This window comes from Oryctolagus cuniculus, chromosome 3, assembly GCF_964237555.1.
Source record: "Oryctolagus cuniculus chromosome 3, mOryCun1.1, whole genome shotgun sequence".
NCBI lineage: Eukaryota > Metazoa > Chordata > Mammalia > Lagomorpha > Leporidae > Oryctolagus > Oryctolagus cuniculus.
The window spans coordinates 130,388,838-130,459,402 of record NC_091434.1 but is presented as its reverse complement, the minus strand read 5'-3'; positions in this window follow the sequence as shown (position 1 = coordinate 130,459,402).

Below are 70,565 nucleotides of genomic sequence, written 5' to 3'. Positions count from 1 at the left end.
ATCCCTGCTCTAGAGAGAAGCAGTTTACAAGAGTTCTGTAGGCTGTGTGTAGAGCGAAGCACTTTAGAGATTTCTGTAAAGAGGGAGTTACATTACGCAATATGCAGGTTTTCTATAACCTGAGTTTGGGAGAAGCAGCTAACGGGCGTTCTGTAAGCTGGATGAAGGCAAATGCAGTTTAGGGAAGTTCTATATTCTGTGTGCGGAGAGAAGCACTTTACAAGAGTTGTGCAGCCTGGGAGTAGACAGTCGCAATATTCGGGATATCTGTAGCCTGAGTGTAGCAGACGCAGCTTACAAGATTTCTCTCTCCTTGGTCTAGAGGGAAGCAGTGTACAAGAGTTCTGTAGCCTGAGTGTAGAAATAAGCAGCATACAGAGTTCTGTAGCATGGGAGTAGCAATATGCAACACGAGGGATATCCAGAACCCAATTGTGGGAGTCGCAGCTTACGGACGATCTGTTCCATGGGTGAATGGAAAAGCATTTTCCGGGAGTTGTGTAACTTGTGTGTAGAGAGAAGCAGTTTACAAGAGTTCTGTAGGCGGGGTGTAGAGTGAAGCACTTTAGAGATTTCTGTAGAGTGGGAGTAACAACACCCAATATGAGTGCTTTTTATAACCTGAGTTTAGGAGAAGTAGCGAACGGGCGTTCTGTAAGCTGGATGAAGGCAAATGCAGTTAGGGAAGTTCTATATTCTGTGTGCGGAGAGAAGCACTTTACAAGAGTCGTGCAGCCTGGGAGTAGACAGTCGCAATATTCGGGATATCTGTAGCCTGAGTGTAGCAGACGCAGCTTACAGGATTTCTCTCTCCTTGGTCTAGAGGGAAGCAGTGTACAAGAGTTCTGTAGCCTGAGTGTAGAAATAAGCAGTATAGAGAGTTCTGTAGCATGGGAGTAGCAATATGCAACACGAGGGATGTCCAGAACCCGAGTGTGGGAGTCGCAGCTTATGGACTGACTATCTGTTACATGCGTGAAGGGAAATGCATTTACCGGGAGTTGTGTTACTTGTGTGTAGAGAGAAGCAGTATCAAGAGTTCTGTAGCCTGGGAATAGGCACTCGCAATATACAGGATTTCAGTAACCAGGTTGTAGAGGGAAGCACTTCACAGAGTATCTGTATGCTGGGTGTCGAGAGAAGCAATTTACAGAGTTCTGTAGCATGGGAGTAGAAATGCGCAATGCGTGTTGTCTGTATCTTCACTGTAGGACACGCAGTGTTCGGGAGTTCTGTAAGCTGGGTGTGGAGAAATGCAGTTTCTGGGAGCTGTGTATCCGGTGTGCAGAGAGAACCAGTTTCCAAGAGTTCTGTAGCTTGGGTGTAGAATGAAGCAGTTTACAGAGTTTTGTAGTGTGGGAGTAGCAACACGCAATATGAGGGTTTTTTTATAACCTGAGTGTGGGAGACGCAGCTTATTGGCATTCTGTAAGCTGGGTGAAGGGAAATGCAGTTTACAGGAGTTCTGTAGCCTGGGTGTAGAGAGAAGCAGTTTAGAAACATCTGTAGCCCGGGAGAATGCCTTCGCAATATGAAGGAAACCTGTAATCTGAGCGTAGCAGTCGTAGCTTACAGCATTTCTCTATCCCTGCTCTAGAGAGAAGCAGTTTACAAGAGTTCTGTAGGCTGGGTGTAGAGCGAAGCACTTTAGAGATTTCTGTAGAGTGGGAGTTACATTACGCAATATGCAGGTTTTCTATAACCTGAGTTTGGGAGAAGCAGCTAACGGGCGTTCTGTAAGCTGGATGAAGGCAAATGCAGTTTAGGGAAGTTCTATATTCTGTGTGCGGAGAGAAGCACTTTACAAGAGTTGTGCAGCCTGGGAGTAGACAGTCGCAATATTCGGGATATCTGTAGCCTGAGTGTAGCAGACGCAGCTTACAAGATTTCTCTCTCCTTGGTCTAGAGGGAAGCAGTGTACAAGAGTTCTGTAGCCTGAGTGTAGAAATAAGCAGCATACAGAGTTCTGTAGCATGGGAGTAGCAATATGCAACACGAGGGATATCCAGAACCCGATTGTGGGAGTCGCAGCTTACGGACGATCTGTTCCATGGGTGAATGGAAAAGCATTTTCCGGGAGTTGTGTAACTTGTGTGTAGAGAGAAGCAGTTTACAAGAGTTCTGTAGGCGGGGTGTAGAGTGAAGCACTTTAGAGATTTCTGTAGAGTGGGAGTAACAACACCCAATATGAGTGCTTTTTATAACCTGAGTTTAGGAGAAGTAGCGAACGGGCGTTCTGTAAGCTGGATGAAGGCAAATGCAGTTAGGGAAGTTCTATATTCTGTGTGCGGAGAGAAGCACTTTACAAGAGTCGTGCAGCCTGGGAGTAGACAGTCGCAATATTCGGGATATCTGTAGCCTGAGTGTAGCAGACGCAGCTTACAGGATTTCTCTCTCCTTGGTCTAGAGGGAAGCAGTTTCCAAGAGTTCTGTAGCCTGAGTGTAGAAATAAGCAGCATAGAGAGTTCTGTAGCATGGGAGTAGCAATATGCAACACGAGGGATGTCCAGAACCCGAGTGTGGGAGTCGCAGCTTATGGACTGACTATCTGTTACATGCGTGAAGGGAAATGCATTTACCGGGAGTTGTGTTACTTGTGTGTAGAGAGAAGCAGTATCAAGAGTTCTGTAGCCTGGGAATAGGCACTCGCAATATACAGGATTTCAGTAACCAGGTTGTAGAGGGAAGCACTTCACAGAGTATCTGTATGCTGGGTGTCGAGAGAAGCAATTTACAGAGTTCTGTAGCATGGGAGTAGAAATGCGCAATGCGTGTTGTCTGTATCTTCACTGTAGGACACGCAGTGTTCGGGAGTTCTGTAAGCTGGGTGTGGAGAAATGCAGTTTCTGGGAGCTGTGTATCCGGTGTGCAGAGAGAACCAGTTTCCAAGAGTTCTGTAGCCTGGGTGTAGAATGCAGCAGTTTACAGAGTTTTGTAGTGTGGGAGTAGCAGCACGCAATATGAGGGTTTTTTTATAACCTGAGTGTGGGAGACGCAGCTTATTGGCATTCTGTAAGCTGGGTGAAGGGAAATGCAGTTTACAGGAGTTCTGTAGCCTGGGTGTAGAGAGAAGCAGTTTAGAAACATCTGTAGCCCGGGAGAATGCCTTCGCAATATGAAGGAAACCTGTAATCTGAGCGTAGCAGTCGTAGCTTACAGCATTTCTCTATCCCTGCTCTAGAGAGAAGCAGTTTACAAGAGTTCTGTAGGCTGGGTGTAGAGCGAAGCACTTTAGAGATTTCTGTAGAGTGGGAGTTACATTACGCAATATGCAGGTTTTCTATAACCTGAGTTTGGGAGAAGCAGCTAACGGGCGTTCTGTAAGCTGGATGAAGGCAAATGCAGTTTAGGGAAGTTCTATATTCTGTGTGCGGAGAGAAGCACTTTACAAGAGTTGTGCAGCCTGGGAGTAGACAGTCGCAATATTCGGGATATCTGTAGCCTGAGTGTAGCAGACGCAGCTTACAAGATTTCTCTCTCCTTGGTCTAGAGGGAAGCAGTGTACAAGAGTTCTGTAGCTTGAGTGTAGAAATAAGCAGCATACAGAGTTCTGTAGCATGGGAGTAGCAATATGCAACACGAGGGATATCCAGAACCCGATTGTGGGAGTCGCAGCTTACGGACGATCTGTTCCATGGGTGAATGGAAAAGCATTTTCCGGGAGTTGTGTAACTTGTGTGTAGAGAGAAGCAGTTTACAAGAGTTCTGTAGGCGGGGTGTAGAGTGAAGCACTTTAGAGATTTCTGTAGAGTGGGAGTAACAACACCCAATATGAGTGCTTTTTATAACCTGAGTTTAGGAGAAGTAGCGAACGGGCGTTCTGTAAGCTGGATGAAGGCAAATGCAGTTAGGGAAGTTCTATATTCTGTGTGCGGAGAGAAGCACTTTACAAGAGTCGTGCAGCCTGGGAGTAGACAGTCGCAATATTCGGGATATCTGTAGCCTGAGTGTAGCAGACGCAGCTTACAGGATTTCTCTCTCCTTGGTCTAGAGGGAAGCAGTTTCCAAGAGTTCTGTAGCCTGAGTGTAGAAATAAGCAGTATAGAGAGTTCTGTAGCATGGGAGTAGCAATATGCAACACGAGGGATGTCCAGAACCCGAGTGTGGGAGTCGCAGCTTATGGACTGACTATCTGTTACATGCGTGAAGGGAAATGCATTTACCGGGAGTTGTGTTACTTGTGTGTAGAGAGAAGCAGTATCAAGAGTTCTGTAGCCTGGGAATAGGCACTCGCAATATACAGGATTTCAGTAACCAGGTTGTAGAGGGAAGCACTTCACAGAGTATCTGTATGCTGGGTGTCGAGAGAAGCAATTTACAGAGTTCTGTAGCATGGGAGTAGAAATGCGCAATGCGTGTTGTCTGTATCTTCACTGTAGGACACGCAGTGTTCGGGAGTTCTGTAAGCTGGGTGTGGAGAAATGCAGTTTCTGGGAGCTGTGTATCCGGTGTGCAGAGAGAACCAGTTTCCAAGAGTTCTGTAGCCTGGGTGTAGAATGCAGCAGTTTACAGAGTTTTGTAGTGTGGGAGTAGCAACACGCAATATGAGGGTTTTTTTATAACCTGAGTGTGGGAGACGCAGCTTATTGGCATTCTGTAAGCTGGGTGAAGGGAAATGCAGTTTACAGGAGTTCTGTAGCCTGGGTGTAGAGAGAAGCAGTTTAGAAACATCTGTAGCCCGGGAGAATGCCTTCGCAATATGAAGGAAACCTGTAATCTGAGCGTAGCAGTCGTAGCTTACAGCATTTCTCTATCCCTGCTCTAGAGAGAAGCAGTTTACAAGAGTTCTGTAGGCTGTGTGTAGAGCGAAGCACTTTAGAGATTTCTGTAGAGTGGGAGTTACATTACGCAATATGCAGGTTTTCTATAACCTGAGTTTGGGAGAAGCAGCTAACGGGCGTTCTGTAAGCTGGATGAAGGCAAATGCAGTTTAGGGAAGTTCTATATTCTGTGTGCGGAGAGAAGCACTTTACAAGAGTTGTGCAGCCTGGGAGTAGACAGTCGCAATATTCGGGATATCTGTAGCCTGAGTGTAGCAGACGCAGCTTACAAGATTTCTCTCTCCTTGGTCTAGAGGGAAGCAGTGTACAAGAGTTCTGTAGCCTGAGTGTAGAAATAAGCAGCATACAGAGTTCTGTAGCATGGGAGTAGCAATATGCAACACGAGGGATATCCAGAACCCGATTGTGGGAGTCGCAGCTTACGGACGATCTGTTCCATGGGTGAATGGAAAAGCATTTTCCGGGAGTTGTGTAACTTGTGTGTAGAGAGAAGCAGTTTACAAGAGTTCTGTAGGCGGGGTGTAGAGTGAAGCACTTTAGAGATTTCTGTAGAGTGGGAGTAACAACACCCAATATGAGTGCTTTTTATAACCTGAGTTTAGGAGAAGTAGCGAACGGGCGTTCTGTAAGCTGGATGAAGGCAAATGCAGTTAGGGAAGTTCTATATTCTGTGTGCGGAGAGAAGCACTTTACAAGAGTCGTGCAGCCTGGGAGTAGACAGTCGCAATATTCGGGATATCTGTAGCCTGAGTGTAGCAGACGCAGCTTACAGGATTTCTCTCTCCTTGGTCTAGAGGGAAGCAGTTTCCAAGAGTTCTGTAGCCTGAGTGTAGAAATAAGCAGTATAGAGAGTTCTGTAGCATGGGAGTAGCAATATGCAACACGAGGGATGTCCAGAACCCGAGTGTGGGAGTCGCAGCTTATGGACTGACTATCTGTTACATGCGTGAAGGGAAATGCATTTACCGGGAGTTGTGTTACTTGTGTGTAGAGAGAAGCAGTATCAAGAGTTCTGTAGCCTGGGAATAGGCACTCGCAATATACAGGATTTCAGTAACCAGGTTGTAGAGGGAAGCACTTCACAGAGTATCTGTATGCTGGGTGTCGAGAGAAGCAATTTACAGAGTTCTGTAGCATGGGAGTAGAAATGCGCAATGCGTGTTGTCTGTATCTTCACTGTAGGACACGCAGTGTTCGGGAGTTCTGTAAGCTGGGTGTGGAGAAATGCAGTTTCTGGGAGCTGTGTATCCGGTGTGCAGAGAGAACCAGTTTCCAAGAGTTCTGTAGCCTGGGTGTAGAATGCAGCAGTTTACAGAGTTTTGTAGTGTGGGAGTAGCAACACGCAATATGAGGGTTTTTTTATAACCTGAGTGTGGGAGACGCAGCTTATTGGCATTCTGTAAGCTGGGTGAAGGGAAATGCAGTTTACAGGAGTTCTGTAGCCTGGGTGTAGAGAGAAGCAGTTTAGAAACATCTGTAGCCCGGGAGAATGCCTTCGCAATATGAAGGAAACCTGTAATCTGAGCGTAGCAGTCGTAGCTTACAGCATTTCTCTATCCCTGCTCTAGAGAGAAGCAGTTTACAAGAGTTCTGTAGGCTGTGTGTAGAGCGAAGCACTTTAGAGATTTCTGTAGAGTGGGAGTTACATTACGCAATATGCAGGTTTTCTATAACCTGAGTTTGGGAGAAGCAGCTAACGGGCGTTCTGTAAGCTGGATGAAGGCAAATGCAGTTTAGGGAAGTTCTATATTCTGTGTGCGGAGAGAAGCACTTTACAAGAGTTGTGCAGCCTGGGAGTAGACAGTCGCAATATTCGGGATATCTGTAGCCTGAGTGTAGCAGACGCAGCTTACAGGATTTCTCTCTCCTTGGTCTAGAGGGAAGCAGTGTACAAGAGTTCTGTAGCCTGAGTGTAGAAATAAGCAGCATACAGAGTTCTGTAGCATGGGAGTAGCAATATGCAACACGAGGGATATCCAGAACCCGATTGTGGGAGTCGCAGCTTACGGACGATCTGTTCCATGGGTGAATGGAAAAGCATTTTGCGGGAGTTGTGTAACTTGTGTGTAGAGAGAAGCAGTTTACAAGAGTTCTGTAGGCGGGGTGTAGAGTGAAGCACTTTAGAGATTTCTGTAGAGTGGGAGTAACAACACCCAATATGAGTGCTTTTTATAACCTGAGTTTAGGAGAAGTAGCGAACGGGCGTTCTGTAAGCTGGATGAAGGCAAATGCAGTTAGGGAAGTTCTATATTCTGTGTGCGGAGAGAAGCACTTTACAAGAGTCGTGCAGCCTGGGAGTAGACAGTCGCAATATTCGGGATATCTGTAGCCTGAGTGTAGCAGACGCAGCTTACAGGATTTCTCTCTCCTTGGTCTAGAGGGAAGCAGTTTCCAAGAGTTCTGTAGCCTGAGTGTAGAAATAAGCAGCATACAGAGTTCTGTAGCATGGGAGTAGCAATATGCAACATGAGGGATGTCCAGAACCCGAGTGTGGGAGTCGCAGCTTATGGACTGACTATCTGTTACATGCGTGAAGGGAAATGCATTTACCGGGAGTTGTGTTACTTGTGTGTAGAGAGAAGCAGTATCAAGAGTTCTGTAGCCTAGGAATAGGCACTCGCAATATACAGGATTTCAGTAACCAGGTTGTAGAGGGAAGCACTTCACAGAGTATCTGTATGCTGGGTGTCGAGAGAAGCAATTTACAGAGTTCTGTAGCATGGGAGTAGAAATGCGCAATGCGTGTTGTCTGTATCTTCACTGTAGGACACGCAGTGTTCGGGAGTTCTGTAAGCTGGGTGTGGAGAAATGCAGTTTCTGGGAGCTGTGTATCCGGTGTGCAGAGAGAACCAGTTTCCAAGAGTTCTGTAGCTTGGGTGTAGAATGAAGCAGTTTACAGAGTTTTGTAGTGTGGGAGTAGCAACACGCAATATGAGGGTTTTTTTATAACCTGAGTGTGGGAGACGCAGCTTATTGGCATTCTGTAAGCTGGGTGAAGGGAAATGCAGTTTACAGGAGTTCTGTAGCCTGGGTGTAGAGAGAAGCAGTTTAGAAACATCTGTAGCCCGGGAGAATGCCTTCGCAATATGAAGGAAACCTGTAATCTGAGCGTAGCAGTTGTAGCTTACAGCATTTCTCTATCCCTGCTCTAGAGAGAAGCAGTTTACAAGAGTTCTGTAGGCTGTGTGTAGAGCGAAGCACTTTAGAGATTTCTGTAGAGTGGGAGTTACATTACGCAATATGCAGGTTTTCTATAACCTGAGTTTGGGAGAAGCAGCTAACGGGCGTTCTGTAAGCTGGATGAAGGCAAATGCAGTTTAGGGAAGTTCTATATTCTGTGTGCGGAGAGAAGCACTTTACAAGAGTCGTGCAGCCTGGGAGTAGACACTCGCAATATTCGGGATATCTGTAGCCTGAGTGTAGCAGACGCAGCTTACAAGATTTCTCTCTCCTTGGTCTAGAGGGAAGCAGTGTACAAGAGTTCTGTAGCCTGAGTGTAGAAATAAGCAGCATACAGAGTTCTGTAGCATGGGAGTAGCAATATGCAACACGAGGGATATCCAGAACCCGATTGTGGGAGTTGCAGCTTACGGACGATCTGTTACATGGGTGAATGGAAAAGCATTTTCTGGGAGTTGTGTAACTTGTGTGTAGAGAGAAGCAGTTTACAAGAGTTCTGTAGGCGGGATGTAGAGTGAAGCACTTTAGAGATTTCTGTAGAGTGGGAGTAACAACACCCAATATGAGTGCTTTTTATAACCTGAGTTTAGGAGAAGTAGCGAACGGGCGTTCTGTAAGCTGGATGAAGGCAAATGCAGTTAGGGAAGTTCTATATTCTGTGTGCGGAGAGAAGCACTTTACAAGAGTCGTGCAGCCTGGGAGTAGACAGTCGCAATATTCGGGATATCTGTAGCCTGAGTGTAGCAGACGCAGCTTACAGGATTTCTCTCTCCTTGGTCTAGAGGGAAGCAGTGTACAAGAGTTCTGTAGCCTGAGTGTAGAAATAAGCAGCATAGAGAGTTCTGTAGCATGGGAGTAGCAATATGCAACACGAGGGATGTCCAGAACCCGAGTGTGGGAGTCGCAGCTTATGGACTGACTATCTGTTACATGCGTGAAGGGAAATGCATTTACCGGGAGTTGTGTTACTTGTGTGTAGAGAGAAGCAGTATCAAGAGTTCTGTAGCCTGGGAATAGGCACTCGCAATATACAGGATTTCAGTAACCAGGTTGTAGAGGGAAGCACTTCACAGAGTATCTGTATGCTGGGTGTCGAGAGAAGCAATTTACAGAGTTCTGTAGCATGGGAGTAGAAATGCGCAATGCGTGTTGTCTGTATCTTCACTGTAGGACACGCAGTGTTCGGGAGTTCTGTAAGCTGGGTGTGGAGAAATGCAGTTTCTGGGAGCTGTGTATCCGGTGTGCAGAGAGAACCAGTTTCCAAGAGTTCTGTAGCCTGGGTGTAGAATGCAGCAGTTTACAGAGTTTTGTAGTGTGGGAGTAGCAACACGCAATATGAGGGTTTTTTTATAACCTGAGTGTGGGAGACGCAGCTTATTGGCATTCTGTAAGCTGGGTGAAGGGAAATGCAGTTTACAGGAGTTCTGTAGCCTGGGTGTAGAGAGAAGCAGTTTAGAAACATCTGTAGCCCGGGAGAATGCCTTCGCAATATGAAGGAAACCTGTAATCTGAGCGTAGCAGTCGTAGCTTACAGCATTTCTCTATCCCTGCTCTAGAGAGAAGCAGTTTACAAGAGTTCTGTAGGCTGTGTGTAGAGCGAAGCACTTTAGAGATTTCTGTAGAGTGGGAGTTACATTACGCAATATGCAGGTTTTCTATAACCTGAGTTTGGGAGAAGCAGCTAACGGGCGTTCTGTAAGCTGGATGAAGGCAAATGCAGTTTAGGGAAGTTCTATATTCTGTGTGCGGAGAGAAGCACTTTACAAGAGTTGTGCAGCCTGGGAGTAGACAGTCGCAATATTCGGGATATCTGTAGCCTGAGTGTAGCAGACGCAGCTTACAAGATTTCTCTCTCCTTGGTCTAGAGGGAAGCAGTGTACAAGAGTTCTGTAGCCTGAGTGTAGAAATAAGCAGCATACAGAGTTCTGTAGCATGGGAGTAGCAATATGCAACACGAGGGATATCCAGAACCCGATTGTGGGAGTCGCAGCTTACGGACGATCTGTTCCATGGGTGAATGGAAAAGCATTTTCCGGGAGTTGTGTAACTTGTGTGTAGAGAGAAGCAGTTTACAAGAGTTCTGTAGGCGGGGTGTAGAGTGAAGCACTTTAGAGATTTCTGTAGAGTGGGAGTAACAACACCCAATATGAGTGCTTTTTATAACCTGAGTTTAGGAGAAGTAGCGAACGGGCGTTCTGTAAGCTGCATGAAGGCAAATGCAGTTAGGGAAGTTCTATATTCTGTGTGCGGAGAGAAGCACTTTACAAGAGTCGTGCAGCCTGGGAGTAGACAGTTGCAATATTCGGGATATCTGTAGCCTGAGTGTAGCAGACGCAGCTTACAAGATTTCGCTCTCCTTGGTCTAGAGGGAAGCAGTTTCCAAGAGTTCTGTAGCCTGAGTGTAGAAATAAGCAGTATAGAGAGTTCTGTAGCATGGGAGTAGCAATATGCAACACGAGGGATGTCCAGAACCCGAGTGTGGGAGTCGCAGCTTATGGACTGACTATCTGTTACATGCGTGAAGGGAAATGCATTTACCGGGAGTTGTGTTACTTGTGTGTAGAGAGAAGCAGTATCAAGAGTTCTGTAGCCTGGGAATAGGCACTCGCAATATACAGGATTTCAGTAACCAGGTTGTAGAGGGAAGCACTTCACAGAGTATCTGTATGCTGGGTGTCGAGAGAAGCAATTTACAGAGTTCTGTAGCATGGGAGTAGAAATGCGCAATGCGTGTTGTCTGTATCTTCACTGTAGGACACGCAGTGTTCGGGAGTTCTGTAAGCTGGGTGTGGAGAAATGCAGTTTCTGGGAGCTGTGTATCCGGTGTGCAGAGAGAACCAGTTTCCAAGAGTTCTGTAGCTTGGGTGTAGAATGAAGCAGTTTACAGAGTTTTGTAGTGTGGGAGTAGCAACACGCAATATGAGGGTTTTTTTATAACCTGAGTGTGGGAGACGCAGCTTATTGGCATTCTGTAAGCTGGGTGAAGGGAAATGCAGTTTACAGGAGTTCTGTAGCCTGGGTGTAGAGAGAAGCAGTTTAGAAACATCTGTAGCCCGGGAGAATGCCTTCGCAATATGAAGGAAACCTGTAATCTGAGCGTAGCAGTCGTAGCTTACAGCATTTCTCTATCCCTGCTCTAGAGAGAAGCAGTTTACAAGAGTTCTGTAGGCTGTGTGTAGAGCGAAGCACTTTAGAGATTTCTGTAGAGTGGGAGTTACATTACGCAATATGCAGGTTTTCTATAACCTGAGTTTGGGGTTTGGGAGAAGCAGCTAACGGGCGTTCTGTAAGCTGGATGAAGGCAAATGCAGTTTAGGGAAGTTCTATATTCTGTGTGCGGAGAGAAGCACTTTACAAGAGTTGTGCAGCCTGGGAGTAGACACTCGCAATATTCGGGATATCTGTAGCCTGAGTGTAGCAGACGCAGCTTACAAGATTTCTCTCTCCTTGGTCTAGAGGGAAGCAGTGTACAAGAGTTCTGTAGCCTGAGTGTAGAAATAAGCAGCATACAGAGTTCTGTAGCATGGGAGTAGCAATATGCAACACGAGGGATATCCAGAACCCGATTGTGGGAGTCGCAGCTTACGGATGATCTGTTCCATGGGTGAATGGAAAAGCATTTTCCGGGAGTTGTGTAACTTGTGTGTAGAGAGAAGCAGTTTACAAGAGTTCTGTAGGCGGGGTGTAGAGTGAAGCACTTTAGAGATTTCTGTAGAGTGGGAGTAACAACACCCAATATGAGTGCTTTTTATAACCTGAGTTTAGGAGAAGTAGCGAACGGGCGTTCTGTAAGCTGCATGAAGGCAAATGCAGTTAGGGAAGTTCTATATTCTGTGTGCGGAGAGAAGCACTTTACAAGAGTCGTGCAGCCTGGGAGTAGACAGTCGCAATATTCGGGATATCTGTAGCCTGAGTGTAGCAGACGCAGCTTACAGGATTTCTCTCTCCTTGGTCTAGAGGGAAGCAGTTTCCAAGAGTTCTGTAGCCTGAGTGTAGAAATAAGCAGCATAGAGAGTTCTGTAGCATGGGAGTAGCAATATGCAACACGAGGGATGTCCAGAACCCGAGTGTGGGAGTCGCAGCTTATGGACTGACTATCTGTTACATGCGTGAAGGGAAATGCATTTACCGGGAGTTGTGTTACTTGTGTGTAGAGAGAAGCAGTATCAAGAGTTCTGTAGCCTGGGAATAGGCACTCGCAATATACAGGATTTCAGTAACCAGGTTGTAGAGGGAAGCACTTCACAGAGTATCTGTATGCTGGGTGTCGAGAGAAGCAATTTACAGAGTTCTGTAGCATGGGAGTAGAAATGCGCAATGCGTGTTGTCTGTATCTTCACTGTAGGACACGCAGTGTTCGGGAGTTCTGTAAGCTGGGTGTGGAGAAATGCAGTTTCTGGGAGCTGTGTATCCGGTGTGCAGAGAGAACCAGTTTCCAAGAGTTCTGTAGCCTGGGTGTAGAATGCAGCAGTTTACAGAGTTTTGTAGTGTGGGAGTAGCAACACGCAATATGAGGGTTTTTTTATAACCTGAGTGTGGGAGACGCAGCTTATTGGCATTCTGTAAGCTGGGTGAAGGGAAATGCAGTTTACAGGAGTTCTGTAGCCTGGGTGTAGAGAGAAGCAGTTTAGAAACATCTGTAGCCCGGGAGAATGCCTTCGCAATATGAAGGAAACCTGTAATCTGAGCGTAGCAGTCGTAGCTTACAGCATTTCTCTATCCCTGCTCTAGAGAGAAGCAGTTTACAAGAGTTCTGTAGGCTGTGTGTAGAGCGAAGCACTTTAGAGATTTCTGTAGAGTGGGAGTTACATTACGCAATATGCAGGTTTTCTATAACCTGAGTTTGGGAGAAGCAGCTAACGGGCGTTCTGTAAGCTGGATGAAGGCAAATGCAGTTTAGGGAAGTTCTATATTCTGTGTGCGGAGAGAAGCACTTTACAAGAGTTGTGCAGCCTGGGAGTAGACAGTCGCAATATTCGGGATATCTGTAGCCTGAGTGTAGCAGACGCAGCTTACAAGATTTCTCTCTCCTTGGTCTAGAGGGAAGCAGTGTACAAGAGTTCTGTAGCCTGAGTGTAGAAATAAGCAGCATACAGAGTTCTGTAGCATGGGAGTAGCAATATGCAACACGAGGGATATCCAGAACTCGATTGTGGGAGTCGCAGCTTACGGACGATCTGTTCCATGGGTGAATGGAAAAGCATTTTCCGGGAGTTGTGTAACTTGTGTGTAGAGAGAAGCAGTTTACAAGAGTTCTGTAGGCGGGGTGTAGAGTGAAGCACTTTAGAGATTTCTGTAGAGTGGGAGTAACAACACCCAATATGAGTGCTTTTTATAACCTGAGTTTAGGAGAAGTAGCGAACGGGCGTTCTGTAAGCTGCATGAAGGCAAATGCAGTTAGGGAAGTTCTATATTCTGTGTGCGGAGAGAAGCACTTTACAAGAGTCGTGCAGCCTGGGAGTAGACAGTCGCAATATTCGGGATATCTGTAGCCTGAGTGTAGCAGACGCAGCTTACAGGATTTCTCTCTCCTTGGTCTAGAGGGAAGCAGTTTCCAAGAGTTCTGTAGCCTGAGTGTAGAAATAAGCAGTATAGAGAGTTCTGTAGCATGGGAGTAGCAATATGCAACACGAGGGATGTCCAGAACCCGAGTGTGGGAGTCGCAGCTTATGGACTGACTATCTGTTACATGCGTGAAGGGAAATGCATTTACCGGGAGTTGTGTTACTTGTGTGTAGAGAGAAGCAGTATCAAGAGTTCTGTAGCCTGGAAATAGGCACTCGCAATATACAGGATTTCAGTAACCAGGTTGTAGAGGGAAGCACTTCACAGAGTATCTGTATGCTGGGTGTCGAGAGAAGCAATTTACAGAGTTCTGTAGCATGGGAGTAGAAATGCGCAATGCGTGTTGTCTGTATCTTCACTGTAGGACACGCAGTGTTCGGGAGTTCTGTAAGCTGGGTGTGGAGAAATGCAGTTTCTGGGAGCTGTGTATCCGGTGTGCAGAGAGAACCAGTTTCCAAGAGTTCTGTAGCCTGGGTGTAGAATGCAGCAGTTTACAGAGTTTTGTAGTGTGGGAGTAGCAACACGCAATATGAGGGTTTTTTTATAACCTGAGTGTGGGAGACGCAGCTTATTGGCATTCTGTAAGCTGGGTGAAGGGAAATGCAGTTTACAGGAGTTCTGTAGCCTGGGTGTAGAGAGAAGCAGTTTAGAAACATCTGTAGCCCGGGAGAATGCCTTCGCAATATGAAGGAAACCTGTAATCTGAGCGTAGCAGTCGTAGCTTACAGCATTTCTCTATCCCTGCTCTAGAGAGAAGCAGTTTACAAGAGTTCTGTAGGCTGTGTGTAGAGCGAAGCACTTTAGAGATTTCTGTAGAGTGGGAGTTACATTACGCAATATGCAGGTTTTCTATAACCTGAGTTTGGGAGAAGCAGCTAACGGGCGTTCTGTAAGCTGGATGAAGGCAAATGCAGTTTAGGGAAGTTCTATATTCTGTGTGCGGAGAGAAGCACTTTACAAGAGTTGTGCAGCCTGGGAGTAGACAGTCGCAATATTCGGGATATCTGTAGCCTGAGTGTAGCAGACGCAGCTTACAAGATTTCTCTCTCCTTGGTCTAGAGGGAAGCAGTGTACAAGAGTTCTGTAGCCTGAGTGTAGAAATAAGCAGCATACAGAGTTCTGTAGCATGGGAGTAGCAATATGCAACACGAGGGATATCCAGAACCCGATTGTGGGAGTCGCAGCTTACGGACGATCTGTTACATGGGTGAATGGAAAAGCATTTTCCGGGAGTTGTGTAACTTGTGTGTAGAGAGAAGCAGTTTACAAGAGTTCTGTAGGCGGGGTGTAGAGTGAAGCACTTTAGAGATTTCTGTAGAGTGGGAGTAACAACACCCAATATGAGTGCTTTTTATAACCTGAGTTTAGGAGAAGTAGCGAACGGGCGTTCTGTAAGCTGGATGAAGGCAAATGCAGTTCTGTGTGCGGAGAGAAGCACTTTACAAGAGTCGTGCAGCCTGGGAGTAGACAGTCGCAATATTCGGGATATCTGTAGCCTGAGTGTAGCAGACGCAGCTTACAGGATTTCTCTCTCCTTGGTCTAGAGGGAAGCAGTTTCCAAGAGTTCTGTAGCCTGAGTGTAGAAATAAGCAGTATAGAGAGTTCTGTAGCATGGGAGTAGCAATATGCAACACGAGGGATGTCCAGAACCCGAGTGTGGGAGTCGCAGCTTATGGACTGACTATCTGTTACATGCGTGAAGGGAAATGCATTTACCGGGAGTTGTGTTACTTGTGTGTAGAGAGAAGCAGTATCAAGAGTTCTGTAGCCTGGGAATAGGCACTCGCAATATACAGGATTTCAGTAACCAGGTTGTAGAGGGAAGCACTTCACAGAGTATCTGTATGCTGGGTGTCGAGAGAAGCAATTTACAGAGTTCTGTAGCATGGGAGTAGAAATGCGCAATGCGTGTTGTCTGTATCTTCACTGTAGGACACGCAGTGTTCGGGAGTTCTGTAAGCTGGGTGTGGAGAAATGCAGTTTCTGGGAGCTGTGTATCCGGTGTGCAGAGAGAACCAGTTTCCAAGAGTTCTGTAGCCTGGGTGTAGAATGAAGCAGTTTACAGAGTTTTGTAGTGTGGGAGTAGCAACACGCAATATGAGGGTTTTTTTATAACCTGAGTGTGGGAGACGCAGCTTATTGGCATTCTGTAAGCTGGGTGAAGGGAAATGCAGTTTACAGGAGTTCTGTAGCCTGGGTGTAGAGAGAAGCAGTTTAGAAACATCTGTAGCCCGGGAGAATGCCTTCGCAATATGAAGGAAACCTGTAATCTGAGCGTAGCAGTCGTAGCTTACAGCATTTCTCTATCCCTGCTCTAGAGAGAAGCAGTTTACAAGAGTTCTGTAGGCTGGGTGTAGAGCGAAGCACTTTAGAGATTTCTGTAGAGTGGGAGTTACATTACGCAATATGCAGGTTTTCTATAACCTGAGTTTGGGAGAAGCAGCTAACGGGCGTTCTGTAAGCTGGATGAAGGCAAATGCAGTTTAGGGAAGTTCTATATTCTGTGTGCGGAGAGAAGCACTTTACAAGAGTTGTGCAGCCTGGGAGTAGACACTCGCAATATTCGGGATATCTGTAGCCTGAGTGTAGCAGACGCAGCTTACAAGATTTCTCTCTCCTTGGTCTAGAGGGAAGCAGTGTACAAGAGTTCTGTAGCCTGAGTGTAGAAATAAGCAGCATACAGAGTTCTGTAGCATGGGAGTAGCAATATGCAACACGAGGGATATCCAGAACCCGATTGTGGGAGTCGCAGCTTACGGACGATCTGTTACATGGGTGAATGGAAAAGCATTTTCCAGGAGTTGTGTAACTTGTGTGTAGAGAGAAGCAGTTTACAAGAGTTCTGTAGGCGGGGTGTAGAGTGAAGCACTTTAGAGATTTCTGTAGAGTGGGAGTAACAACACCCAATATGAGTGCTTTTTATAACCTGAGTTTAGGAGAAGTAGCGAACGGGCGTTCTGTAAGCTGGATGAAGGCAAATGCAGTTCTGTGTGCGGAGAGAAGCACTTTACAAGAGTCGTGCAGCCTGGGAGTAGACAGTCGCAATATTCGGGATATCTGTAGCCTGAGTGTAGCAGACGCAGCTTACAGGATTTCTCTCTCCTTGGTCTAGAGGGAAGCAGTTTCCAAGAGTTCTGTAGCCTGAGTGTAGAAATAAGCAGCATACAGAGTTCTGTAGCATGGGAGTAGCAATATGCAACACGAGGGATGTCCAGAACCCGAGTGTGGGAGTCGCAGCTTACGGACGATCTGTTCCATGGGTGAATGGAAAAGCATTTTCCGGGAGTTGTGTAACTTGTGTGTAGAGAGAAGCAGTTTACAAGAGTTCTGTAGGCAGGGTGTAGAGTGAAGCACTTTAGAGATTTCTGTAGAGTGGGAGTAACAACACCCAATATGAGTGCTTTTTATAACCTGAGTTTAGGAGAAGTAGCGAACGGGCGTTCTGTAAGCTGGATGAAGGCAAATGCAGTTAGGGAAGTTCTATATTCTGTGTGCGGAGAGAAGCACTTTACAAGAGTCGTGCAGCCTGGGAGTAGACAGTCGCAATATTCGGGATATCTGTAGCCTGAGTGTAGCAGACGCAGCTTACAGGATTTCTCTCTCCTTGGTCTAGAGGGAAGCAGTTTCCAAGAGTTCTGTAGCCTGAGTGTAGAAATAAGCAGCATACAGAGTTCTGTAGCATGGGAGTAGCAATATGCAACACGAGGGATGTCCAGAACCCGAGTGTGGGAGTCGCAGCTTATGGACTGACTATCTGTTACATGCGTGAAGGGAAATGCATTTACCGGGAGTTGTGTTACTTGTGTGTAGAGAGAAGCAGTATCAAGAGTTCTGTAGCCTGGGAATAGGCACTCGCAATATACAGGATTTCAGTAACCAGGTTGTAGAGGGAAGCACTTCACAGAGTATCTGTATGCTGGGTGTCGAGAGAAGCAATTTACAGAGTTCTGTAGCATGGGAGTAGAAATGCGCAATGCGTGTTGTCTGTATCTTCACTGTAGGACACGCAGTGTTCGGGAGTTCTGTAAGCTGGGTGTGGAGAAATGCAGTTTCTGGGAGCTGTGTATCCGGTGTGCAGAGAGAACCAGTTTCCAAGAGTTCTGTAGCCTGGGTGTAGAATGCAGCAGTTTACAGAGTTTTGTAGTGTGGGAGTAGCAACACGCAATATGAGGGTTTTTTTATAACCTGAGTGTGGGAGACGCAGCTTATTGGCATTCTGTAAGCTGGGTGAAGGGAAATGCAGTTTACAGGAGTTCTGTAGCCTGGGTGTAGAGAGAAGCAGTTTAGAAACATCTGTAGCCCGGGAGAATGCCTTCGCAATATGAAGGAAACCTGTAATCTGAGCGTAGCAGTCGTAGCTTACAGCATTTCTCTATCCCTGCTCTAGAGAGAAGCAGTTTACAAGAGTTCTGTAGGCTGGGTGTAGAGCGAAGCACTTTAGAGATTTCTGTAGAGTGGGAGTTACATTACGCAATATGCAGGTTTTCTATAACCTGAGTTTGGGAGAAGCAGCTAACGGGCGTTCTGTAAGCTGGATGAAGGCAAATGCAGTTTAGGGAAGTTCTATATTCTGTGTGCGGAGAGAAGCACTTTACAAGAGTTGTGCAGCCTGGGAGTAGACACTCGCAATATTCGGGATATCTGTAGCCTGAGTGTAGCAGACGCAGCTTACAAGATTTCTCTCTCCTTGGTCTAGAGGGAAGCAGTGTACAAGAGTTCTGTAGCCTGAGTGTAGAAATAAGCAGCATACAGAGTTCTGTAGCATGGGAGTAGCAATATGCAACACGAGGGATATCCAGAACCCGATTGTGGGAGTCGCAGCTTACGGACGATCTGTTCCATGGGTGAATGGAAAAGCATTTTCCAGGAGTTGTGTAACTTGTGTGTAGAGAGAAGCAGTTTACAAGAGTTCTGTAGGCGGGGTGTAGAGTGAAGCACTTTAGAGATTTCTGTAGAGTGGGAGTAACAACACCCAATATGAGTGCTTTTTATAACCTGAGTTTAGGAGAAGTAGCGAACGGGCGTTCTGTAAGCTGGATGAAGGCAAATGCAGTTCTGTGTGCGGAGAGAAGCACTTTACAAGAGTCGTGCAGCCTGGGAGTAGACAGTCGCAATATTCGGGATATCTGTAGCCTGAGTGTAGCAGACGCAGCTTACAGGATTTCTCTCTCCTTGGTCTAGAGGGAAGCAGTTTCCAAGAGTTCTGTAGCCTGAGTGTAGAAATAAGCAGTATAGAGAGTTCTGTAGCATGGGAGTAGCAATATGCAACACGAGGGATGTCCAGAACCCGAGTGTGGGAGTCGCAGCTTACGGACGATCTGTTCCATGGGTGAATGGAAAAGCATTTTCCGGGAGTTGTGTAACTTGTGTGTAGAGAGAAGCAGTTTACAAGAGTTCTGTAGGCAGGGTGTAGAGTGAAGCACTTTAGAGATTTCTGTAGAGTGGGAGTAACAACACCCAATATGAGTGCTTTTTATAACCTGAGTTTAGGAGAAGTAGCGAACGGGCGTTCTGTAAGCTGGATGAAGGCAAATGCAGTTAGGGAAGTTCTATATTCTGTGTGCGGAGAGAAGCACTTTACAAGAGTCGTGCAGCCTGGGAGTAGACAGTCGCAATATTCGGGATATCTGTAGCCTGAGTGTAGCAGACGCAGCTTACAGGATTTCTCTCTCCTTGGTCTAGAGGGAAGCAGTTTCCAAGAGTTCTGTAGCCTGAGTGTAGAAATAAGCAGTATAGAGAGTTCTGTAGCATGGGAGTAGCAATATGCAACACGAGGGATGTCCAGAACCCGAGTGTGGGAGTCGCAGCTTATGGACTGACTATCTGTTACATGCGTGAAGGGAAATGCATTTACCGGGAGTTGTGTTACTTGTGTGTAGAGAGAAGCAGTATCAAGAGTTCTGTAGCCTGGGAATAGGCACTCGCAATATACAGGATTTCAGTAACCAGGTTGTAGAGGGAAGCACTTCACAGAGTATCTGTATGCTGGGTGTCGAGAGAAGCAATTTACAGAGTTCTGTAGCATGGGAGTAGAAATGCGCAATGCGTGTTGTCTGTATCTTCACTGTAGGACACGCAGTGTTCGGGAGTTCTGTAAGCTGGGTGTGGAGAAATGCAGTTTCTGGGAGCTGTGTATCCGGTGTGCAGAGAGAACCAGTTTCCAAGAGTTCTGTAGCCTGGGTGTAGAATGCAGCAGTTTACAGAGTTTTGTAGTGTGGGAGTAGCAACACGCAATATGAGGGTTTTTTTATAACCTGAGTGTGGGAGACGCAGCTTATTGGCATTCTGTAAGCTGGGTGAAGGGAAATGCAGTTTACAGGAGTTCTGTAGCCTGGGTGTAGAGAGAAGCAGTTTAGAAACATCTGTAGCCCGGGAGAATGCCTTCGCAATATGAAGGAAACCTGTAATCTGAGCGTAGCAGTCGTAGCTTACAGCATTTCTCTATCCCTGCTCTAGAGAGAAGCAGTTTACAAGAGTTCTGTAGGCTGTGTGTAGAGCGAAGCACTTTAGAGATTTCTGTAGAGTGGGAGTTACATTACGCAATATGCAGGTTTTCTATAACCTGAGTTTGGGAGAAGCAGCTAACGGGCGTTCTGTAAGCTGGATGAAGGCAAATGCAGTTTAGGGAAGTTCTATATTCTGTGTGCGGAGAGAAGCACTTTACAAGAGTTGTGCAGCCTGGGAGTAGACACTCGCAATATTCGGGATATCTGTAGCCTGAGTGTAGCAGACGCAGCTTACAAGATTTCTCTCTCCTTGGTCTAGAGGGAAGCAGTGTACAAGAGTTCTGTAGCCTGAGTGTAGAAATAAGCAGCATACAGAGTTCTGTAGCATGGGAGTAGCAATATGCAACACGAGGGATGTCCAGAACCCGATTGTGGGAGTCGCAGCTTACGGACGATCTGTTCCATGGGTGAATGGAAAAGCATTTTCCGGGAGTTGTGTAACTTGTGTGTAGAGAGAAGCAGTTTACAAGAGTTCTGTAGGCGGGGTGTAGAGTGAAGCACTTTAGAGATTTCTGTAGAGTGGGAGTAACAACACCCAATATGAGTGCTTTTTATAACCTGAGTTTAGGAGAAGTAGCGAACGGGCGTTCTGTAAGCTGGATGAAGGCAAATGCAGTTAGGGAAGTTCTATATTCTGTGTGTGGAGAGAAGCACTTTACAAGAGTCGTGCAGCCTGGGAGTAGACAGTCGCAATATTCGGGATATCTGTAGCCTGAGTGTAGCAGACGCAGCTTACAGGATTTCTCTCTCCTTGGTCTAGAGGGAAGCAGTTTCCAAGAGTTCTGTAGCCTGAGTGTAGAAATAAGCAGCATAGAGAGTTCTGTAGCATGGGAGTAGCAATATGCAACACGAGGGATGTCCAGAACCCGAGTGTGGGAGTCGCAGCTTATGGACTGACTATCTGTTACATGCGTGAAGGGAAATGCATTTACCGGGAGTTGTGTTACTTGTGTGTAGAGAGAAGCAGTATCAAGAGTTCTGTAGCCTGGGAATAGGCACTCGCAATATACAGGATTTCAGTAACCAGGTTGTAGAGGGAAGCACTTCACAGAGTATCTGTATGCTGGGTGTCGAGAGAAGCAATTTACAGAGTTCTGTAGCATGGGAGTAGAAATGCGCAATGCGTGTTGTCTGTATCTTCACTGTAGGACACGCAGTGTTCGGGAGTTCTGTAAGCTGGGTGTGGAGAAATGCAGTTTCTGGGAGCTGTGTATCCGGTGTGCAGAGAGAACCAGTTTCCAAGAGTTCTGTAGCCTGGGTGTAGAATGCAGCAGTTTACAGAGTTTTGTAGTGTGGGAGTAGCAACACGCAATATGAGGGTTTTTTTATAACCTGAGTGTGGGAGACGCAGCTTATTGGCATTCTGTAAGCTGGGTGAAGGGAAATGCAGTTTACAGGAGTTCTGTAGCCTGGGTGTAGAGAGAAGCAGTTTAGAAACATCTGTAGCCCGGGAGAATGCCTTCGCAATATGAAGGAAACCTGTAATCTGAGCGTAGCAGTCGTAGCTTACAGCATTTCTCTATCCCTGCTCTAGAGAGAAGCAGTTTACAAGAGTTCTGTAGGCTGTGTGTAGAGCGAAGCACTTTAGAGATTTCTGTAGAGTGGGAGTTACATTACGCAATATGCAGGTTTTCTATAACCTGAGTTTGGGAGAAGCAGCTAACGGGCGTTCTGTAAGCTGGATGAAGGCAAATGCAGTTTAGGGAAGTTCTATATTCTGTGTGCGGAGAGAAGCACTTTACAAGAGTTGTGCAGCCTGGGAGTAGACACTCGCAATATTCGGGATATCTGTAGCCTGAGTGTAGCAGACGCAGCTTACAAGATTTCTCTCTCCTTGGTCTAGAGGGAAGCAGTGTACAAGAGTTCTGTAGCCTGAGTGTAGAAATAAGCAGCATACAGAGTTCTGTAGCATGGGAGTAGCAATATGCAACACGAGGGATGTCCAGAACCCGATTGTGGGAGTCGCAGCTTACGGACGATCTGTTCCATGGGTGAATGGAAAAGCATTTTCCGGGAGTTGTGTAACTTGTGTGTAGAGAGAAGCAGTTTACAAGAGTTCTGTAGGCGGGGTGTAGAGTGAAGCACTTTAGAGATTTCTGTAGAGTGGGAGTAACAACACCCAATATGAGTGCTTTTTATAACCTGAGTTTAGGAGAAGTAGCGAACGGGCGTTCTGTAAGCTGGATGAAGGCAAATGCAGTTAGGGAAGTTCTATATTCTGTGTGCGGAGAGAAGCACTTTACAAGAGTCGTGCAGCCTGGGAGTAGACACTCGCAATATTCGGGATATCTGTAGCCTGAGTGTAGCAGACGCAGCTTACAGGATTTCTCTCTCCTTGGTCTAGAGGGAAGCAGTGTACAAGAGTTCTGTAGCCTGAGTGTAGAAATAAGCAGCATACAGAGTTCTGTAGCATGGGAGTAGCAATATGCAACACGAGGGATGTCCAGAACCCGAGTGTGGGAGTCGCAGCTTATGGACTGACTATCTGTTACATGCGTGAAGGGAAATGCATTTACCGGGAGTTGTGTTACTTGTGTGTAGAGAGAAGCAGTATCAAGAGTTCTGTAGCCTGGGAATAGGCACTCGCAATATACAGGATTTCAGTAACCAGGTTGTAGAGGGAAGCACTTCACAGAGTATCTGTATGCTGGGTGTCGAGAGAAGCAATTTACAGAGTTCTGTAGCATGGGAGTAGAAATGCGCAATGCGTGTTGTCTGTATCTTCACTGTAGGACACGCAGTGTTCGGGAGTTCTGTAAGCTGGGTGTGGAGAAATGCAGTTTCTGGGAGCTGTGTATCCGGTGTGCAGAGAGAACCAGTTTCCAAGAGTTCTGTAGCTTGGGTGTAGAATGAAGCAGTTTACAGAGTTTTGTAGTGTGGGAGTAGCAACACGCAATATGAGGGTTTTTTTATAACCTGAGTGTGGGAGACGCAGCTTATTGGCATTCTGTAAGCTGGGTGAAGGGAAATGCAGTTTACAGGAGTTCTGTAGCCTGGGTGTAGAGAGAAGCAGTTTAGAAACATCTGTAGCCCGGGAGAATGCCTTCGCAATATGAAGGAAACCTGTAATCTGAGCGTAGCAGTCGTAGCTTACAGCATTTCTCTATCCCTGCTCTAGAGAGAAGCAGTTTACAAGAGTTCTGTAGGCTGTGTGTAGAGCGAAGCACTTTAGAGATTTCTGTAGAGTGGGAGTTACATTACGCAATATGCAGGTTTTCTATAACCTGAGTTTGGGAGAAGCAGCTAACGGGCGTTCTGTAAGCTGGATGAAGGCAAATGCAGTTTAGGGAAGTTCTATATTCTGTGTGCGGAGAGAAGCACTTTACAAGAGTTGTGCAGCCTGGGAGTAGACAGTCGCAATATTCGGGATATCTGTAGCCTGAGTGTAGCAGACGCAGCTTACAGGATTTCTCTCTCCTTGGTCTAGAGGGAAGCAGTGTACAAGAGTTCTGTAGCCTGAGTGTAGAAATAAGCAGCATAGAGAGTTCTGTAGCATGGGAGTAGCAATATGCAACACGAGGGATGTCCAGAACCCGAGTGTGGGAGTCGCAGCTTATGGACTGACTATCTGTTACATGCGTGAAGGGAAATGCATTTACCGGGAGTTGTGTTACTTGTGTGTAGAGAGAAGCAGTATCAAGAGTTCTGTAGCCTGGGAATAGGCACTCGCAATATACAGGATTTCAGTAACCAGGTTGTAGAGGGAAGCACTTCACAGAGTATCTGTATGCTGGGTGTCGAGAGAAGCAATTTACAGAGTTCTGTAGCATGGGAGTAGAAATGCGCAATGCGTGTTGTCTGTATCTTCACTGTAGGACACGCAGTGTTCGGGAGTTCTGTAAGCTGGGTGTGGAGAAATGCAGTTTCTGGGAGCTGTGTATCCGGTGTGCAGAGAGAACCAGTTTCCAAGAGTTCTGTAGCTTGGGTGTAGAATGAAGCAGTTTACAGAGTTTTGTAGTGTGGGAGTAGCAACACGCAATATGAGGGTTTTTTTATAACCTGAGTGTGGGAGACGCAGCTTATTGGCATTCTGTAAGCTGGGTGAAGGGAAATGCAGTTTACAGGAGTTCTGTAGCCTGGGTGTAGAGAGAAGCAGTTTAGAAACATCTGTAGCCCGGGAGAATGCCTTCGCAATATGAAGGAAACCTGTAATCTGAGCGTAGCAGTCGTAGCTTACAGCATTTCTCTATCCCTGCTCTAGAGAGAAGCAGTTTACAAGAGTTCTGTAGGCTGTGTGTAGAGCGAAGCACTTTTGAGATTTCTGCAGAGTGGGAGTTACATTACGCAATATGCAGGTTTTCTATAACCTGAGTTTGGGAGAAGCAGCTAACGGGCGTTCTGTAAGCTGGATGAAGGCAAATGCAGTTTAGGGAAGTTCTATATTCTGTGTGCGGAGAGAAGCACTTTACAAGAGTTGTGCAGCCTGGGAGTAGACAGTCGCAATATTCGGGATATCTGTAGCCTGAGTGTAGCAGACGCAGCTTACAAGATTTCTCTCTCCTTGGTCTAGAGGGAAGCAGTGTACAAGAGTTCTGTAGCCTGAGTGTACAAATAAGCAGCATACAGAGTTCTGTAGCATGGGAGTAGCAATATGCAACACGAGGGATATCCAGAACCCGATTGTGGGAGTCGCAGCTTACGGACGATCTGTTACATGGGTGAATGGAAAAGCATTTTCCGGGAGTTGTGTAACTTGTGTGTAGAGAGAAGCAGTTTACAAGAGTTCTGTAGGCGGGGTGTAGAGTGAAGCACTTTAGAGATTTCTGTAGAGTGGGAGTAACAACACCCAATATGAGTGCTTTTTATAACCTGAGTTTAGGAGAAGTAGCGAACGGGCGTTCTGTAAGCTGGATGAAGGCAAATGCAGTTAGGGAAGTTCTATATTCTGTGTGCGGAGAGAAGCACTTTACAAGAGTCGTGCAGCCTGGGAGTAGACAGTCGCAATATTCGGGATATCTGTAGCCTGAGTGTAGCAGACGCAGCTTACAGGATTTCTCTCTCCTTGGTCTAGAGGGAAGCAGTGTACAAGAGTTCTGTAGCCTGAGTGTAGAAATAAGCAGCATACAGAGTTCTGTAGCATGGGAGTAGCAATATGCAACACGAGGGATGTCCAGAACCCGAGTGTGGGAGTCGCAGCTTATGGACTGACTATCTGTTACATGCGTGAAGGGAAATGCATTTACCGGGAGTTGTGTTACTTGTGTGTAGAGAGAAGCAGTATCAAGAGTTCTGTAGCCTGGGAATAGGCACTCGCAATATACAGGATTTCAGTAACCAGGTTGTAGAGGGAAGCACTTCACAGAGTATCTGTATGCTGGGTGTCGAGAGAAGCAATTTACAGAGTTCTGTAGCATGGGAGTAGAAATGCGCAATGCGTGTTGTCTGTATCTTCACTGTAGGACACGCAGTGTTCGGGAGTTCTGTAAGCTGGGTGTGGAGAAATGCAGTTTCTGGGAGCTGTGTATCCGGTGTGCAGAGAGAACCAGTTTCCAAGAGTTCTGTAGCCTGGGTGTAGAATGAAGCAGTTTACAGAGTTTTGTAGTGTGGGAGTAGCAACACGCAATATGAGGGTTTTTTTATAACCTGAGTGTGGGAGACGCAGCTTATTGGCATTCTGTAAGCTGGGTGAAGGGAAATGCAGTTTACAGGAGTTCTGTAGCCTGGGTGTAGAGAGAAGCAGTTTAGAAACATCTGTAGCCCGGGAGAATGCCTTCGCAATATGAAGGAAACCTGTAATCTGAGCGTAGCAGTCGTAGCTTACAGCATTTCTCTATCCCTGCTCTAGAGAGAAGCAGTTTACAAGAGTTCTGTAGGCTGGGTGTAGAGCGAAGCACTTTAGAGATTTCTGTAGAGTGGGAGTTACATTACGCAATATGCAGGTTTTCTATAACCTGAGTTTGGGAGAAGCAGCTAACGGGCGTTCTGTAAGCTGGATGAAGGCAAATGCAGTTTAGGGAAGTTCTATATTCTGTGTGCGGAGAGAAGCACTTTACAAGAGTTGTGCAGCCTGGGAGTAGACACTCGCAATATTCGGGATATCTGTAGCCTGAGTGTAGCAGACGCAGCTTACAAGATTTCTCTCTCCTTGGTCTAGAGGGAAGCAGTGTACAAGAGTTCTGTAGCCTGAGTGTAGAAATAAGCAGCATACAGAGTTCTGTAGCATGGGAGTAGCAATATGCAACACGAGGGATATCCAGAACCCGATTGTGGGAGTCGCAGCTTACGGACGATCTGTTCCATGGGTGAATGGAAAAGCATTTTCCGGGAGTTGTGTAACTTGTGTGTAGAGAGAAGCAGTTTACAAGAGTTCTGTAGGCGGGGTGTAGAGTGAAGCACTTTAGAGATTTCTGTAGAGTGGGAGTAACAACACCCAATATGAGTGCTTTTTATAACCTGAGTTTAGGAGAAGTAGCGAACGGGCGTTCTGTAAGCTGGATGAAGGCAAATGCAGTTAGGGAGGTTCTATATTCTGTGTGCGGAGAGAAGCACTTTACAAGAGTCGTGCAGCCTGGGAGTAGACAGTCGCAATATTCGGGATATCTGTAGCCTGAGTGTAGCAGACGCAGCTTACAGGATTTCTCTCTCCTTGGTCTAGAGGGAAGCAGTTTCCAAGAGTTCTGTAGCCTGAGTGTAGAAATAAGCAGCATACAGAGTTCTGTAGCATGGGAGTAGCAATATGCAACACGAGGGATGTCCAGAACCCGAGTGTGGGAGTCGCAGCTTATGGACTGACTATCTGTTACATGCGTGAAGGGAAATGCATTTACCGGGAGTTGTGTTACTTGTGTGTAGAGAGAAGCAGTATCAAGAGTTCTGTAGCCTGGGAATAGGCACTCGCAATATACAGGATTTCAGTAACCAGGTTGTAGAGGGAAGCACTTCACAGAGTATCTGTATGCTGGGTGTCGAGAGAAGCAATTTACAGAGTTCTGTAGCATGGGAGTAGAAATGCGCAATGCGTGTTGTCTGTATCTTCACTGTAGGACACGCAGTGTTCGGGAGTTCTGTAAGCTGGGTGTGGAGAAATGCAGTTTCTGGGAGCTGTGTATCCGGTGTGCAGAGAGAACCAGTTTCCAAGAGTTCTGTAGCCTGGGTGTAGAATGCAGCAGTTTACAGAGTTTTGTAGTGTGGGAGTAGCAACACGCAATATGAGGGTTTTTTTATAACCTGAGTGTGGGAGACGCAGCTTATTGGCATTCTGTAAGCTGGGTGAAGGGAAATGCAGTTTACAGGAGTTCTGTAGCCTGGGTGTAGAGAGAAGCAGTTTAGAAACATCTGTAGCCCGGGAGAATGCCTTCGCAATATGAAGGAAACCTGTAATCTGAGCGTAGCAGTCGTAGCTTACAGCATTTCTCTATCCCTGCTCTAGAGAGAAGCAGTTTACAAGAGTTCTGTAGGCTGGGTGTAGAGCGAAGCACTTTAGAGATTTCTGTAGAGTGGGAGTTACATTACGCAATATGCAGGTTTTCTATAACCTGAGTTTGGGAGAAGCAGCTAACGGGCGTTCTGTAAGCTGGATGAAGGCAAATGCAGTTTAGGGAAGTTCTATATTCTGTGTGCGGAGAGAAGCACTTTACAAGAGTTGTGCAGCCTGGGAGTAGACAGTCGCAATATTCGGGATATCTGTAGCCTGAGTGTAGCAGACGCAGCTTACAAGATTTCTCTCTCCTTGGTCTAGAGGGAAGCAGTGTACAAGAGTTCTGTAGCCTGAGTGTAGAAATAAGCAGCATACAGAGTTCTGTAGCATGGGAGTAGCAATATGCAACACGAGGGATATCCAGAACCCGATTGTGGGAGTCGCAGCTTACGGACGATCTGTTCCATGGGTGAATGGAAAAGCATTTTCCGGGAGTTGTGTAACTTGTGTGTAGAGAGAAGCAGTTTACAAGAGTTCTGTAGGCGGGGTGTAGAGTGAAGCACTTTAGAGATTTCTGTAGAGTGGGAGTAACAACACCCAATATGAGTGCTTTTTATAACCTGAGTTTAGGAGAAGTAGCGAACGGGCGTTCTGTAAGCTGGATGAAGGCAAATGCAGTTAGGGAGGTTCTATATTCTGTGTGCGGAGAGAAGCACTTTACAAGAGTCGTGCAGCCTGGGAGTAGACAGTCGCAATATTCGGGATATCTGTAGCCTGAGTGTAGCAGACGCAGCTTACAGGATTTCTCTCTCCTTGGTCTAGAGGGAAGCAGTTTCCAAGAGTTCTGTAGCCTGAGTGTAGAAATAAGCAGCATACAGAGTTCTGTAGCATGGGAGTAGCAATATGCAACACGAGGGATGTCCAGAACCCGAGTGTGGGAGTCGCAGCTTATGGACTGACTATCTGTTACATGCGTGAAGGGAAATGCATTTACCGGGAGTTGTGTTACTTGTGTGTAGAGAGAAGCAGTATCAAGAGTTCTGTAGCCTGGGAATAGGCACTCGCAATATACAGGATTTCAGTAACCAGGTTGTAGAGGGAAGCACTTCACAGAGTATCTGTATGCTGGGTGTCGAGAGAAGCAATTTACAGAGTTCTGTAGCATGGGAGTAGAAATGCGCAATGCGTGTTGTCTGTATCTTCACTGTAGGACACGCAGTGTTCGGGAGTTCTGTAAGCTGGGTGTGGAGAAATGCAGTTTCTGGGAGCTGTGTATCCGGTGTGCAGAGAGAACCAGTTTCCAAGAGTTCTGTAGCCTGGGTGTAGAATGCAGCAGTTTACAGAGTTTTGTAGTGTGGGAGTAGCAACACGCAATATGAGGGTTTTTTTATAACCTGAGTGTGGGAGACGCAGCTTATTGGCATTCTGTAAGCTGGGTGAAGGGAAATGCAGTTTACAGGAGTTCTGTAGCCTGGGTGTAGAGAGAAGCAGTTTAGAAACATCTGTAGCCCGGGAGAATGCCTTCGCAATATGAAGGAAACCTGTAATCTGAGCGTAGCAGTCGTAGCTTACAGCATTTCTCTATCCCTGCTCTAGAGAGAAGCAGTTTACAAGAGTTCTGTAGGCTGGGTGTAGAGCGAAGCACTTTAGAGATTTCTGTAGAGTGGGAGTTACATTACGCAATATGCAGGTTTTCTATAACCTGAGTTTGGGAGAAGCAGCTAACGGGCGTTCTGTAAGCTGGATGAAGGCAAATGCAGTTTAGGGAAGTTCTATATTCTGTGTGCGGAGAGAAGCACTTTACAAGAGTTGTGCAGCCTGGGAGTAGACACTCGCAATATTCGGGATATCTGTAGCCTGAGTGTAGCAGACGCAGCTTACAAGATTTCTCTCTCCTTGGTCTAGAGGGAAGCAGTGTACAAGAGTTCTGTAGCCTGAGTGTAGAAATAAGCAGCATACAGAGTTCTGTAGCATGGGAGTAGCAATATGCAACACGAGGGATATCCAGAACCCGATTGTGGGAGTCGCAGCTTACGGACGATCTGTTACATGGGTGAATGGAAAAGCATTTTCCGGGAGTTGTGTAACTTGTGTGTAGAGAGAAGCAGTTTACAAGAGTTCTGTAGGCGGGGTGTAGAGTGAAGCACTTTAGAGATTTCTGTAGAGTGGGAGTAACAACACCCAATATGAGTGCTTTTTATAACCTGAGTTTAGGAGAAGTAGCGAACGGGCGTTCTGTAAGCTGGATGAAGGCAAATGCAGTTAGGGAAGTTCTATATTCTGTGTGCGGAGAGAAGCACTTTACAAGAGTCGTGCAGCCTGGGAGTAGACAGTCGCAATATTCGGGATATCTGTAGCCTGAGTGTAGCAGACGCAGCTTACAGGATTTCTCTCTCCTTGGTCTAGAGGGAAGCAGTGTACAAGAGTTCTGTAGCCTGAGTGTAGAAATAAGCAGCATACAGAGTTCTGTAGCATGGGAGTAGCAATATGCAACACGAGGGATGTCCAGAACCCGAGTGTGGGAGTCGCAGCTTATGGACTGACTATCTGTTACATGCGTGAAGGGAAATGCATTTACCGGGAGTTGTGTTACTTGTGTGTAGAGAGAAGCAGTATCAAGAGTTCTGTAGCCTGGGAATAGGCACTCGCAATATACAGGATTTCAGTAACCAGGTTGTAGAGGGAAGCACTTCACAGAGTATCTGTATGCTGGGTGTCGAGAGAAGCAATTTACAGAGTTCTGTAGCATGGGAGTAGAAATGCGCAATGCGTGTTGTCTGTATCTTCACTGTAGGACACGCAGTGTTCGGGAGTTCTGTAAGCTGGGTGTGGAGAAATGCAGTTTCTGGGAGCTGTGTATCCGGTGTGCAGAGAGAACCAGTTTCCAAGAGTTCTGTAGCCTGGGTGTAGAATGCAGCAGTTTACAGAGTTTTGTAGTGTGGGAGTAGCAACACGCAATATGAGGGTTTTTTTATAACCTGAGTGTGGGAGACGCAGCTTATTGGCATTCTGTAAGCTGGGTGAAGGGAAATGCAGTTTACAGGAGTTCTGTAGCCTGGGTGTAGAGAGAAGCAGTTTAGAAACATCTGTAGCCCGGGAGAATGCCTTCGCAATATGAAGGAAACCTGTAATCTGAGCGTAGCAGTCGTAGCTTACAGCATTTCTCTATCCCTGCTCTAGAGAGAAGCAGTTTACAAGAGTTCTGTAGGCTGGGTGTAGAGCGAAGCACTTTAGAGATTTCTGTAGAGTGGGAGTTACATTACGCAATATGCAGGTTTTCTATAACCTGAGTTTGGGAGAAGCAGCTAACGGGCGTTCTGTAAGCTGGATGAAGGCAAATGCAGTTTAGGGAAGTTCTATATTCTGTGTGCGGAGAGAAGCACTTTACAAGAGTTGTGCAGCCTGGGAGTAGACAGTCGCAATATTCGGGATATCTGTAGCCTGAGTGTAGCAGACGCAGCTTACAAGATTTCTCTCTCCTTGGTCTAGAGGGAAGCAGTGTACAAGAGTTCTGTAGCCTGAGTGTAGAAATAAGCAGCATACAGAGTTCTGTAGCATGGGAGTAGCAATATGCAACACGAGGGATATCCAGAACCCGATTGTGGGAGTCGCAGCTTACGGACGATCTGTTCCATGGGTGAATGGAAAAGCATTTTCCGGGAGTTGTGTAACTTGTGTGTAGAGAGAAGCAGTTTACAAGAGTTCTGTAGGCGGGGTGTAGAGTGAAGCACTTTAGAGATTTCTGTAGAGTGGGAGTAACAACACCCAATATGAGTGCTTTTTATAACCTGAGTTTAGGAGAAGTAGCGAACGGGCGTTCTGTAAGCTGGATGAAGGCAAATGCAGTTAGGGAAGTTCTATATTCTGTGTGCGGAGAGAAGCACTTTACAAGAGTCGTGCAGCCTGGGAGTAGACAGTCGCAATATTCGGGATATCTGTAGCCTGAGTGTAGCAGACGCAGCTTACAGGATTTCTCTCTCCTTGGTCTAGAGGGAAGCAGTTTCCAAGAGTTCTGTAGCCTGAGTGTAGAAATAAGCAGCATAGAGAGTTCTGTAGCATGGGAGTAGCAATATGCAACACGAGGGATGTCCAGAACCCGAGTGTGGGAGTCGCAGCTTATGGACTGACTATCTGTTACATGCGTGAAGGGAAATGCATTTACCGGGAGTTGTGTTACTTGTGTGTAGAGAGAAGCAGTATCAAGAGTTCTGTAGCCTGGGAATAGGCACTCGCAATATACAGGATTTCAGTAACCAGGTTGTAGAGGGAAGCACTTCACAGAGTATCTGTATGCTGGGTGTCGAGAGAAGCAATTTACAGAGTTCTGTAGCATGGGAGTAGAAATGCGCAATGCGTGTTGTCTGTATCTTCACTGTAGGACACGCAGTGTTCGGGAGTTCTGTAAGCTGGGTGTGGAGAAATGCAGTTTCTGGGAGCTGTGTATCCGGTGTGCAGAGAGAACCAGTTTCCAAGAGTTCTGTAGCCTGGGTGTAGAATGCAGCAGTTTACAGAGTTTTGTAGTGTGGGAGTAGCAACACGCAATATGAGGGTTTTTTTATAACCTGAGTGTGGGAGACGCAGCTTATTGGCATTCTGTAAGCTGGGTGAAGGGAAATGCAGTTTACAGGAGTTCTGTAGCCTGGGTGTAGAGAGAAGCAGTTTAGAAACATCTGTAGCCCGGGAGAATGCCTTCGCAATATGAAGGAAACCTGTAATCTGAGCGTAGCAGTCGTAGCTTACAGCATTTCTCTATCCCTGCTCTAGAGAGAAGCAGTTTACAAGAGTTCTGTAGGCTGGGTGTAGAGCGAAGCACTTTAGAGATTTCTGTAGAGTGGGAGTTACATTACGCAATATGCAGGTTTTCTATAACCTGAGTTTGGGAGAAGCAGCTAACGGGCGTTCTGTAAGCTGGATGAAGGCAAATGCAGTTTAGGGAAGTTCTATATTCTGTGTGCGGAGAGAAGCACTTTACAAGAGTTGTGCAGCCTGGGAGTAGACAGTCGCAATATTCGGGATATCTGTAGCCTGAGTGTAGCAGACGCAGCTTACAAGATTTCTCTCTCCTTGGTCTAGAGGGAAGCAGTGTACAAGAGTTCTGTAGCCTGAGTGTAGAAATAAGCAGCATACAGAGTTCTGTAGCATGGGAGTAGCAATATGCAACACGAGGGATATCCAGAACCCGATTGTGGGAGTCGCAGCTTACGGACGATCTGTTCCATGGGTGAATGGAAAAGCATTTTCCGGGAGTTGTGTAACTTGTGTGTAGAGAGAAGCAGTTTACAAGAGTTCTGTAGGCGGGGTGTAGAGTGAAGCACTTTAGAGATTTCTGTAGAGTGGGAGTAACAACACCCAATATGAGTGCTTTTTATAACCTGAGTTTAGGAGAAGTAGCGAACGGGCGTTCTGTAAGCTGGATGAAGGCAAATGCAGTTAGGGAAGTTCTATATTCTGTGTGCGGAGAGAAGCACTTTACAAGAGTCGTGCAGCCTGGGAGTAGACAGTCGCAATATTCGGGATATCTGTAGCCTGAGTGTAGCAGACGCAGCTTACAGGATTTCTCTCTCCTTGGTCTAGAGGGAAGCAGTGTACAAGAGTTCTGTAGCCTGAGTGTAGAAATAAGCAGCATACAGAGTTCTGTAGCATGGGAGTAGCAATATGCAACACGAGGGATGTCCAGAACCCGAGTGTGGGAGTCGCAGCTTATGGACTGACTATCTGTTACATGCGTGAAGGGAAATGCATTTACCGGGAGTTGTGTTACTTGTGTGTAGAGAGAAGCAGTATCAAGAGTTCTGTAGCCTGGGAATAGGCACTCGCAATATACAGGATTTCAGTAACCAGGTTGTAGAGGGAAGCACTTCACAGAGTATCTGTATGCTGGGTGTCGAGAGAAGCAATTTACAGAGTTCTGTAGCATGGGAGTAGAAATGCGCAATGCGTGTTGTCTGTATCTTCACTGTAGGACACGCAGTGTTCGGGAGTTCTGTAAGCTGGGTGTGGAGAAATGCAGTTTCTGGGAGCTGTGTATCCGGTGTGCAGAGAGAACCAGTTTCCAAGAGTTCTGTAGCCTGGGTGTAGAATGCAGCAGTTTACAGAGTTTTGTAGTGTGGGAGTAGCAACACGCAATATGAGGGTTTTTTTATAACCTGAGTGTGGGAGACGCAGCTTATTGGCATTCTGTAAGCTGGGTGAAGGGAAATGCAGTTTACAGGAGTTCTGTAGCCTGGGTGTAGAGAGAAGCAGTTTAGAAACATCTGTAGCCCGGGAGAATGCCTTCGCAATATGAAGGAAACCTGTAATCTGAGCGTAGCAGTCGTAGCTTACAGCATTTCTCTATCCCTGCTCTAGAGAGAAGCAGTTTACAAGAGTTCTGTAGGCTGGGTGTAGAGCGAAGCACTTTAGAGATTTCTGTAGAGTGGGAGTTACATTACGCAATATGCAGGTTTTCTATAACCTGAGTTTGGGAGAAGCAGCTAACGGGCGTTCTGTAAGCTGGATGAAGGCAAATGCAGTTTAGGGAAGTTCTATATTCTGTGTGCGGAGAGAAGCACTTTACAAGAGTTGTGCAGCCTGGGAGTAGACACTCGCAATATTCGGGATATCTGTAGCCTGAGTGTAGCAGACGCAGCTTACAAGATTTCTCTCTCCTTGGTCTAGAGGGAAGCAGTGTACAAGAGTTCTGTAGCCTGAGTGTAGAAATAAGCAGCATACAGAGTTCTGTAGCATGGGAGTAGCAATATGCAACACGAGGGATATCCAGAACCCGATTGTGGGAGTCGCAGCTTACGGACGATCTGTTCCATGGGTGAATGGAAAAGCATTTTCCGGGAGTTGTGTAACTTGTGTGTAGAGAGAAGCAGTTTACAAGAGTTCTGTAGGCGGGGTGTAGAGTGAAGCACTTTAGAGATTTCTGTAGAGTGGGAGTAACAACACCCAATATGAGTGCTTTTTATAACCTGAGTTTAGGAGAAGTAGCGAACGGGCGTTCTGTAAGCTGGATGAAGGCAAATGCAGTTAGGGAAGTTCTATATTCTGTGTGCGGAGAGAAGCACTTTACAAGAGTCGTGCAGCCTGGGAGTAGACAGTCGCAATATTCGGGATATCTGTAGCCTGAGTGTAGCAGACGCAGCTTACAGGATTTCTCTCTCCTTGGTCTAGAGGGAAGCAGTGTACAAGAGTTCTGTAGCCTGAGTGTAGAAATAAGCAGCATACAGAGTTCTGTAGCATGGGAGTAGCAATATGCAACACGAGGGATGTCCAGAACCCGAGTGTGGGAGTCGCAGCTTATGGACTGACTATCTGTTACATGCGTGAAGGGAAATGCATTTACCGGGAGTTGTGTTACTTGTGTGTAGAGAGAAGCAGTATCAAGAGTTCTGTAGCCTGGGAATAGGCACTCGCAATATACAGGATTTCAGTAACCAGGTTGTAGAGGGAAGCACTTCACAGAGTATCTGTATGCTGGGTGTCGAGAGAAGCAATTTACAGAGTTCTGTAGCATGGGAGTAGAAATGCGCAATGCGTGTTGTCTGTATCTTCACTGTAGGACACGCAGTGTTCGGGAGTTCTGTAAGCTGGGTGTGGAGAAATGCAGTTTCTGGGAGCTGTGTATCCGGTGTGCAGAGAGAACCAGTTTCCAAGAGTTCTGTAGCCTGGGTGTAGAATGCAGCAGTTTACAGAGTTTTGTAGTGTGGGAGTAGCAACACGCAATATGAGGGTTTTTTTATAACCTGAGTGTGGGAGACGCAGCTTATTGGCATTCTGTAAGCTGGGTGAAGGGAAATGCAGTTTACAGGAGTTCTGTAGCCTGGGTGTAGAGAGAAGCAGTTTAGAAACATCTGTAGCCCGGGAGAATGCCTTCGCAATATGAAGGAAACCTGTAATCTGAGCGTAGCAGTCGTAGCTTACAGCATTTCTCTATCCCTGCTCTAGAGAGAAGCAGTTTACAAGAGTTCTGTAGGCTGGGTGTAGAGCGAAGCACTTTAGAGATTTCTGTAGAGTGGGAGTTACATTACGCAATATGCAGGTTTTCTATAACCTGAGTTTGGGAGAAGCAGCTAACGGGCGTTCTGTAAGCTGGATGAAGGCAAATGCAGTTTAGGGAAGTTCTATATTCTGTGTGCGGAGAGAAGCACTTTACAAGAGTTGTGCAGCCTGGGAGTAGACACTCGCAATATTCGGGATATCTGTAGCCTGAGTGTAGCAGACGCAGCTTACAAGATTTCTCTCTCCTTGGTCTAGAGGGAAGCAGTGTACAAGAGTTCTGTAGCCTGAGTGTAGAAATAAGCAGCATACAGAGTTCTGTAGCATGGGAGTAGCAATATGCAACACGAGGGATATCCAGAACCCGATTGTGGGAGTCGCAGCTTACGGACGATCTGTTCCATGGGTGAATGGAAAAGCATTTTCCGGGAGTTGTGTAACTTGTGTGTAGAGAGAAGCAGTTTACAAGAGTTCTGTAGGCGGGGTGTAGAGTGAAGCACTTTAGAGATTTCTGTAGAGTGGGAGTAACAACACCCAATATGAGTGCTTTTTATAACCTGAGTTTAGGAGAAGTAGCGAACGGGCGTTCTGTAAGCTGGATGAAGGCAAATGCAGTTAGGGAAGTTCTATATTCTGTGTGCGGAGAGAAGCACTTTACAAGAGTCGTGCAGCCTGGGAGTAGACAGTCGCAATATTCGGGATATCTGTAGCCTGAGTGTAGCAGACGCAGCTTACAGGATTTCTCTCTCCTTGGTCTAGAGGGAAGCAGTGTACAAGAGTTCTGTAGCCTGAGTGTAGAAATAAGCAGCATACAGAGTTCTGTAGCATGGGAGTAGCAATATGCAACACGAGGGATGTCCAGAACCCGAGTGTGGGAGTCGCAGCTTATGGACTGACTATCTGTTACATGCGTGAAGGGAAATGCATTTACCGGGAGTTGTGTTACTTGTGTGTAGAGAGAAGCAGTATCAAGAGTTCTGTAGCCTGGGAATAGGCACTTGCAATATACAGGATTTCAGTAACCAGGTTGTAGAGGGAAGCACTTCACAGAGTATCTGTATGCTGGGTGTCGAGAGAAGCAATTTACAGAGTTCTGTAGCATGGGAGTAGAAATGCGCAATGCGTGTTGTCTGTATCTTCACTGTAGGACACGCAGTGTTCGGGAGTTCTGTAAGCTGGGTGTGGAGAAATGCAGTTTCTGGGAGCTGTGTATCCGGTGTGCAGAGAGAACCAGTTTCCAAGAGTTCTGTAGCCTGGGTGTAGAATGCAGCAGTTTACAGAGTTTTGTAGTGTGGGAGTAGCAACACGCAATATGAGGGTTTTTTTATAACCTGAGTGTGGGAGACGCAGCTTATTGGCATTCTGTAAGCTGGGTGAAGGGAAATGCAGTTTACAGGAGTTCTGTAGCCTGGGTGTAGAGAGAAGCAGTTTAGAAACATCTGTAGCCCGGGAGAATGCCTTCGCAATATGAAGGAAACCTGTAATCTGAGCGTAGCAGTCGTAGCTTACAGCATTTCTCTATCCCTGCTCTAGAGAGAAGCAGTTTACAAGAGTTCTGTAGGCTGGGTGTAGAGCGAAGCACTTTAGAGATTTCTGTAGAGTGGGAGTTACATTACGCAATATGCAGGTTTTCTATAACCTGAGTTTGGGAGAAGCAGCTAACGGGCGTTCTGTAAGCTGGATGAAGGCAAATGCAGTTTAGGGAAGTTCTATATTCTGTGTGCGGAGAGAAGCACTTTACAAGAGTTGTGCAGCCTGGGAGTAGACACTCGCAATATTCGGGATATCTGTAGCCTGAGTGTAGCAGACGCAGCTTACAAGATTTCTCTCTCCTTGGTCTAGAGGGAAGCAGTGTACAAGAGTTCTGTAGCCTGAGTGTAGAAATAAGCAGCATACAGAGTTCTGTAGCATGGGAGTAGCAATATGCAACACGAGGGATATCCAGAACCCGATTGTGGGAGTCGCAGCTTACGGACGATCTGTTCCATGGGTGAATGGAAAAGCATTTTCCGGGAGTTGTGTAACTTGTGTGTAGAGAGAAGCAGTTTACAAGAGTTCTGTAGGCGGGGTGTAGAGTGAAGCACTTTAGAGATTTCTGTAGAGTGGGAGTAACAACACCCAATATGAGTGCTTTTTATAACCTGAGTTTAGGAGAAGTAGCGAACGGGCGTTCTGTAAGCTGGATGAAGGCAAATGCAGTTAGGGAAGTTCTATATTCTGTGTGCGGAGAGAAGCACTTTACAAGAGTCGTGCAGCCTGGGAGTAGACAGTCGCAATATTCGGGATATCTGTAGCCTGAGTGTAGCAGACGCAGCTTACAGGATTTCTCTCTCCTTGGTCTAGAGGGAAGCAGTGTACAAGAGTTCTGTAGCCTGAGTGTAGAAATAAGCAGCATACAGAGTTCTGTAGCATGGGAGTAGCAATATGCAACACGAGGGATGTCCAGAACCCGAGTGTGGGAGTCGCAGCTTATGGACTGACTATCTGTTACATGCGTGAAGGGAAATGCATTTACCGGGAGTTGTGTTACTTGTGTGTAGAGAGAAGCAGTATCAAGAGTTCTGTAGCCTGGGAATAGGCACTCGCAATATACAGGATTTCAGTAACCAGGTTGTAGAGGGAAGCACTTCACAGAGTATCTGTATGCTGGGTGTCGAGAGAAGCAATTTACAGAGTTCTGTAGCATGGGAGTAGAAATGCGCAATGCGTGTTGTCTGTATCTTCACTGTAGGACACGCAGTGTTCGGGAGTTCTGTAAGCTGGGTGTGGAGAAATGCAGTTTCTGGGAGCTGTGTATCCGGTGTGCAGAGAGAACCAGTTTCCAAGAGTTCTGTAGCCTGGGTGTAGAATGCAGCAGTTTACAGAGTTTTGTAGTGTGGGAGTAGCAACACGCAATATGAGGGTTTTTTTATAACCTGAGTGTGGGAGACGCAGCTTATTGGCATTCTGTAAGCTGGGTGAAGGGAAATGCAGTTTACAGGAGTTCTGTAGCCTGGGTGTAGAGAGAAGCAGTTTAGAAACATCTGTAGCCCGGGAGAATGCCTTCGCAATATGAAGGAAACCTGTAATCTGAGCGTAGCAGTCGTAGCTTACAGCATTTCTCTATCCCTGCTCTAGAGAGAAGCAGTTTACAAGAGTTCTGTAGGCTGGGTGTAGAGCGAAGCACTTTAGAGATTTCTGTAGAGTGGGAGTTACATTACGCAATATGCAGGTTTTCTATAACCTGAGTTTGGGAGAAGCAGCTAACGGGCGTTCTGTAAGCTGGATGAAGGCAAATGCAGTTTAGGGAAGTTCTATATTCTGTGTGCGGAGAGAAGCACTTTACAAGAGTTGTGCAGCCTGGGAGTAGACACTCGCAATATTCGGGATATCTGTAGCCTGAGTGTAGCAGACGCAGCTTACAAGATTTCTCTCTCCTTGGTCTAGAGGGAAGCAGTGTACAAGAGTTCTGTAGCCTGAGTGTAGAAATAAGCAGCATACAGAGTTCTGTAGCATGGGAGTAGCAATATGCAACACGAGGGATATCCAGAACCCGATTGTGGGAGTCGCAGCTTACGGACGATCTGTTCCATGGGTGAATGGAAAAGCATTTTCCGGGAGTTGTGTAACTTGTGTGTAGAGAGAAGCAGTTTACAAGAGTTCTGTAGGCGGGGTGTAGAGTGAAGCACTTTAGAGATTTCTGTAGAGTGGGAGTAACAACACCCAATATGAGTGCTTTTTATAACCTGAGTTTAGGAGAAGTAGCGAACGGGCGTTCTGTAAGCTGGATGAAGGCAAATGCAGTTAGGGAAGTTCTATATTCTGTGTGCGGAGAGAAGCACTTTACAAGAGTCGTGCAGCCTGGGAGTAGACAGTCGCAATATTCGGGATATCTGTAGCCTGAGTGTAGCAGACGCAGCTTACAGGATTTCTCTCTCCTTGGTCTAGAGGGAAGCAGTGTACAAGAGTTCTGTAGCCTGAGTGTAGAAATAAGCAGCATAGAGAGTTCTGTAGCATGGGAGTAGCAATATGCAACACGAGGGATGTCCAGAACCCGAGTGTGGGAGTCGCAGCTTATGGACTGACTATCTGTTACATGCGTGAAGGGAAATGCATTTACCGGGAGTTGTGTTACTTGTGTGTAGAGAGAAGCAGTATCAAGAGTTCTGTAGCCTGGGAATAGGCACTCGCAATATACAGGATTTCAGTAACCAGGTTGTAGAGGGAAGCACTTCACAGAGTATCTGTATGCTGGGTGTCGAGAGAAGCAATTTACAGAGTTCTGTAGCATGGGAGTAGAAATGCGCAATGCGTGTTGTCTGTATCTTCACTGTAGGACACGCAGTGTTCGGGAGTTCTGTAAGCTGGGTGTGGAGAAATGCAGTTTCTGGGAGCTGTGTATCCGGTGTGCAGAGAGAACCAGTTTCCAAGAGTTCTGTAGCCTGGGTGTAGAATGCAGCAGTTTACAGAGTTTTGTAGTGTGGGAGTAGCAACACGCAATATGAGGGTTTTTTTATAACCTGAGTGTGGGAGACGCAGCTTATTGGCATTCTGTAAGCTGGGTGAAGGGAAATGCAGTTTACAGGAGTTCTGTAGCCTGGGTGTAGAGAGAAGCAGTTTAGAAACATCTGTAGCCCGGGAGAATGCCTTCGCAATATGAAGGAAACCTGTAATCTGAGCGTAGCAGTCGTAGCTTACAGCATTTCTCTATCCCTGCTCTAGAGAGAAGCAGTTTACAAGAGTTCTGTAGGCTGGGTGTAGAGCGAAGCACTTTAGAGATTTCTGTAGAGTGGGAGTTACATTACGCAATATGCAGGTTTTCTATAACCTGAGTTTGGGAGAAGCAGCTAACGGGCGTTCTGTAAGCTGGATGAAGGCAAATGCAGTTTAGGGAAGTTCTATATTCTGTGTGCGGAGAGAAGCACTTTACAAGAGTTGTGCAGCCTGGGAGTAGACACTCGCAATATTCGGGATATCTGTAGCCTGAGTGTAGCAGACGCAGCTTACAAGATTTCTCTCTCCTTGGTCTAGAGGGAAGCAGTGTACAAGAGTTCTGTAGCCTGAGTGTAGAAATAAGCAGCATACAGAGTTCTGTAGCATGGGAGTAGCAATATGCAACACGAGGGATATCCAGAACCCGATTGTGGGAGTCGCAGCTTACGGACGATCTGTTCCATGGGTGAATGGAAAAGCATTTTCCGGGAGTTGTGTAACTTGTGTGTAGAGAGAAGCAGTTTACAAGAGTTCTGTAGGCGGGGTGTAGAGTGAAGCACTTTAGAGATTTCTGTAGAGTGGGAGTAACAACACCCAATATGAGTGCTTTTTATAACCTGAGTTTAGGAGAAGTAGCGAACGGGCGTTCTGTAAGCTGGATGAAGGCAAATGCAGTTAGGGAAGTTCTATATTCTGTGTGCGGAGAGAAGCACTTTACAAGAGTCGTGCAGCCTGGGAGTAGACAGTCGCAATATTCGGGATATCTGTAGCCTGAGTGTAGCAGACGCAGCTTACAGGATTTCTCTCTCCTTGGTCTAGAGGGAAGCAGTTTCCAAGAGTTCTGTAGCCTGAGTGTAGAAATAAGCAGCATAGAGAGTTCTGTAGCATGGGAGTAGCAATATGCAACACGAGGGATGTCCAGAACCCGAGTGTGGGAGTCGCAGCTTATGGACTGACTATCTGTTACATGCGTGAAGGGAAATGCATTTACCGGGAGTTGTGTTACTTGTGTGTAGAGAGAAGCAGTATCAAGAGTTCTGTAGCCTGGGAATAGGCACTCGCAATATACAGGATTTCAGTAACCAGGTTGTAGAGGGAAGCACTTCACAGAGTATCTGTATGCTGGGTGTCGAGAGAAGCAATTTACAGAGTTCTGTAGCATGGGAGTAGAAATGCGCAATGCGTGTTGTCTGTATCTTCACTGTAGGACACGCAGTGTTCGGGAGTTCTGTAAGCTGGGTGTGGAGAAATGCAGTTTCTGGGAGCTGTGTATCCGGTGTGCAGAGAGAACCAGTTTCCAAGAGTTCTGTAGCCTGGGTGTAGAATGCAGCAGTTTACAGAGTTTTGTAGTGTGGGAGTAGCAACACGCAATATGAGGGTTTTTTTATAACCTGAGTGTGGGAGACGCAGCTTATTGGCATTCTGTAAGCTGGGTGAAGGGAAATGCAGTTTACAGGAGTTCTGTAGCCTGGGTGTAGAGAGAAGCAGTTTAGAAACATCTGTAGCCCGGGAGAATGCCTTCGCAATATGAAGGAAACCTGTAATCTGAGCGTAGCAGTCGTAGCTTACAGCATTTCTCTATCCCTGCTCTAGAGAGAAGCAGTTTACAAGAGTTCTGTAGGCTGGGTGTAGAGCGAAGCACTTTAGAGATTTCTGTAGAGTGGGAGTTACATTACGCAATATGCAGGTTTTCTATAACCTGAGTTTGGGAGAAGCAGCTAACGGGCGTTCTGTAAGCTGGATGAAGGCAAATGCAGTTTAGGGAAGTTCTATATTCTGTGTGCGGAGAGAAGCACTTTACAAGAGTCGTGCAGCCTGGGAGTAGACACTCGCAATATTCGGGATATCTGTAGCCTGAGTGTAGCAGACGCAGCTTACAAGATTTCTCTCTCCTTGGTCTAGAGGGAAGCAGTGTACAAGAGTTCTGTAGCCTGAGTGTAGAAATAAGCAGCATACAGAGTTCTGTAGCATGGGAGTAGCAATATGCAACACGAGGGATATCCAGAACCCGACTGTGGGAGTCGCAGCTTACGGACGATCTGTTACATGGGTGAATGGAAAAGCATTTTCCGGGAGTTGTGTAACTTGTGTGTAGAGAGAAGCAGTTTACAAGAGTTCTGTAGGCTGGGTGTAGAGTGAAGCACTTTAGAGATTTCTGTAGAGTGGGAGTAACAACACCCAATATGAGTGCTTTTTATAACCTGAGTTTAGGAGAAGTAGCGAACGGGCGTTCTGTAAGCTGGATGAAGGCAAATGCAGTTAGGGAAGTTCTATATTCTGTGTGCGGAGAGAAGCACTTTACAAGAGTCGTGCAGCCTGGGAGTAGACAGTCGCAATATTCGGGATATCTGTAGCCTGAGTGTAGCAGACGCAGCTTACAGGATTTCTCTCTCCTTGGTCTAGAGGGAAGCAGTGTACAAGAGTTCTGTAGCCTGAGTGTAGAAATAAGCAGCATACAGAGTTCTGTAGCATGGGAGTAGCAATATGCAACACGAGGGATGTCCAGAACCCGAGTGTGGGAGTCGCAGCTTATGGACTGACTATCTGTTACATGCGTGAAGGGAAATGCATTTACCGGGAGTTGTGTTACTTGTGTGTAGAGAGAAGCAGTATCAAGAGTTCTGTAGCCTGGGAATAGGCACTCGCAATATACAGGATTTCAGTAACCAGGTTGTAGAGGGAAGCACTTCACAGAGTATCTGTATGCTGGGTGTCGAGAGAAGCAATTTACAGAGTTCTGTAGCATGGGAGTAGAAATGCGCAATGCGTGTTGTCTGTATCTTCACTGTAGGACACGCAGTGTTCGGGAGTTCTGTAAGCTGGGTGTGGAGAAATGCAGTTTCTGGGAGCTGTGTATCCGGTGTGCAGAGAGAACCAGTTTCCAAGAGTTCTGTAGCCTGGGTGTAGAATGCAGCAGTTTACAGAGTTTTGTAGTGTGGGAGTAGCAACACGCAATATGAGGGTTTTTTTATAACCTGAGTGTGGGAGACGCAGCTTATTGGCATTCTGTAAGCTGGGTGAAGGGAAATGCAGTTTACAGGAGTTCTGTAGCCTGGGTGTAGAGAGAAGCAGTTTAGAAACATCTGTAGCCCGGGAGAATGCCTTCGCAATATGAAGGAAACCTGTAATCTGAGCGTAGCAGTCGTAGCTTACAGCATTTCTCTATCCCTGCTCTAGAGAGAAGCAGTTTACAAGAGTTCTGTAGGCTGGGTGTAGAGCGAAGCACTTTAGAGATTTCTGTAGAGTGGGAGTTACATTACGCAATATGCAGGTTTTCTATAACCTGAGTTTGGGAGAAGCAGCTAACGGGCGTTCTGTAAGCTGGATGAAGGCAAATGCAGTTTAGGGAAGTTCTATATTCTGTGTGCGGAGAGAAGCACTTTACAAGAGTCGTGCAGCCTGGGAGTAGACACTCGCAATATTCGGGATATCTGTAGCCTGAGTGTAGCAGACGCAGCTTACAAGATTTCTCTCTCCTTGGTCTAGAGGGAAGCAGTGTACAAGAGTTCTGTAGCCTGAGTGTAGAAATAAGCAGCATACAGAGTTCTGTAGCATGGGAGTAGCAATATGCAACACGAGGGATATCCAGAACCCGACTGTGGGAGTCGCAGCTTACGGACGATCTGTTCCATGGGTGAATGGAAAAGCATTTTCCGGGAGTTGTGTAACTTGTGTGTAGAGAGAAGCAGTTTACAAGAGTTCTGTAGGCGGGGTGTAGAGTGAAGCACTTTAGAGATTTCTGTAGAGTGGGAGTAACAACACCCAATATGAGTGCTTTTTATAACCTGAGTTTAGGAGAAGTAGCGAACGGGCGTTCTGTAAGCTGGATGAAGGCAAATGCAGTTAGGGAAGTTCTATATTCTGTGTGCGGAGAGAAGCACTTTACAAGAGTCGTGCAGCCTGGGAGTAGACAGTCGCAATATTCGGGATATCTGTAGCCTGAGTGTAGCAGACGCAGCTTACAGGATTTCTCTCTCCTTGGTCTAGAGGGAAGCAGTGTACAAGAGTTCTGTAGCCTGAGTGTAGAAATAAGCAGCATAGAGAGTTCTGTAGCATGGGAGTAGCAATATGCAACACGAGGGATGTCCAGAACCCGAGTGTGGGAGTCGCAGCTTATGGACTGACTATCTGTTACATGCGTGAAGGGAAATGCATTTACCGGGAGTTGTGTTACTTGTGTGTAGAGAGAAGCAGTATCAAGAGTTCTGTAGCCTGGGAATAGGCACTCGCAATATACAGGATTTCAGTAACCAGGTTGTAGAGGGAAGCACTTCACAGAGTATCTGTATGCTGGGTGTCGAGAGAAGCAATTTACAGAGTTCTGTAGCATGGGAGTAGAAATGCGCAATGCGTGTTGTCTGTATCTTCACTGTAGGACACGCAGTGTTCGGGAGTTCTGTAAGCTGGGTGTGGAGAAATGCAGTTTCTGGGAGCTGTGTATCCGGTGTGCAGAGAGAACCAGTTTCCAAGAGTTCTGTAGCCTGGGTGTAGAATGCAGCAGTTTACAGAGTTTTGTAGTGTGGGAGTAGCAACACGCAATATGAGGGTTTTTTTATAACCTGAGTGTGGGAGACGCAGCTTATTGGCATTCTGTAAGCTGGGTGAAGGGAAATGCAGTTTACAGGAGTTCTGTAGCCTGGGTGTAGAGAGAAGCAGTTTAGAAACATCTGTAGCCCGGGAGAATGCCTTCGCAATATGAAGGAAACCTGTAATCTGAGCGTAGCAGTCGTAGCTTACAGCATTTCTCTATCCCTGCTCTAGAGAGAAGCAGTTTACAAGAGTTCTGTAGGCTGGGTGTAGAGCGAAGCACTTTAGAGATTTCTGTAGAGTGGGAGTTACATTACGCAATATGCAGGTTTTCTATAACCTGAGTTTGGGAGAAGCAGCTAACGGGCGTTCTGTAAGCTGGATGAAGGCAAATGCAGTTTAGGGAAGTTCTATATTCTGTGTGCGGAGAGAAGCACTTTACAAGAGTTGTGCAGCCTGGGAGTAGACACTCGCAATATTCGGGATATCTGTAGCCTGAGTGTAGCAGACGCAGCTTACAAGATTTCTCTCTCCTTGGTCTAGAGGGAAGCAGTGTACAAGAGTTCTGTAGCCTGAGTGTAGAAATAAGCAGCATACAGAGTTCTGTAGCATGGGAGTAGCAATATGCAACACGAGGGATATCCAGAACCCGATTGTGGGAGTCGCAGCTTACGGACGATCTGTTCCATGGGTGAATGGAAAAGCATTTTCCGGGAGTTGTGTAACTTGTGTGTAGAGAGAAGCAGTTTACAAGAGTTCTGTAGGCGGGGTGTAGAGTGAAGCACTTTAGAGATTTCTGTAGAGTGGGAGTAACAACACCCAATATGAGTGCTTTTTATAACCTGAGTTTAGGAGAAGTAGCGAACGGGCGTTCTGTAAGCTGGATGAAGGCAAATGCAGTTAGGGAAGTTCTATATTCTGTGTGCGGAGAGAAGCACTTTACAAGAGTCGTGCAGCCTGGGAGTAGACAGTCGCAATATTCGGGATATCTGTAGCCTGAGTGTAGCAGACGCAGCTTACAGGATTTCTCTCTCCTTGGTCTAGAGGGAAGCAGTTTCCAAGAGTTCTGTAGCCTGAGTGTAGAAATAAGCAGCATAGAGAGTTCTGTAGCATGGGAGTAGCAATATGCAACACGAGGGATGTCCAGAACCCGAGTGTGGGAGTCGCAGCTTATGGACTGACTATCTGTTACATGCGTGAAGGGAAATGCATTTACCGGGAGTTGTGTTACTTGTGTGTAGAGAGAAGCAGTATCAAGAGTTCTGTAGCCTGGGAATAGGCACTCGCAATATACAGGATTTCAGTAACCAGGTTGTAGAGGGAAGCACTTCACAGAGTATCTGTATGCTGGGTGTCGAGAGAAGCAATTTACAGAGTTCTGTAGCATGGGAGTAGAAATGCGCAATGCGTGTTGTCTGTATCTTCACTGTAGGACACGCAGTGTTCGGGAGTTCTGTAAGCTGGGTGTGGAGAAATGCAGTTTCTGGGAGCTGTGTATCCGGTGTGCAGAGAGAACCAGTTTCCAAGAGTTCTGTAGCCTGGGTGTAGAATGCAGCAGTTTACAGAGTTTTGTAGTGTGGGAGTAGCAACACGCAATATGAGGGTTTTTTTATAACCTGAGTGTGGGAGACGCAGCTTATTGGCATTCTGTAAGCTGGGTGAAGGGAAATGCAGTTTACAGGAGTTCTGTAGCCTGGGTGTAGAGAGAAGCAGTTTAGAAACATCTGTAGCCCGGGAGAATGCCTTCGCAATATGAAGGAAACCTGTAATCTGAGCGTAGCAGTCGTAGCTTACAGCATTTCTCTATCCCTGCTCTAGAGAGAAGCAGTTTACAAGAGTTCTGTAGGCTGGGTGTAGAGCGAAGCACTTTAGAGATTTCTGTAGAGTGGGAGTTACATTACGCAATATGCAGGTTTTCTATAACCTGAGTTTGGGAGAAGCAGCTAACGGGCGTTCTGTAAGCTGGATGAAGGCAAATGCAGTTTAGGGAAGTTCTATATTCTGTGTGCGGAGAGAAGCACTTTACAAGAGTTGTGCAGCCTGGGAGTAGACACTCGCAATATTCGGGATATCTGTAGCCTGAGTGTAGCAGACGCAGCTTACAAGATTTCTCTCTCCTTGGTCTAGAGGGAAGCAGTGTACAAGAGTTCTGTAGCCTGAGTGTAGAAATAAGCAGCATACAGAGTTCTGTAGCATGGGAGTAGCAATATGCAACACGAGGGATATCCAGAACCCGATTGTGGGAGTCGCAGCTTACGGACGATCTGTTCCATGGGTGAATGGAAAAGCATTTTCCGGGAGTTGTGTAACTTGTGTGTAGAGAGAAGCAGTTTACAAGAGTTCTGTAGGCGGGGTGTAGAGTGAAGCACTTTAGAGATTTCTGTAGAGTGGGAGTAACAACACCCAATATGAGTGCTTTTTATAACCTGAGTTTAGGAGAAGTAGCGAACGGGCGTTCTGTAAGCTGGATGAAGGCAAATGCAGTTAGGGAAGTTCTATATTCTGTGTGCGGAGAGAAGCACTTTACAAGAGTCGTGCAACCTGGGAGTAGACAGTCGCAATATTCGGGATATCTGTAGCCTGAGTGTAGCAGACGCAGCTTACAGGATTTCTCTCTCCTTGGTCTAGAGGGAAGCAGTGTACAAGAGTTCTGTAGCCTGAGTGTAGAAATAAGCAGCATACAGAGTTCTGTAGCATGGGAGTAGCAATATGCAACACGAGGGATGTCCAGAACCCGAGTGTGGGAGTCGCAGCTTATGGACTGACTATCTGTTACATGCGTGAAGGGAAATGCATTTACCGGGAGTTGTGTTACTTGTGTGTAGAGAGAAGCAGTATCAAGAGTTCTGTAGCCTGGGAATAGGCACTCGCAATATACAGGATTTCAGTAACCAGGTTGTAGAGGGAAGCACTTCACAGAGTATCTGTATGCTGGGTGTCGAGAGAAGCAATTTACAGAGTTCTGTAGCATGGGAGTAGAAATGCGCAATGCGTGTTGTCTGTATCTTCACTGTAGGACACGCAGTGTTCGGGAGTTCTGTAAGCTGGGTGTGGAGAAATGCAGTTTCTGGGAGCTGTGTATCCGGTGTGCAGAGAGAACCAGTTTCCAAGAGTTCTGTAGCCTGGGTGTAGAATGCAGCAGTTTACAGAGTTTTGTAGTGTGGGAGTAGCAACACGCAATATGAGGGTTTTTTTATAACCTGAGTGTGGGAGACGCAGCTTATTGGCATTCTGTAAGCTGGGTGAAGGGAAATGCAGTTTACAGGAGTTCTGTAGCCTGGGTGTAGAGAGAAGCAGTTTAGAAACATCTGTAGCCCGGGAGAATGCCTTCGCAATATGAAGGAAACCTGTAATCTGAGCGTAGCAGTCGTAGCTTACAGCATTTCTCTATCCCTGCTCTAGAGAGAAGCAGTTTACAAGAGTTCTGTAGGCTGGGTGTAGAGCGAAGCACTTTAGAGATTTCTGTAGAGTGGGAGTTACATTACGCAATATGCAGGTTTTCTATAACCTGAGTTTGGGAGAAGCAGCTAACGGGCGTTCTGTAAGCTGGATGAAGGCAAATGCAGTTTAGGGAAGTTCTATATTCTGTGTGCGGAGAGAAGCACTTTACAAGAGTTGTGCAGCCTGGGAGTAGACACTCGCAATATTCGGGATATCTGTAGCCTGAGTGTAGCAGACGCAGCTTACAAGATTTCTCTCTCCTTGGTCTAGAGGGAAGCAGTGTACAAGAGTTCTGTAGCCTGAGTGTAGAAATAAGCAGCATACAGAGTTCTGTAGCATGGGAGTAGCAATATGCAACACGAGGGATATCCAGAACCCGATTGTGGGAGTCGCAGCTTACGGACGATCTGTTCCATGGGTGAATGGAAAAGCATTTTCCGGGAGTTGTGTAACTTGTGTGTAGAGAGAAGCAGTTTACAAGAGTTCTGTAGGCGGGGTGTAGAGTGAAGCACTTTAGAGATTTCTGTAGAGTGGGAGTAACAACACCCAATATGAGTGCTTTTTATAACCTGAGTTTAGGAGAAGTAGCGAACGGGCGTTCTGTAAGCTGGATGAAGGCAAATGCAGTTAGGGAAGTTCTATATTCTGTGTGCGGAGAGAAGCACTTTACAAGAGTCGTGCAGCCTGGGAGTAGACAGTCGCAATATTCGGGATATCTGTAGCCTGAGTGTAGCAGACGCAGCTTACAGGATTTCTCTCTCCTTGGTCTAGAGGGAAGCAGTGTACAAGAGTTCTGTAGCCTGAGTGTAGAAATAAGCAGCATACAGAGTTCTGTAGCATGGGAGTAGCAATATGCAACACGAGGGATGTCCAGAACCCGAGTGTGGGAGTCGCAGCTTATGGACTGACTATCTGTTACATGCGTGAAGGGAAATGCATTTACCGGGAGTTGTGTTACTTGTGTGTAGAGAGAAGCAGTATCAAGAGTTCTGTAGCCTGGGAATAGGCACTCGCAATATACAGGATTTCAGTAACCAGGTTGTAGAGGGAAGCACTTCACAGAGTATCTGTATGCTGGGTGTCGAGAGAAGCAATTTACAGAGTTCTGTAGCATGGGAGTAGAAATGCGCAATGCGTGTTGTCTGTATCTTCACTGTAGGACACGCAGTGTTCGGGAGTTCTGTAAGCTGGGTGTGGAGAAATGCAGTTTCTGGGAGCTGTGTATCCGGTGTGCAGAGAGAACCAGTTTCCAAGAGTTCTGTAGCCTGGGTGTAGAATGCAGCAGTTTACAGAGTTTTGTAGTGTGGGAGTAGCAACACGCAATATGAGGGTTTTTTTATAACCTGAGTGTGGGAGACGCAGCTTATTGGCATTCTGTAAGCTGGGTGAAGGGAAATGCAGTTTACAGGAGTTCTGTAGCCTGGGTGTAGAGAGAAGCAGTTTAGAAACATCTGTAGCCCGGGAGAATGCCTTCGCAATATGAAGGAAACCTGTAATCTGAGCGTAGCAGTCGTAGCTTACAGCATTTCTCTATCCCTGCTCTAGAGAGAAGCAGTTTACAAGAGTTCTGTAGGCTGTGTGTAGAGCGAAGCACTTTAGAGATTTCTGTAGAGTGGGAGTTACATTACGCAATATGCAGGTTTTCTATAACCTGAGTTTGGGAGAAGCAGCTAACGGGCGTTCTGTAAGCTGGATGAAGGCAAATGCAGTTTAGGGAAGTTCTATATTCTGTGTGCGGAGAGAAGCACTTTACAAGAGTCGTGCAGCCTGGGAGTAGACAGTCGCAATATTCGGGATATCTGTAGCCTGAGTGTAGCAGACGCAGCTTACAAGATTTCTCTCTCCTTGGTCTAGAGGGAAGCAGTGTACAAGAGTTCTGTAGCCTGAGTGTAGAAATAAGCAGCATACAGAGTTCTGTAGCATGGGAGTAGCAATATGCAACACGAGGGATATCCAGAACCCGATTGTGGGAGTCGCAGCTTACGGACGATCTGTTCCATGGGTGAATGGAAAAGCATTTTCCGGGAGTTGTGTAACTTGTGTGTAGAGAGAAGCAGTTTACAAGAGTTCTGTAGGCGGGGTGTAGAGTGAAGCACTTTAGAGATTTCTGTAGAGTGGGAGTAACAACACCCAATATGAGTGCTTTTTATAACCTGAGTTTAGGAGAAGTAGCGAACGGGCGTTCTGTAAGCTGGATGAAGGCAAATGCAGTTAGGGAAGTTCTATATTCTGTGTGCGGAGAGAAGCACTTTACAAGAGTCGTGCAGCCTGGGAGTAGACAGTCGCAATATTCGGGATATCTGTAGCCTGAGTGTAGCAGACGCAGCTTACAGGATTTCTCTCTCCTTGGTCTAGAGGGAAGCAGTTTCCAAGAGTTCTGTAGCCTGAGTGTAGAAATAAGCAGCATACAGAGTTCTGTAGCATGGGAGTAGCAATATGCAACACGAGGGATGTCCAGAACCCGAGTGTGGGAGTCGCAGCTTATGGACTGACTATCTGTTACATGCGTGAAGGGAAATGCATTTACCGGGAGTTGTGTTACTTGTGTGTAGAGAGAAGCAGTATCAAGAGTTCTGTAGCCTGGGAATAGGCACTCGCAATATACAGGATTTCAGTAACCAGGTTGTAGAGGGAAGCACTTCACAGAGTATCTGTATGCTGGGTGTCGAGAGAAGCAATTTACAGAGTTCTGTAGCATGGGAGTAGAAATGCGCAATGCGTGTTGTCTGTATCTTCACTGTAGGACACGCAGTGTTCGGGAGTTCTGTAAGCTGGGTGTGGAGAAATGCAGTTTCTGGGAGCTGTGTATCCGGTGTGCAGAGAGAACCAGTTTCCAAGAGTTCTGTAGCCTGGGTGTAGAATGAAGCAGTTTACAGAGTTTTGTAGTGTGGGAGTAGCAACACGCAATATGAGGGTTTTTTTATAACCTGAGTGTGGGAGACGCAGCTTATTGGCATTCTGTAAGCTGGGTGAAGGGAAATGCAGTTTACAGGAGTTCTGTAGCCTGGGTGTAGAGAGAAGCAGTTTAGAAACATCTGTAGCCCGGGAGAATGCCTTCGCAATATGAAGGAAACCTGTAATCTGAGCGTAGCAGTCGTAGCTTACAGCATTTCTCTATCCCTGCTCTAGAGAGAAGCAGTTTACAAGAGTTCTGTAGGCTGGGTGTAGAGCGAAGCACTTTAGAGATTTCTGTAGAGTGGGAGTTACATTACGCAATATGCAGGTTTTCTATAACCTGAGTTTGGGAGAAGCAGCTAACGGGCGTTCTGTAAGCTGGATGAAGGCAAATGCAGTTTAGGGAAGTTCTATATTCTGTGTGCGGAGAGAAGCACTTTACAAGAGTTGTGCAGCCTGGGAGTAGACAGTCGCAATATTCGGGATATCTGTAGCCTGAGTGTAGCAGACGCAGCTTACAAGATTTCTCTCTCCTTGGTCTAGAGGGAAGCAGTGTACAAGAGTTCTGTAGCCTGAGTGTAGAAATAAGCAGCATACAGAGTTCTGTAGCATGGGAGTAGCAATATGCAACACGAGGGATATCCAGAACCCGATTGTGGGAATCGCAGCTTACGGACGATCTGTTCCATGGGTGAATGGAAAAGCATTTTCCGGGAGTTGTGTAACTTGTGTGTAGAGAGAAGCAGTTTACAAGAGTTCTGTAGGCGGGGTGTAGAGTGAAGCACTTTAGAGATTTCTGTAGAGTGGGAGTAACAACACCCAATATGAGTGCTTTTTATAACCTGAGTTTAGGAGAAGTAGCGAACGGGCGTTCTGTAAGCTGGATGAAGGCAAATGCAGTTAGGGAAGTTCTATATTCTGTGTGCGGAGAGAAGCACTTTACAAGAGTCGTGCAGCCTGGGAGTAGACAGTCGCAATATTCGGGATATCTGTAGCCTGAGTGTAGCAGACGCAGCTTACAGGATTTCTCTCTCCTTGGTCTAGAGGGAAGCAGTTTCCAAGAGTTCTGTAGCCTGAGTGTAGAAATAAGCAGCATACAGAGTTCTGTAGCATGGGAGTAGCAATATGCAACACGAGGGATGTCCAGAACCCGAGTGTGGGAGTCGCAGCTTATGGACTGACTATCTGTTACATGCGTGAAGGGAAATGCATTTACCGGGAGTTGTGTTACTTGTGTGTAGAGAGAAGCAGTATCAAGAGTTCTGTAGCCTGGGAATAGGCACTCGCAATATACAGGATTTCAGTAACCAGGTTGTAGAGGGAAGCACTTCACAGAGTATCTGTATGCTGGGTGTCGAGAGAAGCAATTTACAGAGTTCTGTAGCATGGGAGTAGAAATGCGCAATGCGTGTTGTCTGTATCTTCACTGTAGGACACGCAGTGTTCGGGAGTTCTGTAAGCTGGGTGTGGAGAAATGCAGTTTCTGGGAGCTGTGTATCCGGTGTGCAGAGAGAACCAGTTTCCAAGAGTTCTGTAGCCTGGGTGTAGAATGCAGCAGTTTACAGAGTTTTGTAGTGTGGGAGTAGCAACACGCAATATGAGGGTTTTTTTATAACCTGAGTGTGGGAGACGCAGCTTATTGGCATTCTGTAAGCTGGGTGAAGGGAAATGCAGTTTACAGGAGTTCTGTAGCCTGGGTGTAGAGAGAAGCAGTTTAGAAACATCTGTAGCCCGGGAGAATGCCTTCGCAATATGAAGGAAACCTGTAATCTGAGCGTAGCAGTCGTAGCTTACAGCATTTCTCTATCCCTGCTCTAGAGAGAAGCAGTTTACAAGAGTTCTGTAGGCTGGGTGTAGAGCGAAGCACTTTAGAGATTTCTGTAGAGTGGGAGTTACATTACGCAATATGCAGGTTTTCTATAACCTGAGTTTGGGAGAAGCAGCTAACGGGCGTTCTGTAAGCTGGATGAAGGCAAATGCAGTTTAGGGAAGTTCTATATTCTGTGTGCGGAGAGAAGCACTTTACAAGAGTTGTGCAGCCTGGGAGTAGACAGTCGCAATATTCGGGATATCTGTAGCCTGAGTGTAGCAGACGCAGCTTACAAGATTTCTCTCTCCTTGGTCTAGAGGGAAGCAGTGTACAAGAGTTCTGTAGCCTGAGTGTAGAAATAAGCAGCATACAGAGTTCTGTAGCATGGGAGTAGCAATATGCAACACGAGGGATATCCAGAACCCGATTGTGGGAGTCGCAGCTTACGGACGATCTGTTCCATGGGTGAATGGAAAAGCATTTTCCGGGAGTTGTGTAACTTGTGTGTAGAGAGAAGCAGTTTACAAGAGTTCTGTAGGCGGGGTGTAGAGTGAAGCACTTTAGAGATTTCTGTAGAGTGGGAGTAACAACACCCAATATGAGTGCTTTTTATAACCTGAGTTTAGGAGAAGTAGCGAACGGGCGTTCTGTAAGCTGGATGAAGGCAAATGCAGTTAGGGAAGTTCTATATTCTGTGTGCGGAGAGAAGCACTTTACAAGAGTCGTGCAGCCTGGGAGTAGACAGTCGCAATATTCGGGATATCTGTAGCCTGAGTGTAGCAGACGCAGCTTACAGGATTTCTCTCTCCTTGGTCTAGAGGGAAGCAGTTTCCAAGAGTTCTGTAGCCTGAGTGTAGAAATAAGCAGCATACAGAGTTCTGTAGCATGGGAGTAGCAATATGCAACACGAGGGATGTCCAGAACCCGAGTGTGGGAGTCGCAGCTTATGGACTGACTATCTGTTACATGCGTGAAGGGAAATGCATTTACCGGGAGTTGTGTTACTTGTGTGTAGAGAGAAGCAGTATCAAGAGTTCTGTAGCCTGGGAATAGGCACTCGCAATATACAGGATTTCAGTAACCAGGTTGTAGAGGGAAGCACTTCACAGAGTATCTGTATGCTGGGTGTCGAGAGAAGCAATTTACAGAGTTCTGTAGCATGGGAGTAGAAATGCGCAATGCGTGTTGTCTGTATCTTCACTGTAGGACACGCAGTGTTCGGGAGTTCTGTAAGCTGGGTGTGGAGAAATGCAGTTTCTGGGAGCTGTGTATCCGGTGTGCAGAGAGAACCAGTTTCCAAGAGTTCTGTAGCCTGGGTGTAGAATGCAGCAGTTTACAGAGTTTTGTAGTGTGGGAGTAGCAACACGCAATATGAGGGTTTTTTTATAACCTGAGTGTGGGAGACGCAGCTTATTGGCATTCTGTAAGCTGGGTGAAGGGAAATGCAGTTTACAGGAGTTCTGTAGCCTGGGTGTAGAGAGAAGCAGTTTAGAAACATCTGTAGCCCGGGAGAATGCCTTCGCAATATGAAGGAAACCTGTAATCTGAGCGTAGCAGTCGTAGCTTACAGCATTTCTCTATCCCTGCTCTAGAGAGAAGCAGTTTACAAGAGTTCTGTAGGCTGGGTGTAGAGCGAAGCACTTTAGAGATTTCTGTAGAGTGGGAGTTACATTACGCAATATGCAGGTTTTCTATAACCTGAGTTTGGGAGAAGCAGCTAACGGGCGTTCTGTAAGCTGGATGAAGGCAAATGCAGTTTAGGGAAGTTCTATATTCTGTGTGCGGAGAGAAGCACTTTACAAGAGTCGTGCAGCCTGGGAGTAGACAGTCGCAATATTCGGGATATCTGTAGCCTGAGTGTAGCAGACGCAGCTTACAAGATTTCTCTCTCCTTGGTCTAGAGGGAAGCAGTGTACAAGAGTTCTGTAGCCTGAGTGTAGAAATAAGCAGCATACAGAGTTCTGTAGCATGGGAGTAGCAATATGCAACACGAGGGATATCCAGAACCCGACTGTGGGAGTCGCAGCTTACGGACGATCTGTTACATGGGTGAATGGAAAAGCATTTTGCGGGAGTTGTGTAACTTGTGTGTAGAGAGAAGCAGTTTACAAGAGTTCTGTAGGCTGGGTGTAGAGTGAAGCACTTTAGAGATTTCTGTAGAGTGGGAGTAACAACACACAATATGAGTGCTTTTTATAACCTGAGTTTAGGAGAAGTAGCGAACGGGCGTTCTGTAAGCTGGATGAAGGCAAATGCAGTTAGGGAAGTTCTATATTCTGTGTGTGGAGAGAAGCACTTTACAAGAGTCGTGCAGCCTGGGAGTAGACAGTCGCAATATTCGGGATATCTGTAGCCTGAGTGTAGCAGACGCAGCTTACAGGATTTCTCTCTCCTTGGTCTAGAGGGAAGCAGTGTACAAGAGTTCTGTAGCCTGAGTGTAGAAATAAGCAGCATACAGAGTTCTGTAGCATGGGAGTAGCAATATGCAACACGAGGGATGTCCAGAACCCGAGTGTGGGAGTCGCAGCTTATGGACTGACTATCTGTTACATGCGTGAAGGGAAATGCATTTACCGGGAGTTGTGTTACTTGTGTGTAGAGAGAAGCAGTATCAAGAGTTCTGTAGCCTGGGAATAGGCACTCGCAATATACAGGATTTCAGTAACCAGGTTGTAGAGGGAAGCACTTCACAGAGTATCTGTATGCTGGGTGTCGAGAGAAGCAATTTACAGAGTTCTGTAGCATGGGAGTAGAAATGCGCAATGCGTGTTGTCTGTATCTTCACTGTAGGACACGCAGTGTTCGGGAGTTCTGTAAGCTGGGTGTGGAGAAATGCAGTTTCTGGGAGCTGTGTATCCGGTGTGCAGAGAGAACCAGTTTCCAAGAGTTCTGTAGCCTGGGTGTAGAATGCAGCAGTTTACAGAGTTTTGTAGTGTGGGAGTAGCAACACGCAATATGAGGGTTTTTTTATAACCTGAGTGTGGGAGACGCAGCTTATTGGCATTCTGTAAGCTGGGTGAAGGGAAATGCAGTTTACAGGAGTTCTGTAGCCTGGGTGTAGAGAGAAGCAGTTTAGAAACATCTGTAGCCCGGGAGAATGCCTTCGCAATATGAAGGAAACCTGTAATCTGAGCGTAGCAGTCGTAGCTTACAGCATTTCTCTATCCCTGCTCTAGAGAGAAGCAGTTTACAAGAGTTCTGTAGGCTGGGTGTAGAGCGAAGCACTTTAGAGATTTCTGTAGAGTGGGAGTTACATTACGCAATATGCAGGTTTTCTATAACCTGAGTTTGGGAGAAGCAGCTAACGGGCGTTCTGTAAGCTGGATGAAGGCAAATGCAGTTTAGGGAAGTTCTATATTCTGTGTGCGGAGAGAAGCACTTTACAAGAGTTGTGCAGCCTGGGAGTAGACAGTCGCAATATTCGGGATATCTGTAGCCTGAGTGTAGCAGACGCAGCTTACAAGATTTCTCTCTCCTTGGTCTAGAGGGAAGCAGTGTACAAGAGTTCTGTAGCCTGAGTGTAGAAATAAGCAGCATACAGAGTTCTGTAGCATGGGAGTAGCAATATGCAACACGAGGGATATCCAGAACCCGATTGTGGGAGTCGCAGCTTACGGACGATCTGTTCCATGGGTGAATGGAAAAGCATTTTCCGGGAGTTGTGTAACTTGTGTGTAGAGAGAAGCAGTTTACAAGAGTTCTGTAGGCGGGGTGTAGAGTGAAGCACTTTAGAGATTTCTGTAGAGTGGGAGTAACAACACCCAATATGAGTGCTTTTTATAACCTGAGTTTAGGAGAAGTAGCGAACGGGCGTTCTGTAAGCTGGATGAAGGCAAATGCAGTTAGGGAAGTTCTATATTCTGTGTGCGGAGAGAAGCACTTTACAAGAGTCGTGCAGCCTGGGAGTAGACAGTCGCAATATTCGGGATATCTGTAGCCTGAGTGTAGCAGACGCAGCTTACAGGATTTCTCTCTCCTTGGTCTAGAGGGAAGCAGTTTCCAAGAGTTCTGTAGCCTGAGTGTAGAAATAAGCAGCATAGAGAGTTCTGTAGCATGGGAGTAGCAATATGCAACACGAGGGATGTCCAGAACCCGAGTGTGGGAGTCGCAGCTTATGGACTGACTATCTGTTACATGCGTGAAGGGAAATGCATTTACCGGGAGTTGTGTTACTTGTGTGTAGAGAGAAGCAGTATCAAGAGTTCTGTAGCCTGGGAATAGGCACTCGCAATATACAGGATTTCAGTAACCAGGTTGTAGAGGGAAGCACTTCACAGAGTATCTGTATGCTGGGTGTCGAGAGAAGCAATTTACAGAGTTCTGTAGCATGGGAGTAGAAATGCGCAATGCGTGTTGTCTGTATCTTCACTGTAGGACACGCAGTGTTCGGGAGTTCTGTAAGCTGGGTGTGGAGAAATGCAGTTTCTGGGAGCTGTGTATCCGGTGTGCAGAGAGAACCAGTTTCCAAGAGTTCTGTAGCCTGGGTGTAGAATGCAGCAGTTTACAGAGTTTTGTAGTGTGGGAGTAGCAACACGCAATATGAGGGTTTTTTTATAACCTGAGTGTGGGAGACGCAGCTTATTGGCATTCTGTAAGCTGGGTGAAGGGAAATGCAGTTTACAGGAGTTCTGTAGCCTGGGTGTAGAGAGAAGCAGTTTAGAAACATCTGTAGCCCGGGAGAATGCCTTCGCAATATGAAGGAAACCTGTAATCTGAGCGTAGCAGTCGTAGCTTACAGCATTTCTCTATCCCTGCTCTAGAGAGAAGCAGTTTACAAGAGTTCTGTAGGCTGGGTGTAGAGCGAAGCACTTTAGAGATTTCTGTAGAGTGGGAGTTACATTACGCAATATGCAGGTTTTCTATAACCTGAGTTTGGGAGAAGCAGCTAACGGGCGTTCTGTAAGCTGGATGAAGGCAAATGCAGTTTAGGGAAGTTCTATATTCTGTGTGCGGAGAGAAGCACTTTACAAGAGTTGTGCAGCCTGGGAGTAGACACTCGCAATATTCGGGATATCTGTAGCCTGAGTGTAGCAGACGCAGCTTACAAGATTTCTCTCTCCTTGGTCTAGAGGGAAGCAGTGTACAAGAGTTCTGTAGCCTGAGTGTAGAAATAAGCAGCATACAGAGTTCTGTAGCATGGGAGTAGCAATATGCAACACGAGGGATATCCAGAACCCGATTGTGGGAGTCGCAGCTTACGGACGATCTGTTCCATGGGTGAATGGAAAAGCATTTTCCGGGAGTTGTGTAACTTGTGTGTAGAGAGAAGCAGTTTACAAGAGTTCTGTAGGCGGGGTGTAGAGTGAAGCACTTTAGAGATTTCTGTAGAGTGGGAGTAACAACACCCAATATGAGTGCTTTTTATAACCTGAGTTTAGGAGAAGTAGCGAACGGGCGTTCTGTAAGCTGGATGAAGGCAAATGCAGTTAGGGAAGTTCTATATTCTGTGTGCGGAGAGAAGCACTTTACAAGAGTCGTGCAGCCTGGGAGTAGACAGTCGCAATATTCGGGATATCTGTAGCCTGAGTGTAGCAGACGCAGCTTACAGGATTTCTCTCTCCTTGGTCTAGAGGGAAGCAGTTTCCAAGAGTTCTGTAGCCTGAGTGTAGAAATAAGCAGCATACAGAGTTCTGTAGCATGGGAGTAGCAATATGCAACACGAGGGATGTCCAGAACCCGAGTGTGGGAGTCGCAGCTTATGGACTGACTATCTGTTACATGCGTGAAGGGAAATGCATTTACCGGGAGTTGTGTTACTTGTGTGTAGAGAGAAGCAGTATCAAGAGTTCTGTAGCCTGGGAATAGGCACTCGCAATATACAGGATTTCAGTAACCAGGTTGTAGAGGGAAGCACTTCACAGAGTATCTGTATGCTGGGTGTCGAGAGAAGCAATTTACAGAGTTCTGTAGCATGGGAGTAGAAATGCGCAATGCGTGTTGTCTGTATCTTCACTGTAGGACACGCAGTGTTCGGGAGTTCTGTAAGCTGGGTGTGGAGAAATGCAGTTTCTGGGAGCTGTGTATCCGGTGTGCAGAGAGAACCAGTTTCCAAGAGTTCTGTAGCCTGGGTGTAGAATGCAGCAGTTTACAGAGTTTTGTAGTGTGGGAGTAGCAACACGCAATATGAGGGTTTTTTTATAACCTGAGTGTGGGAGACGCAGCTTATTGGCATTCTGTAAGCTGGGTGAAGGGAAATGCAGTTTACAGGAGTTCTGTAGCCTGGGTGTAGAGAGAAGCAGTTTAGAAACATCTGTAGCCCGGGAGAATGCCTTCGCAATATGAAGGAAACCTGTAATCTGAGCGTAGCAGTCGTAGCTTACAGCATTTCTCTATCCCTGCTCTAGAGAGAAGCAGTTTACAAGAGTTCTGTAGGCTGGGTGTAGAGCGAAGCACTTTAGAGATTTCTGTAGAGTGGGAGTTACATTACGCAATATGCAGGTTTTCTATAACCTGAGTTTGGGAGAAGCAGCTAACGGGCGTTCTGTAAGCTGGATGAAGGCAAATGCAGTTTAGGGAAGTTCTATATTCTGTGTGCGGAGAGAAGCACTTTACAAGAGTTGTGCAGCCTGGGAGTAGACACTCGCAATATTCGGGATATCTGTAGCCTGAGTGTAGCAGACGCAGCTTACAAGATTTCTCTCTCCTTGGTCTAGAGGGAAGCAGTGTACAAGAGTTCTGTAGCCTGAGTGTAGAAATAAGCAGCATACAGAGTTCTGTAGCATGGGAGTAGCAATATGCAACACGAGGGATATCCAGAACCCGATTGTGGGAGTCGCAGCTTACGGACGATCTGTTCCATGGGTGAATGGAAAAGCATTTTCCGGGAGTTGTGTAACTTGTGTGTAGAGAGAAGCAGTTTACAAGAGTTCTGTAGGCGGGGTGTAGAGTGAAGCACTTTAGAGATTTCTGTAGAGTGGGAGTAACAACACCCAATATGAGTGCTTTTTATAACCTGAGTTTAGGAGAAGTAGCGAACGGGCGTTCTGTAAGCTGGATGAAGGCAAATGCAGTTAGGGAAGTTCTATATTCTGTGTGCGGAGAGAAGCACTTTACAAGAGTCGTGCAGCCTGGGAGTAGACAGTCGCAATATTCGGGATATCTGTAGCCTGAGTGTAGCAGACGCAGCTTACAGGATTTCTCTCTCCTTGGTCTAGAGGGAAGCAGTTTCCAAGAGTTCTGTAGCCTGAGTGTAGAAATAAGCAGCATACAGAGTTCTGTAGCATGGGAGTAGCAATATGCAACACGAGGGATGTCCAGAACCCGAGTGTGGGAGTCGCAGCTTATGGACTGACTATCTGTTACATGCGTGAAGGGAAATGCATTTACCGGGAGTTGTGTTACTTGTGTGTAGAGAGAAGCAGTATCAAGAGTTCTGTAGCCTGGGAATAGGCACTCGCAATATACAGGATTTCAGTAACCAGGTTGTAGAGGGAAGCACTTCACAGAGTATCTGTATGCTGGGTGTCGAGAGAAGCAATTTACAGAGTTCTGTAGCATGGGAGTAGAAATGCGCAATGCGTGTTGTCTGTATCTTCACTGTAGGACACGCAGTGTTCGGGAGTTCTGTAAGCTGGGTGTGGAGAAATGCAGTTTCTGGGAGCTGTGTATCCGGTGTGCAGAGAGAACCAGTTTCCAAGAGTTCTGTAGCCTGGGTGTAGAATGCAGCAGTTTACAGAGTTTTGTAGTGTGGGAGTAGCAACACGCAATATGAGGGTTCTTTTATAACCTGAGTGTGGGAGACGCAGCTTATTGGCATTCTGTAAGCTGGGTGAAGGGAAATGCAGTTTACAGGAGTTCTGTAGCCTGGGTGTAGAGAGAAGCAGTTTAGAAACATCTGTAGCCCGGGAGAATGCCTTCGCAATATGAAGGAAACCTGTAATCTGAGCGCAGCAGTCGTAGCTTACAGCATTTCTCTATCCCTGCTCTAGAGAGAAGCAGTTTACAAGAGTTCTGTAGGCTGGGTGTAGAGCGAAGCACTTTAGAGATTTCTGTAGAGTGGGAGTTACATTACGCAATATGCAGGTTTTCTATAACCTGAGTTTGGGAGAAGCAGCTAACGGGCGTTCTGTAAGCTGGATGAAGGCAAATGCAGTTTAGGGAAGTTCTATATTCTGTGTGCGGAGAGAAGCACTTTACAAGAGTTGTGCAGCCTGGGAGTAGACAGTCGCAATATTCGGGATATCTGTAGCCTGAGTGTAGCAGACGCAGCTTACAAGATTTCTCTCTCCTTGGTCTAGAGGGAAGCAGTGTACAAGAGTTCTGTAGCCTGAGTGTAGAAATAAGCAGCATACAGAGTTCTGTAGCATGGGAGTAGCAATATGCAACACGAGGGATATCCAGAACCCGATTGTGGGAGTCGCAGCTTACGGACGATCTGTTCCATGGGTGAATGGAAAAGCATTTTCCGGGAGTTGTGTAACTTGTGTGTAGAGAGAAGCAGTTTACAAGAGTTCTGTAGGCGGGGTGTAGAGTGAAGCACTTTAGAGATTTCTGTAGAGTGGGAGTAACAACACCCAATATGAGTGCTTTTTATAACCTGAGTTTAGGAGAAGTAGCGAACGGGCGTTCTGTAAGCTGGATGAAGGCAAATGCAGTTAGGGAAGTTCTATATTCTGTGTGCGGAGAGAAGCACTTTACAAGAGTCGTGCAGCCTGGGAGTAGACAGTCGCAATATTCGGGATATCTGTAGCCTGAGTGTAGCAGACGCAGCTTACAGGATTTCTCTCTCCTTGGTCTAGAGGGAAGCAGTTTCCAAGAGTTCTGTAGCCTGAGTGTAGAAATAAGCAGCATACAGAGTTCTGTAGCATGGGAGTAGCAATATGCAACACGAGGGATGTCCAGAACCCGAGTGTGGGAGTCGCAGCTTATGGACTGACTATCTGTTACATGCGTGAAGGGAAATGCATTTACCGGGAGTTGTGTTACTTGTGTGTAGAGAGAAGCAGTATCAAGAGTTCTGTAGCCTGGGAATAGGCACTCGCAATATACAGGATTTCAGTAACCAGGTTGTAGAGGGAAGCACTTCACAGAGTATCTGTATGCTGGGTGTCGAGAGAAGCAATTTACAGAGTTCTGTAGCATGGGAGTAGAAATGCGCAATGCGTGTTGTCTGTATCTTCACTGTAGGACACGCAGTGTTCGGGAGTTCTGTAAGCTGGGTGTGGAGAAATGCAGTTTCTGGGAGCTGTGTATCCGGTGTGCAGAGAGAACCAGTTTCCAAGAGTTCTGTAGCCTGGGTGTAGAATGCAGCAGTTTACAGAGTTTTGTAGTGTGGGAGTAGCAACACGCAATATGAGGGTTTTTTTATAACCTGAGTGTGGGAGACGCAGCTTATTGGCATTCTGTAAGCTGGGTGAAGGGAAATGCAGTTTACAGGAGTTCTGTAGCCTGGGTGTAGAGAGAAGCAGTTTAGAAACATCTGTAGCCCGGGAGAATGCCTTCGCAATATGAAGGAAACCTGTAATCTGAGCGTAGCAGTCGTAGCTTACAGCATTTCTCTATCCCTGCTCTAGAGAGAAGCAGTTTACAAGAGTTCTGTAGGCTGGGTGTAGAGCGAAGCACTTTAGAGATTTCTGTAGAGTGGGAGTTACATTACGCAATATGCAGGTTTTCTATAACCTGAGTTTGGGAGAAGCAGCTAACGGGCGTTCTGTAAGCTGGATGAAGGCAAATGCAGTTTAGGGAAGTTCTATATTCTGTGTGCGGAGAGAAGCACTTTACAAGAGTTGTGCAGCCTGGGAGTAGACACTCGCAATATTCGGGATATCTGTAGCCTGAGTGTAGCAGACGCAGCTTACAAGATTTCTCTCTCCTTGGTCTAGAGGGAAGCAGTGTACAAGAGTTCTGTAGCCTGAGTGTAGAAATAAGCAGCATACAGAGTTCTGTAGCATGGGAGTAGCAATATGCAACACGAGGGATATCCAGAACCCGATTGTGGGAGTCGCAGCTTACGGACGATCTGTTCCATGGGTGAATGGAAAAGCATTTTCCGGGAGTTGTGTAACTTGTGTGTAGAGAGAAGCAGTTTACAAGAGTTCTGTAGGCGGGGTGTAGAGTGAAGCACTTTAGAGATTTCTGTAGAGTGGGAGTAACAACACACAATATGAGTGCTTTTTATAACCTGAGTTTAGGAGAAGTAGCGAACGGGCGTTCTGTAAGCTGGATGAAGGCAAATGCAGTTAGGGAAGTTCTATATTCTGTGTGCGGAGAGAAGCACTTTACAAGAGTCGTGCAGCCTGGGAGTAGACAGTCGCAATATTCGGGATATCTGTAGCCTGAGTGTAGCAGACGCAGCTTACAGGATTTCTCTCTCCTTGGTCTAGAGGGAAGCAGTTTCCAAGAGTTCTGTAGCCTGAGTGTAGAAATAAGCAGCATACAGAGTTCTGTAGCATGGGAGTAGCAATATGCAACACGAGGGATGTCCAGAACCCGAGTGTGGGAGTCGCAGCTTATGGACTGACTATCTGTTACATGCGTGAAGGGAAATGCATTTACCGGGAGTTGTGTTACTTGTGTGTAGAGAGAAGCAGTATCAAGAGTTCTGTAGCCTGGGAATAGGCACTCGCAATATACAGGATTTCAGTAACCAGGTTGTAGAGGGAAGCACTTCACAGAGTATCTGTATGCTGGGTGTCGAGAGAAGCAATTTACAGAGTTCTGTAGCATGGGAGTAGAAATGCGCAATGCGTGTTGTCTGTATCTTCACTGTAGGACACGCAGTGTTCGGGAGTTCTGTAAGCTGGGTGTGGAGAAATGCAGTTTCTGGGAGCTGTGTATCCGGTGTGCAGAGAGAACCAGTTTCCAAGAGTTCTGTAGCCTGGGTGTAGAATGCAGCAGTTTACAGAGTTTTGTAGTGTGGGAGTAGCAACACGCAATATGAGGGTTTTTTTATAACCTGAGTGTGGGAGACGCAGCTTATTGGCATTCTGTAAGCTGGGTGAAGGGAAATGCAGTTTACAGGAGTTCTGTAGCCTGGGTGTAGAGAGAAGCAGTTTAGAAACATCTGTAGCCCGGGAGAATGCCTTCGCAATATGAAGGAAACCTGTAATCTGAGCGTAGCAGTCGTAGCTTACAGCATTTCTCTATCCCTGCTCTAGAGAGAAGCAGTTTACAAGAGTTCTGTAGGCTGGGTGTAGAGCGAAGCACTTTAGAGATTTCTGTAGAGTGGGAGTTACATTACGCAATATGCAGGTTTTCTATAACCTGAGTTTGGGAGAAGCAGCTAACGGGCGTTCTGTAAGCTGGATGAAGGCAAATGCAGTTTAGGGAAGTTCTATATTCTGTGTGCGGAGAGAAGCACTTTACAAGAGTTGTGCAGCCTGGGAGTAGACAGTCGCAATATTCGGGATATCTGTAGCCTGAGTGTAGCAGACGCAGCTTACAAGATTTCTCTCTCCTTGGTCTAGAGGGAAGCAGTGTACAAGAGTTCTGTAGCCTGAGTGTAGAAATAAGCAGCATACAGAGTTCTGTAGCATGGGAGTAGCAATATGCAACACGAGGGATATCCAGAACCCGATTGTGGGAGTCGCAGCTTACGGACGATCTGTTCCATGGGTGAATGGAAAAGCATTTTCCGGGAGTTGTGTAACTTGTGTGTAGAGAGAAGCAGTTTACAAGAGTTCTGTAGGCGGGGTGTAGAGTGAAGCACTTTAGAGATTTCTGTAGAGTGGGAGTAACAACACCCAATATGAGTGCTTTTTATAACCTGAGTTTAGGAGAAGTAGCGAACGGGCGTTCTGTAAGCTGGATGAAGGCAAATGCAGTTAGGGAAGTTCTATATTCTGTGTGCGGAGAGAAGCACTTTACAAGAGTCGTGCAGCCTGGGAGTAGACAGTCGCAATATTCGGGATATCTGTAGCCTGAGTGTAGCAGACGCAGCTTACAGGATTTCTCTCTCCTTGGTCTAGAGGGAAGCAGTTTCCAAGAGTTCTGTAGCCTGAGTGTAGAAATAAGCAGCATACAGAGTTCTGTAGCATGGGAGTAGCAATATGCAACACGAGGGATGTCCAGAACCCGAGTGTGGGAGTCGCAGCTTATGGACTGACTATCTGTTACATGCGTGAAGGGAAATGCATTTACCGGGAGTTGTGTTACTTGTGTGTAGAGAGAAGCAGTATCAAGAGTTCTGTAGCCTGGGAATAGGCACTCGCAATATACAGGATTTCAGTAACCAGGTTGTAGAGGGAAGCACTTCACAGAGTATCTGTATGCTGGGTGTCGAGAGAAGCAATTTACAGAGTTCTGTAGCATGGGAGTAGAAATGCGCAATGCGTGTTGTCTGTATCTTCACTGTAGGACACGCAGTGTTCGGGAGTTCTGTAAGCTGGGTGTGGAGAAATGCAGTTTCTGGGAGCTGTGTATCCGGTGTGCAGAGAGAACCAGTTTCCAAGAGTTCTGTAGCCTGGGTGTAGAATGCAGCAGTTTACAGAGTTTTGTAGTGTGGGAGTAGCAACACGCAATATGAGGGTTTTTTTATAACCTGAGTGTGGGAGACGCAGCTTATTGGCATTCTGTAAGCTGGGTGAAGGGAAATGCAGTTTACAGGAGTTCTGTAGCCTGGGTGTAGAGAGAAGCAGTTTAGAAACATCTGTAGCCCGGGAGAATGCCTTCGCAATATGAAGGAAACCTGTAATCTGAGCGTAGCAGTCGTAGCTTACAGCATTTCTCTATCCCTGCTCTAGAGAGAAGCAGTTTACAAGAGTTCTGTAGGCTGGGTGTAGAGCGAAGCACTTTAGAGATTTCTGTAGAGTGGGAGTTACATTACGCAATATGCAGGTTTTCTATAACCTGAGTTTGGGAGAAGCAGCTAACGGGCGTTCTGTAAGCTGGATGAAGGCAAATGCAGTTTAGGGAAGTTCTATATTCTGTGTGCGGAGAGAAGCACTTTACAAGAGTCGTGCAGCCTGGGAGTAGACACTCGCAATATTCGGGATATCTGTAGCCTGAGTGTAGCAGACGCAGCTTACAAGATTTCTCTCTCCTTGGTCTAGAGGGAAGCAGTGTACAAGAGTTCTGTAGCCTGAGTGTAGAAATAAGCAGCATACAGAGTTCTGTAGCATGGGAGTAGCAATATGCAACACGAGGGATATCCAGAACCCGATTGTGGGAGTCGCAGCTTACGGACGATCTGTTCCATGGGTGAATGGAAAAGCATTTTCCGGGAGTTGTGTAACTTGTGTGTAGAGAGAAGCAGTTTACAAGAGTTCTGTAGGCGGGGTGTAGAGTGAAGCACTTTAGAGATTTCTGTAGAGTGGGAGTAACAACACCCAATATGAGTGCTTTTTATAACCTGAGTTTAGGAGAAGTAGCGAACGGGCGTTCTGTAAGCTGGATGAAGGCAAATGCAGTTAGGGAAGTTCTATATTCTGTGTGCGGAGAGAAGCACTTTACAAGAGTCGTGCAGCCTGGGAGTAGACAGTCGCAATATTCGGGATATCTGTAGCCTGAGTGTAGCAGACGCAGCTTACAGGATTTCTCTCTCCTTGGTCTAGAGGGAAGCAGTTTCCAAGAGTTCTGTAGCCTGAGTGTAGAAATAAGCAGCATACAGAGTTCTGTAGCATGGGAGTAGCAATATGCAACACGAGGGATGTCCAGAACCCGAGTGTGGGAGTCGCAGCTTATGGACTGACTATCTGTTACATGCGTGAAGGGAAATGCATTTACCGGGAGTTGTGTTACTTGTGTGTAGAGAGAAGCAGTATCAAGAGTTCTGTAGCCTGGGAATAGGCACTCGCAATATACAGGATTTCAGTAACCAGGTTGTAGAGGGAAGCACTTCACAGAGTATCTGTATGCTGGGTGTCGAGAGAAGCAATTTACAGAGTTCTGTAGCATGGGAGTAGAAATGCGCAATGCGTGTTGTCTGTATCTTCACTGTAGGACACGCAGTGTTCGGGAGTTCTGTAAGCTGGGTGTGGAGAAATGCAGTTTCTGGGAGCTGTGTATCCGGTGTGCAGAGAGAACCAGTTTCCAAGAGTTCTGTAGCCTGGGTGTAGAATGCAGCAGTTTACAGAGTTTTGTAGTGTGGGAGTAGCAACACGCAATATGAGGGTTTTTTTATAACCTGAGTGTGGGAGACGCAGCTTATTGGCATTCTGTAAGCTGGGTGAAGGGAAATGCAGTTTACAGGAGTTCTGTAGCCTGGGTGTAGAGAGAAGCAGTTTAGAAACATCTGTAGCCCGGGAGAATGCCTTCGCAATATGAAGGAAACCTGTAATCTGAGCGTAGCAGTCGTAGCTTACAGCATTTCTCTATCCCTGCTCTAGAGAGAAGCAGTTTACAAGAGTTCTGTAGGCTGGGTGTAGAGCGAAGCACTTTAGAGATTTCTGTAGAGTGGGAGTTACATTACGCAATATGCAGGTTTTCTATAACCTGAGTTTGGGAGAAGCAGCTAACGGGCGTTCTGTAAGCTGGATGAAGGCAAATGCAGTTAGGGAAGTTCTATATTCTGTGTGCGGAGAGAAGCACTTTACAAGAGTCGTGCAGCCTGGGAGTAGACAGTCGCAATATTCGGGATATCTGTAGCCTGAGTGTAGCAGACGCAGCTTACAAGATTTCTCTCTCCTTGGTCTAGAGGGAAGCAGTGTACAAGAGTTCTGTAGCCTGAGTGTAGAAATAAGCAGCATACAGAGTTCTGTAGCATGGGAGTAGCAATATGCAACACGAGGGATATCCAGAACCCGATTGTGGGAGTCGCAGCTTACGGACGATCTGTTCCATGGGTGAATGGAAAAGCATTTTCCGGGAGTTGTGTAACTTGTGTGTAGAGAGAAGCAGTTTACAAGAGTTCTGTAGGCGGGGTGTAGAGTGAAGCACTTTAGAGATTTCTGTAGAGTGGGAGTAACAACACCCAATATGAGTGCTTTTTATAACCTGAGTTTAGGAGAAGTAGCGAACGGGCGTTCTGTAAGCTGGATGAAGGCAAATGCAGTTAGGGAAGTTCTATATTCTGTGTGCGGAGAGAAGCACTTTACAAGAGTCGTGCAGCCTGGGAGTAGACAGTCGCAATATTCGGGATATCTGTAGCCTGAGTGTAGCAGACGCAGCTTACAGGATTTCTCTCTCCTTGGTCTAGAGGGAAGCAGTTTCCAAGAGTTCTGTAGCCTGAGTGTAGAAATAAGCAGCATACAGAGTTCTGTAGCATGGGAGTAGCAATATGCAACACGAGGGATGTCCAGAACCCGAGTGTGGGAGTCGCAGCTTATGGACTGACTATCTGTTACATGCGTGAAGGGAAATGCATTTACCGGGAGTTGTGTTACTTGTGTGTAGAGAGAAGCAGTATCAAGAGTTCTGTAGCCTGGGAATAGGCACTCGCAATATACAGGATTTCAGTAACCAGGTTGTAGAGGGAAGCACTTCACAGAGTATCTGTATGCTGGGTGTCGAGAGAAGCAATTTACAGAGTTCTGTAGCATGGGAGTAGAAATGCGCAATGCGTGTTGTCTGTATCTTCACTGTAGGACACGCAGTGTTCGGGAGTTCTGTAAGCTGGGTGTGGAGAAATGCAGTTTCTGGGAGCTGTGTATCCGGTGTGCAGAGAGAACCAGTTTCCAAGAGTTCTGTAGCCTGGGTGTAGAATGCAGCAGTTTACAGAGTTTTGTAGTGTGGGAGTAGCAACACGCAATATGAGGGCTTTTTTATAACCTGAGTGTGGGAGACGCAGCTTATTGGCATTCTGTAAGCTGGGTGAAGGGAAATGCAGTTTACAGGAGTTCTGTAGCCTGGGTGTAGAGAGAAGCAGTTTAGAAACATCTGTAGCCCGGGAGAATGCCTTCGCAATATGAAGGAAACCTGTAATCTGAGCGTAGCAGTCGTAGCTTACAGCATTTCTCTATCCCTGCTCTAGAGAGAAGCAGTTTACAAGAGTTCTGTAGGCTGGGTGTAGAGCGAAGCACTTTAGAGATTTCTGTAGAGTGGGAGTTACATTACGCAATATGCAGGTTTTCTATAACCTGAGTTTGGGAGAAGCAGCTAACGGGCGTTCTGTAAGCTGGATGAAGGCAAATGCAGTTTAGGGAAGTTCTATATTCTGTGTGCGGAGAGAAGCACTTTACAAGAGTTGTGCAGCCTGGGAGTAGACACTCGCAATATTCGGGATATCTGTAGCCTGAGTGTAGCAGACGCAGCTTACAAGATTTCTCTCTCCTTGGTCTAGAGGGAAGCAGTGTACAAGAGTTCTGTAGCCTGAGTGTAGAAATAAGCAGCATACAGAGTTCTGTAGCATGGGAGTAGCAATATGCAACACGAGGGATATCCAGAACCCGATTGTGGGAGTCGCAGCTTACGGACGATCTGTTACATGGGTGAATGGAAAAGCATTTTCCGGGAGTTGTGTAACTTGTGTGTAGAGAGAAGCAGTTTACAAGAGTTCTGTAGGCGGGGTGTAGAGTGAAGCACTTTAGAGATTTCTGTAGAGTGGGAGTAACAACACCCAATATGAGTGCTTTTTATAACCTGAGTTTAGGAGAAGTAGCGAACGGGCGTTGTGTAAGCTGGATGAAGGCAAATGCAGTTAGGGAAGTTCTATATTCTGTGTGCGGAGAGAAGCACTTTACAAGAGTCGTGCAGCCTGGGAGTAGACAGTCGCAATATTCGGGATATCTGTAGCCTGAGTGTAGCAGACGCAGCTTACAGGATTTCTCTCTCCTTGGTCTAGAGGGAAGCAGTTTCCAAGAGTTCTGTAGCCTGAGTGTAGAAATAAGCAGCATACACAGTTCTGTAGCATGGGAGTAGCAATATGCAACACGAGGGATGTCCAGAACCCGAGTGTGGGAGTCGCAGCTTATGGACTGACTATCTGTTACATGCGTGAAGGGAAATGCATTTACCGGGAGTTGTGTTACTTGTGTGTAGAGAGAAGCAGTATCAAGAGTTCTGTAGCCTGGGAATAGGCACTCGCAATATACAGGATTTCAGTAACCAGGTTGTAGAGGGAAGCACTTCACAGAGTATCTGTATGCTGGGTGTCGAGAGAAGCAATTTACAGAGTTCTGTAGCATGGGAGTAGAAATGCGCAATGCGTGTTGTCTGTATCTTCACTGTAGGACACGCAGTGTTCGGGAGTTCTGTAAGCTGGGTGTGGAGAAATGCAGTTTCTGGGAGCTGTGTATCCGGTGTGCAGAGAGAACCAGTTTCCAAGAGTTCTGTAGCCTGGGTGTAGAATGCAGCAGTTTACAGAGTTTTGTAGTGTGGGAGTAGCAGCACGCAATATGAGGGTTTTTTTATAACCTGAGTGTGGGAGACGCAGCTTATTGGCATTCTGTAAGCTGGGTGAAGGGAAATGCAGTTTACAGGAGTTCTGTAGCCTGGGTGTAGAGAGAAGCAGTTTAGAAACATCTGTAGCCCGGGAGAATGCCTTCGCAATATGAAGGAAACCTGTAATCTGAGCGTAGCAGTCGTAGCTTACAGCATTTCTCTATCCCTGCTCTAGAGAGAAGCAGTTTACAAGAGTTCTGTAGGCGGGGTGTAGAGTGAAGCACTTTAGAGATTTCTGTAGAGTGGGAGTTACATTACGCAATATGAGTGCTTTTTATAACCTGAGTTTAGGAGAAGTAGCGAACGGGCGTTCTGTAAGCTGGATGAAGGCAAATGCAGTTAGGGAAGTTCTATATTCTGTGTGCGGAGAGAAGCACTTTACAAGAGTCGTGCAGCCTGGGAGTAGACAGTCGCAATATTCGGGATATCTGTAGCCTGAGTGTAGCAGACGCAGCTTACAGGATTTCTCTCTCCTTGGTCTAGAGGGAAGCAGTGTACAAGAGTTCTGTAGCCTGAGTGTAGAAATAAGCAGCATACAGAGTTCTGTAGCATGGGAGTAGCAATATGCAACA